A 72,089-nucleotide genomic window follows, 5' to 3' on the forward strand; every position below is an offset into this window, starting at 1 on the left:
CACTGGACTTCCACTGCATGCAGCTCTGCAATTGTGGAAGGAGGGATGCCTCTCCTCTTCCTGTGAGTCCCAGTGAGCACCCTGCTCAGGGTGCCTGGTGCACAGCCCTCAGCTGTAGGAAGAGTGGCCTTCTCATTTGCTTTTATTTGCTCTTTATTTTTCAGAACACCAAGGAGAATATCAAGGAGACTTGAGCTCTTTTAAATTTCTTGGTCCAGGGCTAATCTGTCTTACAACATCTGAACTTAACAGAACTTCAGGATTCATGATCATTTTTTTATGTTCACTGATCTCCTATTGACCTGCACTTCATGCCACTGGCTTAGGTAGATTATCTGAGAATAGGAGCCAAGGACCCTTTCTAACATAGAATTGTTTTTGTGTGTTTTGTTGCTTTGTACAGAGAAAACAGAGGATGAGAATGGTAAGTGACACCTCCATTTGACTCATAAACTGTGGAATATTTGAATATTCCACACTTGATGTTCTTTTATTATTGGAAGAAAGCCAAAATGTGCAGACACACTAAATGACCTAACATAGTACTTAAAGACAACCACAATATCTTTCTTCCATATTTCAACAAAATATATATAAGTATGTGTAGGACGGTGAAAGTTGTTAGGTGTAGACCAAGAAAGGGGGATAGCACATGAACTGAAGCACGGTATGGAAGAGCCCATGATTCTTCCAGTGCAGACCAGAAGTGGCCAAGGGATCCTGCTGCAGAGACCCATGATGGCAGGCTGTGAGGAGGACAGGTGAGCCAGGTGATCTCACTGCAGAGACCCAGGGCAGGCTGTGAGGAGGAGAGGTGAGCCAGGTTTTCTCACTGCAGAGACCCAAGGCAGACTGTGAGGAGAAAAGATGAGCCAGGTGAACTGAGTGCAGAGTACCAGGACAGGTTGTGAGGAGGACAGGTCAGCTAGGGATCTCACTTCAGAGACCCAGGGCAGGCTGTGAGGAGGACAGCTGAGCAAGGGGTACTCACTGCAGAGACCCCTGGTGGGCTGTGAGTATGATAACTGAGCCAGGTTATCTGACTGCAGAGACCCAGAGCAGGCTATGAGGAGAACAGATGAGCCAGGTGATCTGACAGCAGAGCTTCAGGCAGGCTTTAGGGTGGACAGGTGAGCCAGGGGATCTCACTGCAGAGACCCAGGACAGGCTTTGAGGAGAATAGGTGAGGCAGGTGACCTGGCTGCAGTGACCAAAGGCAGACTGTGAGGAAGGTAGGTGATCCAGTGTGATCTGGCTGCAGAGACCCAGGGCAGACTCTGAGCAGGACAGGTGATTCAGGTGATCTCACTTTTGCAGAGACCCAGGGCAGACAGTGAGGAGAACAGATGAGCCATGTGATCTGACTGCCGAGTACCAGGGCAGGTTGTGAGGAGGAAAGGTCAGACAGGGGATCTCACTTCAGAGACCAATGGAGGCTGTGAGGATGCAGAGACCCAGGCCAGGCTGTGAGGACAGGTGAGCCAGGTGACCTCACTGAGGAGACCCAGTGCAGGCTGTGAGGAAGATAGGTGAGCAAGGGGTTCTGACTTCAGAGATCTAGGGCAGGCTATGAGGATGACAGGTGAGCCAGGTGATCTGGCTGCCAAGCCCCAGGCAGGCTTTGGGGAGGACAGGTGAGCCATTGGGTTTCACTCCAGAGAGCAAGGGCAGGCTGTGAGAAAGGCAGGTGAGCCAGGTTATCTTGGTGCAGAGACCAGAGACCCAGGGCAGGCCTTGGGGAGGACATGTGAACCAGGTGATCTTACTGCAGAGTACCAGGGCAGGTTGTGGGGAAGACAGGTCAGCCAGGGGATCTCACTTCGGAAACCCAAGGCAGGCAGTGGGGAGGACATATGATCCTGGTGATCTGACTGCAGAGACCCAGGCCAGGCTCTGAGGAGGACAAGTGAGCCAGGTGACCTTATTGCAGAGACCCAGTGTAGGCTCTGAGGAGGATAGGTGTGCAAGGGGTTCTGACTGCAGAGACTCAGGCCAGGCTGTGAGAAGCACAGGTGATCCAGGTGATCTGACTGCAGAGACCTAGGCCAGGTTATGAGGAGGACAGGTGAGCCTGGTGATCTGACTGCAGAGACCCAGGGCAGTCCTTGAGGAGGACAGGTGCGCCAGGTGATCTCACTGCAGAGACCCATGGAAGTCTTGAGGACAGGTGAGCCAGGTGACTTTACTGCAGAGATCCAGGGCATGCTTTGAGGAGGACAGGTGAGCCAGGTGATCTGGTTTCAGAGACCCAGGGCAGGCTGTGAGGAGGAGAGGTGAGCCATGTGATTTGGCTGCAGAGACCCAGGGCAGACAGTGAGGAGAACACATGAGCCATGTGATCTGACTGCTGAGTATCAGGGCAAGTTGTGAAGCGGACAGGTCAGTCAGGGGATCTCACTTCAGAGACCAACGCAGGCTGTGAGGAAGCAAGTGAGCTAGGTGATCTCACTGCAGAGAAACAGGGCTGAATGTGAGGAGTACAGTTGAGCCAGGGGATGTCACTGCAGAGACCCAGGATAGGCTGTGAGGAGGACAGGTGATCCAGGTGATGTGGCTGCACAGTCCCAGGGCAGCCTGTGAGGAGGACAGGTGAGTCAGGTTGTCTCACTGCAGAGACTCAGGGCATACCGTAAGGAGAACGGATTAGTCAGGTGACCTGAATGCAGAGACCCAGTGCAGGTTGTGAGGAGGATAGGTGAGCCAGGTGATTTCACTGCAGAGACCAAGGCCAGGCTGTGAGGACGACAGCTGAGCCAGGTGACCTGAATGCAGAGACCCAGTGCAGGCTGTGAGGAGGATAGGTGAGCAAGGGATTATGACTGCAGAGGCCCAGGGCAGTATGTGAGAATGACAGGTGAGCCAGATGATCTCACTTTTAGAGACCCAGCATAGACTGAGAGAAGGACAGGTGAGCCAGGTGATCTGACTGCAAAGACTCAGGGCAGACTGTGAACAGGACAGATGAGCCAGTTTACCTCACTGCAGAGACCCAGGGCAAGCTGTGAGGAAGGACAGGTGAGCCAGGTGATCTCACTGCAGAGACCCAGTGCAGGCTGTGAGGAGGATAGGTGAGCAAGGGATTCTGACTGCAGAGACCCAGGGCAGTATGTGAGAATGACAGGTGAGCCAGGTGATCTCACTGTAGAGACCCAAGGCAGGCTGTGAGGAGATCAGGTGATTCAGGTGATCTGGCTGCAGAGGCCCAGGCAGGCTTTGGGGAGGACAGGTGAGCCAGGGGATCTCACTGCAGAGACCCAGGGTGGGCTGTGAGGAGGATTGGCGAACCAGGTTACCTGGCTCAGAGACTCATGGCAGACTGTGAGGAAGGCAGCTGAGCCACATCATCTAACTGCAGAGACCTTGGGCAGGCTTTGAGGAGGATAGGTGAGCCATGTGATCTGACTACAGAACCCCAGGAAGGCTTTGGGGAGGACTGGTTAGCCAGGTGATCTCACTGCAGAGACCTAGGGCAGGGTTTGAGGAGAATAGGTGAGGCAAGTGACCTGGCTGCAGAGACCCAGTACAGGCTGTGAGGAAGGCAGGTGAGCCAGGTGATCTGGCTGGAGAGACCCAGGGCAGGCTGTGAGGAGGTCAGGTGAGCCAGGTGACATGCTGGCCAGGTGATCTCACTAAAGAGACCCAGGCCTGGCTATAAGGAGGGCAGTGGCTAGAAACAGCACCTACTGTCCATAAGGGGATATGCCCAAGAATTGGTATATTTCATTGTCTTTGAAAATGAGCAAATCATTTAAGTTCTCATGTGAATGGATTATCACAAGTAGATATTGAATTCTAAACATAATGTTTCTATGTGTCGAGAACAAATTAGATGGTGAATAGCTATAATCGTAAAGAAAAGAGAAGGAACCCAATTTGGGACGTGGTCTCATCTAAATAAACAACTCTAAAGAGTCAACAAATAATAATGTAGCATTTGGTGTTTCATCTTCAAAATCTCAATACATTTATTCTTATTATTTTTAGAAATCTAATAGTTTGGTATCTAGTAATGAAAAATGGTATCTAGTAATGAACCAGAAAATGAGAATAACACAAATAATTGCATACAAGGAGAACTTATGTGGGACCTGAGTTTTCTTTTAATTTCAACTTTTTATTCATTCACTCACTCTTTCATTTACTCTCACTCAGAGTGAGAGAAGTAAGTGATAGTTAGGCTCTTCTTTTCTTTTTACATGAATTATGGTGTCAGAGTATACAGGATTAAATTATGTCTCCATATCTTATCAGTTCCAAGACAGTGCAGATTCTTAACCGCGCCCCCCCCCCCGCGGGGGCACAGTTTCCACCTATCATGTGGCTGTGATAATGTCACCTATGATCTAGGGTCATTCTCAGTGTTGGACATGTGCCTCAAAACACCTCCAGAGAGTTCCAGACATTGTGGTTGCTATGGCCAGCGTCAGTGGTGTGGTGCTGAGCTGGGAGAAGAGGCTCTTGTCCTGGGCTGTATCTGGACCCTAGGAACCAAAATGAACCTACTGAGTCTTCTGTGAAAAGAGCAGAGCCGCCCCGTTCATACTGTCACAAGACCACAAGGCACCATCAGCCTGGTGGCCTCTTCCCACCTTCCTGCTCTAGGTACACTGACCCAACCAGAACCTGAAATAGTCAAAATATTTGGCTGCCAATAATGCCATATATTATATATGTCTATGTCTTTACTGTTCTATTTTGTTTTGCCATTCAGAATGCTGATTTTATATGGATTTACATAAATTAATAACTTTTTAAAAAATGAATAAATTATAATATTTAAATAATAAAATCTAATAACTGTCTTCTCATTAAGGAAATTCATAGTGTTTTTAAACTGAATTAAGTAACCTAGCATCATCTCTCTTGTCTGTGCTCACTTACACGTTTATAGAAATATACAAAGCTTATATTTATAAGAAGACAGCAAACTCTCATTAAAATATGTATTCTAAGTCACATGTAAAGAATCAGAAAATGAGAATAACACAAATAATCAGAGTATAATCATATTGATATCTAACCCCTCACTCATATTTCACCAAATATTGTAAATGTAAAGTATGTTTCTCTGGCATGTAGATGCTCCAGGGATTTGATACAGAGGACACACATTTGCACTGCTCCACTGGGTACCAAACATTTTGAAGAAATGGTAACTGAAACCTAAACTCCTCTAAAGGATGTGGCCAAAGTCCAGTTCCAAACAAGCATGATCATGAAACACAGACTAAAGTTTAAAAACTAGGTTTTTTTTTTTTAGATTCTTTCTTTCTTTATTTATTTTTAGTCATACATGACAGCCAAATGAATTTTGACATATAATACATACATGGAATGTTTTTTATCATGGGAACGCCACAGATTTGTAAGGACAGGATCACCACTATTTGACCAGGATGCTTCCATTAGAGGGAAGGGACAGTGCTTCCCAGTTAAGTGGACCTTTGGAGACAAAGGAAGGGAAGAACAGCGTGGTCCCCAGAACCTGCCTGGGGTGAGGTCTCAGGCTAAGGCTGCTGAGAGGTTTCTCCAGGAGAAGATTGGGTTGTGTCTCCTGCCACTGAGGGGTCTCAGGAGGGATGAGAGTGTGCAGGCACACACATGGTGAGGAAGAAGTGAACAGGGCACACTCAGAGCAGCCACAGCCCATGTCTGTCAATAGCAGGACTTGGTCCAGGCTGCACAGACATCTCTCAATCCAGGTTGAGTGACACAGTGAGGACCTCAGACCTACTTCAGTAGCCACAGAAACACCAGCCCAGTGACACTTATAGAGGAGTCACCAGGAACTGCTTGCCAAGCCTTGTCAGTTGAAGGGAAATGACTCTTGGCAGTGACAGTTGGTTTGGAATGTCCTGTGTTCTGATTCATTTGGAGCTTAGTGGACAAAGGTATCCCTAGTGCTACCCTCATCTCCAGGAAGGTCCATCATGATGCAGCTGGCACTGTGAACTTCCTGAACAGTGACCCCCATCTAAATTTCATCCTGTCTTCAGAGGAGCTTCCTTTGATAAAAAGTGCATCCCATTTGGATCAGGGACTCAAAATAGATACAGAGGCTGGTCAAGGTCTTGAGCCCTAATGGCTTAGCCCTCTCTTCTAAGGTGTCAGCTGTTGTCCCTGCAAAAATCTTTGGTCACAATGTTTGAGTGAGTAGGGGAGCTGATGGCAAGACAAAAGGAGTCTCAGGTTTGGGGGTCTCTCACGCCAGAGAAGCAAAAACTTAACTGTCTCAGATCCATTGCTTATTAATATTGTTACTCTACCATGTCACTTCTTTCCTCTAAATATCACTGTCCTTAACTATAAGGCAGGTGTCAGCATTTCTACTCAGACCATGTCACAGGTCGACTTGGGGATCACAAGCCATGATGTAAAAGCTCCCAGAAGCTGCAATCACCTCACCCAACAGTGGAGGAGAGGAGCTCTGTCCCCTCTCCTGCCTTTAACCACCAACTCCCTCCTGGAGGCAGCCACTAGCTAGTGTGTGACTTTTCCTCCCAGATATTTAAAATTGAAAGGCCATGCACATTTATGCTGAGCCAGCCATCTTATACTAAAGCTTTACCTGCATCTGGTTACATTCAGCCTCATGATACAAATAAGGAGGCACATTTCAGTGCTCAAATTGAAAGGCTAATAAAATAGGTAGTTGTCACTCTGTTTTTCTGTATGCTTAACAAAACACTATTGAAATCTTAAGAACTGTCTGCTAATCTTGTTCCCAGAATTTGCTGTCCCCAACTGCCAAACTGTTTGCTAATCTTGTTCCCAGAATGTGCTGTCCCCAACTGCCAAACTGCAAAATGTAACTTCCCTCCCTGCCCTCTCCAAGAAAAGTATATAAGCTCTGCTTAAGAGGTTCTCAGGGCTCTCTCTCTCTCTCTCTTTGCTCTATTCAAGTGAGCTCTGAGCCCCAGCATGCTGGTCCCCAATAATCCCTTTGCCGTTGCATGAGATAGTCTCTTGGTGGTCTTTTCCTCCGACGCTCACCTGACCTTTACAAAATGACAGTGCAGAGGACCCAGGACACAGGATTGCATGACTCACCCAGGTCCACAGCTCCAGGCTGGTCTGAGCCCAGGCCCTCTGCAACAGCACCTAGAAGCTTAGGCCCTCTGCTCTTCTTCTGGCTCTGCACTGGCTCATCTACAGGAACACAGTTCCTACCCACCCTATCTACAGGTGTGCTAAGGGCCCTCTCCACGACCTCCCTGAAACCCCACTCTGACTCAGGAGGCTCTATGGGGCACCAGTAAACACTGGCTTCTGAATTTGAACTCTCAATCTCAGCAGCAATTCCACCCTGGACTAGGAACTTTGTATGGGCCACCAGGAAGAATGGGAGCCATGAGCATCCAGGAAAGCACAGCTCACAGGCCAGCGTCATCTGTGGACTCAACATTTCAGGCTGACCCCAGTGTCCATCAGCTGCACAGCTAGGACCTGAGCCCTATTCCTGTCCTCTCCTCCCTCTCCAGGCTTCTCTGCCCAGGACAGTGGCCCAGCAGCAGCTCAGTCCAGGCTGGTGAAGCAAACTCCTCCATCCACTCTGGTCCTGTGTCCACAAGGAGCCAACTCCTTGAGGAATTCATGAGCAGCCCCACCAATGTGCTTGTTGACAGGTACTCTGTGTCCTCCTGGCCTCCTGGGGCCCTGCTGCAGGAAGAGGCCCATATTATGCCGAGGTAAGATGGGAAATTGCTGGTTTATCTTATTTTCAAATGAACTTGTATGGAAATCTGACATCACACGTGACAGATGACATGGAGGTTTCCTTGGTGGGGTGGACTGCCTCTCTCATCATGTGACACTGGGCCAAGGGGTCATGCCAATGGCAGCACCAGTCTGTCAGCTGTGTGGGAGGGACGTGTCCTGAGCCCCCATCTACCTCCTGGATCAAGAGGCATGTAATTTTCCATCAAGACACATATGAGAAAGGGTGACATCCCTGACTTTCTTTGGGGGCACTGCACCTGCCTTGGGGCCTTTCACTGGACAGGAGAACTCAGGCCTGGGCCCACGGTGCCCAGCCTCCCCTAAGTCTCATTATTTCCTGTAACTGCCTTGGTCTCAGGATCAACTGTAAACAAGAAGGATCTGGAAACATCCTCACTGAGGGAAGCCCTAGATGAGGAGAAAAGTGGGCTTTCCTGCTGGCTCTGGCCTGGGAGCCTCCCTCCTGCTGGCTGTAGCTGGGGAGGGCTTGAGATCTGGGGACAAAACTCACCTTGTGGGTGAGGAACCTTGGGCCCCTGTGAACAGACCATTAGTCCTCAGGCATGTGGGTTTGCTTGCCATTTCCACTGATGGATCTGTGTGGTGTCTCCTGAGCAGCACATGCTCTAGGCTCAGATTTCCTTTAACAGCAAAATTGGTAGACTCTACTCCTGAAGTAACACAAGCAAATCCCACATCCTGATTTCCTGGTTACAATGTGGGTGTGTAGTGAGTGTGTAAACTTCAAATTAACTTCATACTTTAGATTACTTTCATACTTCAATACACACAGTTCACACTCAAATCATGAGTTCACTGTATGACACCACATCAGACTTTACTTCAGAGGGTACAGCATAGGCCAGGAGAGCTGGAGGACCCTGCTTCCCACAGGAACTGGGTGAGGAACTGTTCTGCAGGCAGGTTCTCACCTCAAAGACCGACACACTCTGCCACAACCATCTTCCTGAGGGTACTTTAACCTCTGCTGTGGGCTCAGCACCCATTAGGATGTTTACCCCTGTGGCCTGGCCCCCCATGTGGGGTATGGACCAGGACTGAGTCTGCAGGATCCCATGTTCCTGCTCTTCCATATGTGGCATCCAGTGGTGGGGTCCCCTGGGGCTTCACACCTGTCCCTTCCCTTTTTCCCTGAATGTGGTTTTTGCAGGAGGGATCAGAATGCCCTACCCTGGTCTTGAACACCTGGAGAGGTGGGCAGGGCTCCTTCCTTCTGCAGCTAGACCCAGGGCAGCACCTGCCCCCAGCCCTGGTGGGGACCTGAGAGAGGAGGAGCCTGAGGAGGCCTGGGGAGGCTCACTCCAGGCCTCCCCACCTGAGCTGTGACTCTTCACTTCATGTTGCCCCAAATAGAAATGTCACCACATGTGGACAGTCTTCTTCCCATGTCTGGCACCCACCATGGTGTCTGTGTGGTGCCAGAAACACTGTGGCCAGCAGAGGAGAGAGGCCTCCTTCAGGGGCTGAGGGTCACGGTGGGACATGGCCTCCTGCCTGGGAGGTGCAAAAAAAAGGCAGGCTCTGTGTAGGAGGGAGGGTGACTTCAGCCTGTGACAGGACACTCCCCAGTATCCCTTTCCAGCCTCCCTAGGGAAGCGCATCCTGGGCTCTTCTGAAGGACTGAACAAAGGACTGTGGGTGTTTCAGGTAAATGTAAATATAAGTGGACTCAGGTTTGATTTTCCCTTTGCATTGCCAATTCCTGGGGAATACATTATAGTAATTAGCACCTGATGGTCTGCAGGGGTCAGCACAAGCTGAGACCAGTGGACTGGGAAATGCCTCCTGTTGGCCCAGATCTGTAGCTCCCTTCTCATGGCCACACTGCCCTGGAAATCCTTTTCCTCTGGATCCTAGGGGCATAGAGGGGGACCCTGCTGTGTGGGATTAACATGTAAATGAGGGCACCTGCAGCAGCCCCTGGCCTTGGGCTGCAGAGGGAGGATTTCTAGGGGCAGCAGGAAGACAGCAGGACACCTGGCCTGGGAGGGCAGGAGGGTTCCCTGTGCTAAGAGGAGGAGATGAGCACAGCATGGCCTGCCCCAGCCCAGGTTGTTGGTGCCTGGACACTGTGTCCCTTCCTAGGCACAGGGATCAGGGGCAGCCCTGTGTCTGCTGTGAGCACTTGTGCAAGTCTCCATTGAAGCCTGGAGGCTGGAGCTTGCTTCCTGCTCCTCCCCTTAGGGCCACTGGCAGAAGCAGGGGTTGCAGGTCAGATCAGCAGTTTGGGAGGAATTGGCCTCATCTCCCAGAGTGTGGGGATCTGGTCACAGAATTCACTTCCTTCAGGGTAACTTGGGCTCCTCTTATCAACATTATTTTGGACCTGCATTTCTCCTGCAGTGAACAGGTAGTTTGCTAAGGAATGTGATATATCCTGTCCACTTAGGTCAGGCTGAAAGACCCTAGCCCAGTAACCCCGAGGCCTAGTTACAGAATAACCAGGGCATGTCACAAACCTGCCCAGGCACCAGAAGTGTTTTTGAAATCAGTTAAGTGTAACTGATTAAAAGGGAAAAACAGGATGGTTGGGAAAGAGCAGAAAAACAGATTCCAGAGCATGCCTGAATAAACAGGGGCTAATAAGCAGGAACAGAAAAACCAGAATGCTCATATGTAACTGTCATGTGGTATTTTTCCAGGAACATAAAATGAAAAATAACTTTACCCTTCAGGTAACCTATATGCTGGGTTCAAAATAGCCAATAAGAAACCTGTTGCTTACCGCGCGCGCGAAACCTGCCCCTTTACCCTATAAAAGACCTGTACCCCAAAGCCCGGTGTGCCAGCTCACACGTCTGTGTCTGAATAAACCTCCTGCGTTTGCAGCCAGTGCCTCGTGCGTCTTTCTTGGACAGGGAATCGGAGGGTCTTTCAAGGCAGAGCTGCAGCTAAATTGCTTCTTGGAAAAAAAAAGCATTCTGCACATGCAGGCTATTGATAAATACCTGTAAGGAACCAGAGAAGGAGAGGCCCCTTCTTTCTTAAGTGTCATCTCCAGAGGAGCCCTCCCCAGAGTGATGGACATGAGCCAGATATGCTGCTGAATTTCCATTAATTACCATGAAGCAAAGTAACCATCCCAGTCCTTCCCCACACTAAACTCAGTCCAGGGTCCCAAAAAGTGAACAAAAAAAGTGCTGTTCCCATGCAGAGGAAACTCCCACCCTCTCAGAACTGTCTGGTGGGCAGAGGTCTGTGCCTAGCCTGGGTCCCTTCCTTGGAGTCATGAACACAGTGTGTCCATTGCAGCTGCAGCTCACAGCTCACAGGACTGGCTCTGAGGGCTGCAATGATCCTAGGCATGTGGGAGTGACACCTTGAGTTGTGAGGTTTTGCAGGTGTGAGCCTTGACTGCTGAATCTCTGACCACACAGAGCCCAGGTGAGTTCTGAGAAGCCAGCGGAGGAGGAGGGGGAGGTGTGGACAGTGTGTCCTCCTTGCAGCTAACGACTTCCCACTGTGTCTCTAAAGGCTCCTCTGTCAATAGAAGATATGATTCCAGTAGTGACCATGAAAAAACTCCAGGTAGATTCTAACAATGAGACAGGACCCAAGGAAAAGGCATTCCTGGGAGTCACTGAAGTATAACTGCTCAGCTGGAGACAGAGCAAGAGGCTGTGAAATCAGAAAGAAAAAAGAAATGTGACTTTTTACCTTCAGCAGCTACTGGTGCAATAAAAGAGCTGTGATGCCTTTGGGCTTTGAGTGCTTGACTCCCAGCCATCTTGCTCTGCTGTCAAGGTGTCTTTCCCACCAGATCAGCTGTCTCCTGAATCTGCCTCTGACACACCTGAGCACTGGGGTTGCCTGGGTAATGCCTGTTGAGAATGGAGTACAAAGTCTCTGGGTGGGGTCTGGTGCTGAACCCCAGTGCAGGTGTCTCATAGACCTGGATCTCTCATGGCTTCCCAGACCCTGGATGTGGAGGGGATGCTGTTCCAGAGAGCTCAGGGTTGTGTCCTGGCTGTTTACTCCTGGTGCACTGATGCCCTCGTGGTCAGTTTACCTGAAGAATCCCTTAAGTGTGGTGAGGTTGTAGCAAACTCAGCCACGTGCAAGGTGAGCCCTGAAGCTGGTGTGGCCCCAGGTCCTGGAGAGTGTGCCAGAGCTGGAGCTTCTTAGCTTCTTAGCTGTTCTCACCTCAGACACATATTTCATAATTTAGCCACTTTTTTTTTAATGCTTATGTGCTCTGTTTTGTTTCAGAATTTTCTCAAAGGTCAATGGAAGAGATATGTAATTTCCCCTTTCTAACATTGTTTTATTTCTACCTGAAGAAACTCCAGGTAGATTCCAAAATTGAGACGGGACCCAAGGGAAGGGTGTTCCTGGGAGTCACTAAGTTGTAACTGCTCAGCTGGAGACAGAGCAAGGGGCTGTGAAATCAGAAAGAAAAAAGAAATGTGACTTTTCACCTTTAGTAGCTAGTGGTGTAATAAAAGAGCTGTGATGTCTATGGGCTTTGAGTTTTCTTTAAATTTTGATGGTATGTTAATATTTTCATATAAAATCATAGTGGTTTTGTATCATTATTTTATCAAATATTTTGTGTGGCAATTGACCAGTGGCTGACATGAATTCAGACACACGTGTGTGTGTGTGTGTGTGTGTGTGTGTGTGTGTGTGTGTGGTCACCTTGTCCTTTAATTTGTACAATTGGTGACATATTTTTGCACTGACTTTAACATCACATTTTTAGCATAAACCTAAAAAAAAGAAACTAAACTCAGGAGTAGGGTGTTGGCCTTTTCCCAGGTGGTGGTGGTGATCAGCCTCCTGAGCCCCAGGGCTACACACAACCCCTGATAAGAAGGCAGGAGGGTCCTAGGAGCAAAGGGTGAGGCTGAGCCAGGGTGTGTGTGTCACTCAGCAGGCTGTGTCCCTGTGGAAGTGGCTGCTGCTCCCCAGAGCACAGGAAGAACAGGCTCCATGCTCAGCTTGGGCCCTGCGCTGGTGCGGGCATCCTGTCTCCAACAAGGGAGGCTGAGAATCTAGCAGGGCTCCCCATCTCAGAGCCAGTGATCTGTTAGGCCTGGAGGTTTGGGGAAGTGGTGACCCTGGACCCAGCTGTCTGTGGCCCTGGGCTACAGGGGAGGGTGATGGTCTCCCAGAAGTAACTGGGCAGAGAAGTGGCCCCCATTAACAGATGAGGGGCAGAGCTTCAGCATTGCCCTCCCACCCAGCCCAGTGGCTCCCCACACACTCACGTGGGCAGGGAGCAGGAGAGGAGCCCCTGCCTGCTGTATTCAGCAGGGCTGCTCTACAGGATGGTGCTGGGCAGCCTCAGCTCTCCAGTCACTCCAACACCAGGGGCGCAGCTATCAATTCAACAAGATCCTGTCCCAAAATAAAAACTCAAAAAAAAAAAAAAAAAAGAAAAGAAAAGAAAAGAAAAAAAGGCCTGGGGATGTGGTTCAATATTTAGGCACCCGTGGGTTCAATCCTCAGTACCAAAAAAACTGAACTTCTTGCATCTTGGAAAAGATGAAAAGGAAGGCAAAACACAAGAGGTTAAGACATGAGAAGCTTATGGGTGGCTATAGGGTGCATTGGCCTGGGGCCAGCATGGTTGATTGGGCCTTGTTTTAGTCAGTTTTTTGTCAGCTGTGACTAAATGACCTGTCAAGAACAATGTGGAGGGGGAACTGTTTGTCCCAGGCAGGTTTCAGAGGTCTCAGTTTATAGATGTCCTGTCCATTGCCCTGGGACCAAGGTGAAGTAGAACATCTAGCAGAATGGATGACGAAAGAAAGCAGCTCCAGACGTGGCAACCAGAAAGCAGAAATAGAGCTCTGCTAACCAAAAATAAATGTAAATCCTGCAGGAATCCCCCCCCTCCAGCTCCCGCAGCCACACCCCACATGCATGCAGTCACCAAGAGTTCATCCACTCAAGTGGGTCGATACTCTGCTTGGATTATGGCTCTCATAACTCAATCATTTCACCCAACTTTCTTACATTTTCTCACATATGAGCTTTTGGGAACACGTAGCTAAACATTAACAGTGTTTGATGAAAATTCTTAACCTAAAACATAAGAGAGGAAAACAGAAAAGGAAAGCAGGAGGGAAGCCATAGTAGGCAAGAGGTGGAGAAGAATTAACTTTGAGTGTGCTTTTGTTGGGAAAATTGAAATTGTTGAATACAATTTTTTAAATAAGACTGTTGTGTGGTACAATAAGAGTTTTTCCTGGATGTAGAATGTTGGATTGTTCCTCAATGGGCAGGAGGTAGTAAGAGTCAAAACTGCTGGCATATGCACATTGAAGGTGTAAACAAGTCATGACACTTGATGTGTCTTTCAGAATTTATTGAAAAAATTATAGCAAGGATGTCCTTTATGTAATGAGTCCACTTTATTTTTTGAGTGTGGGGATTAGGAAAAACTTAAAAGCCATCTAATGGGCATTTGGCAGAAAAAAAATATGATAGTCCAGCCTTATGGTGTTCTATCACCACATTCAGCAGATTCAGGGGATCCGAAATGATCTTAGTAATCCACATGGCTTGTTAAAGGAATACTTGATGACTTCAATGGTTTTAATCTTTGGAATATGTTAAAACATACAATATGGCATTCTTGGAATTGTGTGTTTGCTACTAATTTTCATTTGTGTTATAACAATAGGATCTTCTGTGGAGAAATCTGACAGCTCCAAATAATAACAAATCATTTGTGCTTAAAAATAAAAAACGGGGAGATGTGGAAAGAGGTGACATGTATCAGGTTCTCTGATTGCCTCATATATGTGATCCACTTGACCTGGGAAATTTCTGTGTAAAAGTCAAGTTGCCCAGTTGCTCTGGTGACACCCTGCCTGAAGAGGCTCTGAGAAGAGACACAGAGTCACATCAGTCTTGACCTTGAGATCACACACCACCTCCCAGCAATAGAGAATTCTGAGTATGACAAAGTCACAATGTTTTACCCATGCTGTGACCTCTACACCTGCACACTTATCAGAAACTCTGGCAAAGGGCTTCCTGGGTGTAACAGGATACCCCTAGGTTTATAACAGTAGAATAGCTACAAGAATGTTTCTAGTCTTGTAAATTTTTAATGCACAAAGAACAATGCCTCTACAGTCTTTAACTTCCTGATTATGAGACACTATATAATATATGTGTTGTGCCTGCTGCAGGTCACTTCTTCTCCATTAGAGATGAGTGCTTCACCTGATGCCAGATTTCTCTCTAAATTTGTGTCTTTCCTAATCCTTCATCATCCCTCACTGGTTTTTGAATTAAGGTCTATGCAGGTCATAGCACAGAGTTATTGGAGATTGCCTATATCAGTTTTAGATTGATACTTTTTTCCTTTATTTTGCATGAAAATATCATTGGGATTTTTGATAGGATTCCATTAACTTTGTAGGTAAGTTTTGGATAGTTTTGATTATATTATGTCATTGGAAATGTGAATACTAGCTGTCTTTCCATTTATTTGTATATACTTTCATTTCTTTCAGGATCATTTTATAGTTCTAGGTGTATAAGCCTTTAATCTTCTTGGCTAAGTTATTTCCCAACTTCTATTCATAGTATTTTTTTCTTTCATTTTCAGATTACTCATTATTAGTGTATATTAATGCACCTTAGTTATGCAGATTGAGTTTTTTGCTCTGCATCATTGCTGAGTTCATTTATTAGTTTCCTTAATTTTAGTGTATTTGAATTTGTTGCTCTTTGTTACTCTTTTTTCTTCAGTAGATAATTTGCCATTGGGCATGGTGGCACTCACTTGTTATCTCAGTTCCTCAAAGGGCTGAGGCCACCTGGACAACGTAGTGAGATTTCAAAATATAAATATAAAAAGTGTGTAGCTCACTGAAAGGTATAGCTGCAGCTCAGTGTAATGTGCTTGCCTAGCCAAAGCCAGACTGCAGTCTGCTCAGAAGACTGGCAGTTGTTAACATTTGTTTTCCCATTAGCATTGGAAAAGTGGTTTCTGTAGACTAGATTAACAGAATGTGTTTTGGAGATTTATGAAACTTTCTAGGGGTGTCCCTTGGAAGGTGTCATCTTGTTGATATTAGTTGTTTCTAAATCCATGCTATGTTTTCTCTTATCCCACACTGCTTTAACTTTAGTTAAAAGACAGCTTCATGTTGTTCTGTTTATTGATCATTACTCTTATTTACTACTTGGCAAAATGTTATCTGGAGTAAACCAATTGCTACCTTTGAAATGTTTTTGTTTATTACTAATCAAATAGTTTGAGATGATTTCTACAAATAGTGACAACTTCTCTGAAATATGATCTTCTGGGCAGCTGGTTAGAGACTCTGCCTGAAGCATGGGCTAGTGGGGAAACTGCTCATGTCCTCAGCACTGGTGTAAGAGTGCGACAAGATGGTAGAGTTTGGAAAGGAAAAAAGAAATCCAGGAAATACTATCTGGCTTATATAAATTCATTAGGAATAATGAGCCACGTTCACCATTAGGGAGGTATAATCTATCCAAATCCAGATTTCCCATGTATCAGCAAAGTTCCAACTTTGTGTGCAGACATTTCTAAAGATATATGAGTTCAGGAGTCCTAATGAGAAGAAGTCCCTTCTTAGCAAGCAGGTGGTTGGAATTTGTTTTTAGATGCGTGTTTGAGGTTCAGTCTGCAAAGGGAAATTACGATGGCCCAAGATAATATCTTTCTCCCAAAACTCTTCTGTGACAAGGCTATTCTTGCTCTGCTACTGCTTTTCTGCATAACTTAATCCTAGTGTAGGAATGTCTGCATTTGAGGAAATGAGTCCAGATGGATTCTGATTTTTGGTGACCAAATCACAGAATAAGTATTTGGAGAGTACAGAATCATGTGAACACTGTCATGGTAAGTGCAGATTCCAAGTACTGCTAATCTCACCAGCCCTCAACTACACATTTGTAGGATATTTTATAACTCAGTTGCCTTTGAGAATGTGGCTGTGAACTTCACCCAGGAGAAGTGGGCTTTGTTGGATCCATTCAACAAGAATCTCCACAGAAATATGATGTAAGAAGTCTCCATGATTTCTTTACTTAATCCAATAGAGAACATGTGGGCCTTTGCTTTTAATTATTGTGAGGTCTTAGATTTGAGATATGTAAATGAAATAGTATAGTAAACAAAGGAGACATGATCCAGTGTATACACTAAGAAAACACACAAAGTCAGAATTTGAAACAAATTAAAGAATTTTTATTTGACCTGTCTTATCCTGGCCAGGGATGTTTCTGACATAGCCTAAGTAGCTCTCTGAGAGAAACATGCCAGGCTGTCTGTGGTTCCAATATTTACAGAAGAAAACTACATCATATGGAATTTTGCAAATTGCAAGCACGCAGAGTACAGGGGCTGAGAACACAGCAGAACCACATCTTGGGGACTTTATAGTTGCAGGCATACAAAGTGTAAGTGGGTGCACAAAGTGCAAAAATACACATTTTTATCATCTTTAAAATAGTTCATAAAATAGTTTCACAGAGAAACTATAAAGATGTAGTACTTCTTTTATCTTACTGTTACTTCTTCTATCTTATAACTAGGGCAAACTAAGGTAACTTAACATTACTAATTTTATAACTTATAATCCTGTTATAATCTTATAATTTTCTTATTCATATTCTTTCATTAATCTATATTTCCTAATCTATAACCTATAACCTATTACTTGTATTGATTTGAATCAGACCATAACACAGTACAATAGAAGTACAGTAGGATTTTTGTAACTCATTGTAATTCAAATGATTTTACTGGATCTGCCTTTTAGGCTGCAAATGCAAATACCAGAACATTGATGAGGAGAACAAAAATTCTGGGAGAAATCAAAGGTAATTTGTAGTCATTCAGCATGGAGTGACCCTTCAGGGAATCATAGCATGATATGGATTTTTTTTTTTGGGGGGGTGTGAGCCATTTCAATTGAACCCTGGACCTTGAGGAGAGTATACAAACATTTTTATCATTAACCTACATATCCTTTTCATGTAAATTGTAAGACATATAAAACAAATAATCAGAACTTTAAATATATTTATTCTTTGTATTTTTCATGAGTGTCATATACATCATACAACACAGATGTTCCAGAGCTTACAAAATAATTGAATTTTAAACATTGCTAAGTAACTACATTCACAAATATAACTGTGTTTTTAAAATATATTTTTACTTGTCAATGGACACAACATATTAATTCATTTATTTTTTAATATGTTGTTTAGATGTTGATAAACTTTTATTTTATTCATTTATTTATATGCGTTGCTGAGAATCAAACCCAGTGCCTCACACATGCTAGGCCAATGCTCTACCACTGAACCACAAACACAGCCTGCTTGTTCATTTATTTTTATGTCATACTCAGTATTGAATCTAGTGTGTTACATGTGAGACAAGTGCTCTACAACTGAGCTACAACCCCAGTCCAAATATCACTGTTTTAATAATAGCTATTGGGAAGCCATGTTACAAATTAATAAATATATTTGCTTTTTATTAATTTACACATATTACAAACCTAGGCTGGGCAGCATGGCACATGCAAATAATCTCATTGGCTCAGGAGACTGAGGCAGGAGAATAACAAATTCAAAGCCAACTTCAGCAAAAGTGAGGTGGAAAGCAACTCAGTGAAACCCTGTCTCTAAAGAAAATACAAGAAGGGCTGAGGATATGGTTCAGTGGTCGAGTGTCCCTGAGTTCAATCCCTGGTACCAAATAAAAAAAAAAAAAAGAGCCCTTAAATTTTTGCTCATATTGATAGTATGTAAACCCAAGACCTATTAGTTAAAGAAAAATTATTAATAAGAAAAACACGATAATGTCCTTGTTATTTTTAATAGCAGTCATGTAGTAGAGGAATTGTACAATTAAAAAGGAAGTCAGGGCTTGGGGCTTTGGGGCTGTAGCTCAATGGCAGAGCGCTTGACTCGCATGCGTGAGGCACTGGGTTCAATCCTCAGCACCACATAAAAATAAACAAATAAAATAAAGGCATGCTGTCCATCTACAACTATACAAAGTATTAAAAAAAAGGAAGTCAGTGAGAAATCTTCAGTAAAATTCCAAATTTTAAATCTGTAAAAAGAAAATACTTATTAGTATAAATTCATATAAATGACGTATATGTGACATTTCTTCACATGTTATTCATTCCTTAATGGGCACACCATATTTTACTCTGGAAAGAAAGCATATGAGACTGAGGAGAGTGGAAAGGAGCCATATAAATTCAAACAATACAAGAGTTCAAAGGCAGCCTCAGCTAAAGCAAGGCACTAAGCAACTCAGTGAAACCCTGTCTCTAAATAGCATTTAAAATAGGGCTGGGAATGTGGCTCAGTGGTCCAGTGCCCCAGAGTTTAATACCTGGTACCTCTCCCCCCAAAAAGTGTTCTGAGTTTGCTATTTGTATTTCACATTTAACTGTTTGGATATTGAATAACAAAGAGAAACTAATGAGAAGCTATATTGGAAGCATATGTGAAAATTTCTAAGGCATTCACATAAACATGAGCACACACAACACCAAACTCAATTAGCTCAGCAATGTTGCAGATGACAAGAGAAATACACACAGAAACAGAAGATTTTTACACTGGAAATGAACAATCTCAAAATGAAAACAAGAAGCAGTTCTATTCAAAATTGTATGAAAAAAAATACTTGGAAATAAATCTTACAACAGAAGAAGGTTAAGACCTATTTACCCGAAAGGTAAGAAAGAAAGTTGAAAGTAATTGAGAAAGAGCTAAATAAATGGGAAGTAGCTAATATTCAAGCACAACAAAACTCAACAGTGTTAAGATCATGTTATTCCTTATTTACTGCATCCAACAGAATACAACAAATATGATAGTGTATCATTGTGCATCTTGCATCCAAAGGTCTTGAGTGCTTCTTGTCTTCCTAGTTGAACCCTCTTTTTCCATGAGAGCAAAGACTGTGTTGCTGATGGAAAAGGAGATACCATGGGGAGGAGAACCAAGGTGCCCCAGCCAACAGCCAGTTCCCTCCAGAAGCAGAGCTGCCTGGTCAACATGTAGAACACATGTCTGCATGGGCCCCGATGTGCCCAGATTGCTGACCAGCTCACCCACGAGCTGGTAAGTTGTGGAGTGATTTGTTCTGCAGTCAGAGCCACCTGACACATAGACCCAGTGCAGATGGGAGGCCAGGGTTCAACAACACATTCACTGGGAGTTACTGGCCAACAACAGGAAGCCAACAGGCACTGAGTTATCCTCTTCTTGTTCAAGGTTGGGTTTCCTATTAGATGGTGTTGAATTACACAGGTATGCATATGAACATCTGTACATGTGATTGGTAGTCACAGAGCAGTCCACACATGTGAAGAGAAAACAGTCACAGCTTGAAGATTAGAGTCAAGGTCCAACTACAAAGTAAGTACAAGTGAAAATCGTGCATGAGTGAGAGTGGGAGCCAGGAAGCAAGGCTCAGATTACCAAGCTCTGCTTTATTACCTGTGGTTGGAGTCAATAGGTCAGACACCTGATATGACTCATTTTGGGGGGATAGTAATGGCCTAAAGCAAGGGTGGATTTTATAGGCTGATTCATTAGGTTGGGACAGGAGTGTGAATAGGGGGCTTATTGTATTGTGGTTAGGGTTGGAGGTCAACCAGGCATTCCTTATGTACTCCTTCCCTCTAGCTGAGGCTTGGACTTTTCAATGACAGAAGCTTCAATTTTACCCCAGACAAGGTGGGTGAGAAAACAGCTGCACATGGGGGGAAATGGCCTTGGACTTATACTGCATATTCGTCAGAAGTTTATCTTTAATCTGCTACCTGCACATCTAAACAGTGGAGGTGACCTGTAGACACAGCTGAAGACTTAGGGTTCTCCTCACTTTTTTAAAAAAATTATTATTATTATTACTTTTATTGTTGTTGTTTTGTTATCTGATTTCTGGAAGGAGATGGTCCATCACCAAGCAACAGGTGGGGAGGTGTGGTCAACCTGTGGAGATTTTTTGCCTGCAGCTCCAGTTCTCTCCTGGGGCTCTGTTGTTTGGAAAGCAGGAGAGCTACTAGCAGGGAAGAGATGTATCCTCATTGTAGCATAAAAGTGGGTGAATGTTGCTGACAGACATCAGGGGGGTCACAAACCTCAGAGATGCACCTGTTATGTGGCAGCCACAAAGATTAGGTTGGACTCCTGACCACATGGAATGTGGCTGGTCTGCAGTGAGCTACTGAGAGAACACCATAAATTTTAAAGAAATAGTACCATAAAGACAAGTAGTTAATTAATAGTAATTGAAGGTTTATGGAAAATGACATTCCTATAAGACAGCTCACCAAGAAAAATGAAAAGACAGTGTGGTTTGAGAGGAGGGAGGGTAAATTAACCATACATTAACAATGGACACTGAGGGAAAAAGTAAAATTTCATCCCTTTTTGGGTTCTTCCCCAGCATATCTACCAAAAGCAAACATTTATCCCTGCCCAACTGAAATGCCAGATTCGTGGGACCACGATAGACCTCCAGGAGCCAAATTCGATGCAATCACACAAGAGTCTTTATTGCAAGCTCAAGCCTGGACTCACAACCATTTCCGATGCAGGGGTCCTGAGGAGTGAGTCCTGGCCCTTGGTTCAGTGAGGCTTTATAGGTTTTGGGGGGATACTCTATGTGTCACAACATCACACAGCAAATCATTTCATACTGTGGGAAAAACAAACAACAACTCTTAACATTGATTAACACATTCACTGGCGGGAACAAGTTGGGTAAGGGTGATTGGTTAGTTCAAGTGGTGGATACATTTGAACTGATTGGTGTAGGCCGTGAGGGGTTGCAAGGGTGTATATGCTAAACTGCAGGGTTGCCTAATCCTGTTATCAATCTGCAAAACTACTGGGAGGGTCACCTGACATTTCAGGTATTTTTCCTGTCTCATGCTGATTGGTGGTTGCTAGGGGGTTGCTATGGGTCGTTACCTAGCATAACTGAGTCAGGGACACGTAGTGCTACAGATCTCTCCTCTTATTTACGAACAACTCAGCAGGGTGGGTATGTGCCCAGGAGGCTCTATGGGTTATTCCAAGGAAAAAGGTCATGCCCCCTCCCTCTGGACAGGCCTTGAGGTAGAAGCTGGTTTCTCAAAAAATGGAGTCATATCAGTTTCTCACAACCACAGTGAGTCCTGAAGGAGGGAGGCAAACACTGAAAGGCTGGGTCCTGAATTTTTTACCCTTTCCCATAGCAGATGATTCCTGGAAGGAGAAAAGCAAATAGTGAGGCTCTAGGTAACAATGGGTCCCAGAGATAAGCAGGGAACACCTAGTTGTGAGCTTTTCCCAGTGACAATAAGTTTAAAACTTTTTACAGCTGCCTTCCTGAGTTAAAATTTTAACTTGCAGTACTAGGTTCCTGACCATCCAAACTGCATGTCTACAGTCTCCAAACTCCTGTATCATGGTGGGGTGGGGGGTAATATATTTCCATACCCAGAAAATGAACCCTCCTATGCCTGATGGATTGACTTCCCTGAAGAATAAAGGAAAGTTGGTGACCTGAGGTTTGCTTGATTGTGGGCCATGCACATACAGTAATACCTCACTGCATCGGTTGCATAGAAAAACAATGATATTTTATGTATATTACATTAAAGAACTCACAACCAATTTCACCTGTAACTGACTCTCTTGTTTTGAGGGTTTTTTTTTTTTTTTTTTTTTTTTTTTTGCTAGACAATCACTCTACCACTGAGGTATGCCTGAGCTATTTTACCTGTTTCTTTATCGTTTTTTAGGTGACTTTCCGAAAATTTAAAATTACATGACACATTTTATTTCAATTAAACAGGGTCTTCCTTTGCATAGCTGGGCCTGAGCCATCTAAACGAACACAGGTGAGGAAGGTCATGCAATTTGAAATCGTAATAAAATTCTCAAGTTACTCCCAATCTTGAACAGCACAGTTATTTGTACATACGGCTGACATTCGCTGGTCCTCTTTAGATGTTGCCTTCCTCAACAGTATGAATACAAACGTTTCCCGCCAGGCTCAGGTACCCTCTCGCCAAGGAAGCCCTGCCTGAAAAGGGCTGGGCCAAGAGCCTGTCACTCTGGCGTGTTTCAGCCACCGACTGGTTAGAATAGCTGTCACTCAAGACTGTGAGGCGGACAATTAGGCGCTGGGGAGGAACTGTCCAATCAGGTGCGCAGACGGAGGGGAAGGGCGGGCTCTCACAAACTCGCTCCTTCCTCTATTCCGCTTTTGCCACTTCGCTGGATCCCCAGGGACTCTGCATATCCTGGGGCCCCACCGAGCTCGGATACCCGACGTCCCTAGGAAGTACGGCGCGTCACTGGAGCCCCCCAAAACGATGAATGTGCGGCTAGTACTGGCCGGACCCGGTGAGCACCTGCCTTGGCCACGCGAGTCCCTGTGAGCTGCGGAGCGTGGGGCGGAGTCCCCAATGCGGGTGGCCTGGACCCTGCCCCTTATCCCGCGGGGTGGGGAATGCTTGGTGGCGGGTCCACGAAGTCGGCTGCATAGTGTTACGAGTCCCTGCTGGCGGGTGACCTTGGACCTTATCCCCCTGATCCCGCGGGGTGGGCTGGGTGGCAGGTCCCCGAGTTCAGCTGCAGAGGGTGACCGAGTCTTCTCTGGCTAGTCATCCTGGGTGTCTGTCTCTGGGCTGGGCTGGGCAGGGCAGCAGGTCCCTGTCCTCTTCCGCTCCCTATTAGCGACCTCTCGGTCATTATCTAGGCAGCTCATGCAGCCTGACGCTCCCAGAGTGTGCGGTGAGCAGGGGAGGGTGACATGGAATCCGGACTCCGGTTTGTTCTTGGAATCCAGACTCAGGTGTGTTCTGTCAGTGACAGTTGGCCCTTGGGGTCCCCGTCTGTCCTTGTTTTCTCCACAGAATTAACCTGTGCACCCGACAGCACATACTCCTAAATGTGCAGGAAGCTGGGTGTGAAATCCATTTCCCATTGGGACTTTGCTGCTCCTAGGGCTGGTAGCAGACCCCTACAGACCCCAGCTCTATTTTGTATTTTATTTAGATACAGGATCTCATTGAGTTACTTAGTGCCCTGCGGTTGCTGAGGCTGGCTTTGAACTTAGGATCCTCCTACCTCCACCTCCGGAGGCACTGGAGTTGCATGCATGGGCCACCACACCTAACCAGATGGTGTTTTAATTTTGATAGTTTCATCTATTCATTAATAGCACTTCTAAAAAACGTTTTATTTTATTTTATTATTATTTTTTTAATGTGGGCAAAGTTTTCTCAGGAGTGGAAAGCAGAGAGGAATTACCTAGAAAGTCCTCATATGGTCCTGATGCATCTCTTCATCATGCCCAGGAACAGACACCTATGCAGAGTCTTTGGGCAGACGTATTTTTTCAATACCACACAGGGTCCTGTGTCCTCAGCCGATCTGTCCTTTCCTGGGGCTGCAGCAGGGTGCCCACAGGTGTGCTGCGCCCTGAAGGGTGTAGGTAATTTCAAGCTCTGCATCAGCTCCTCCTAGAGGACAGCCTGAGGTATAGGAAGCAGCCTCTCAGCGGAGCAGCTGGAGATACTCAGGTCAGGCAGTGAGATGCTGGTGTTGAGGGAACATGACACACATGGTTCCTGCCCTCAGGATGCATTCAGAGCTTTGAAGGAAGAACAGTTATCCTAAAGAGCAGGGGAAACTAACCCTAGCAAGGTGGAGCAAAACCCTACAAAGCTCTTCAGCAGCAGGAGGCGGGTGGGAAGTTGTGCCTGGTGACAGATGGCCTGACCTGAAGCTGGAGTCTGACAGATCAGTGTCCAGTGGTTCTGCAGCTGCCTGGATTTGTTGTCTTGGAAAGACTGGCTCAGGTATTTTAGTGTCAGTTTTTTTATTAATTGTATAATGTAGTTTATTAGTAGAGCTGATCAGAAAATATTCCTAAAGAGTAAGATAGAGATATAATTCAGTAGAGAAAGAAGGCTAGAAACAGAAAAGAAATACTTGGTCTTATATTTCCATAGTTAAAAATTCTTATGTACTGGTTTTGTTCCCCAGAGTGAGTTTACTGAGTCTCTCAGATGCCTTTTTTGCAGGGTGGGGGGTGTTGCTAATTTAAAATATAATTCCAGGCCTTTGCTTTGGGAATGCTACCTGGAAATAGAAAAAGGGAAAACCTGTTTCAGTGTGGCTGCAGATATGAATGTATTCACAGAAGACAGTGTGGTAGAGAACTTGGTTTCTTCTTTTTTTTTTTCTTTTAATATTTGTTTTTCAGTTGTAGTTGGACACAATACCTTTATTGCATTTATTTATATGTGGTGCTGAGGATCGAACCCAGGGCCTTGAACATGCTAGTTGAATGCTCTATCACTGAGCCACAACCCCAGCCCTCCTCCTCCTCCTCCTCCTCTTCTTCTTTTTTTTTTTTTTTTGTGTGTGTGTGTGTGTGTATGTATGTATGTGTGCGCTGGGGATTGAATCCATGGGTTTGAGCATTCAAGGAAGGCACTCTATCAAATGAGATAGATCCCCAGTCCAGAAGTGTGTTTCTTCATTACAAAAATTCAACCTCACTAACTTAGTGAGGGCTTTGCTAACTTGCTGAGGCTGGTTTTGAACTGGTGTTTGTTCTGTGTCATCCTCTGTAGTCACTGGGATTGTAGGCCTGCACTACTGCACCTGTCTAGTTAAAAATTCTTATGTACCTTTTTCTCCTTTCAGATGTGTTCTTCTGGGGGGAGCAGGGGTGGGAGAGGGGTTTAAAATAGAATTCTACAACTTGGCTTTGGAAATGCTACCTGGGAAAAGAAATAGGAAAGGTTTTGTTCCATTGTGGTTGCAGAAAGTGAGTATGTTTCCCCAATACATGTGGCAGACTAATTGGTTCATTATAAAGATTCACTGAATCATGAGCTCTTGTATTTTGGAGGGGAGGGTGCAGGGACAGGGGAGAGTCAGATCCCAGGTCAGAGAATGTTTCACCAGAAGTCATCCTGTTCTCAGGGGTATGTTTCACCAGAATGTTTCACCAGAAGTCATCCTGTTCTCAGGAAGAAGGGTATATATTGGCTCTTGCTGTCAGTGGGTCGGAGTTCAGGGTCCTGGTTCAAGGAGAGAAATTTGAGTCAGTTTTGCTTAACAAGTATTTTTCTGATCCCTGAAAACAAAATTGGTTCCCTCATCACTTATGAGGGGAAAAAAAGAGGGGAGGGATTTTCAGGATCAGTGTGTATGTGCCGTGGGTTAAAAAGGGAACATCTTTTGAGTCATAATGGGAAGGGGTTTCTGTGCAGTAACTGCTCTAGCAGAATGCAGAGTTGGGGTTATTAAATCAAAGATATTTTGCAGAATTCTCTTCGACACTTTCTTTTTCTTACATATCTTTTTATTTTGGCCAATCCTAAGTTGAGTCCTTTAAACTGAACCTAAGTGATATGCTTTGCTAAAATCAAATCAGTGAAGTTAAGGAGGGGTGATAGGAGTCCCCAGTTTGTAGTTCTTTGCTCTCAGCAGGACTGGCCCTCCTGCCCTGCAGCTGGCATCTACAGTGGGGCAGTGTTGAGCTGACCCTGAACTAGGGTTTGTGCTGACTGGTGGTGTCAGAATTGAACTTTTGAGTGACTTGTGATTTTGGAGAACAGATTGGTGTTCATCAAACTCACATTGTGGTGTCAGAAGTGGTTTCAGGAAAGAGGCCTCACAGGCCAGGACCTTCATGTGCCTCCTGGTGGGTGCTTGGGTGCCAGTGACAACTGAGGTCCTGCAGGAGGGAACATTCCACTCTGTGGAGAGGAGAGCACAGTGACCTTCCAGAACCAAATGTCCCAGCTGCTCATGTTTTCCTCATTCCCTAGGAGAAGCCACATGAGCTGCATCCTCTGTGAGAGTGGTCCCCAAGCGGAGATTCCTGGTGAACTGTGGATCAGAGGGTGCTTCCCTGAGCTGGTTTCTGTTGCTTCCTTTATCAAGTCTTGCTGCCGTACAATTCTAGTTTGTCCCAAGAATGTAGCAAGTTCATTTTTCTTTCTTTTTTTCCTTTGATAGTGGGGATTGAACTCAGGGGCACTCAACCAATGAGCCTCATCCTGGCCCTTTTTGTGTAATTTTTTTTTTTCTTTTTTAAATAGCCATTGTCTCACAGCATTGCTTATGCCTCCCTGTTGTGAGCCTGGCTTTGATCTCATGATCCTTCTGCCTCCCGATCACAAGCCAGTGGGATAACAGGCATGTATCACCTCACCCGCCCAAGAATTTCATTCCTTCTTTAATGGGAGATTTTTATATTATGGATTAACATTTATTTGGATACAGTAATTTGATGTAACAAAGAACAGAGTTTTTGAAACAATTTTTTAATGCTCAATTTGATATGAATCAATTCACCCATATATTCCTGTCCAAATAGGGATGGGTTGGCCCTGGGCAGGCTGCCTCTCTCCCTGCTCTCTCCCACCTCTGCCTGGAGGTGAGTGCAGTGCTAATTCTGTCTTTCCTTCTAGTTTAACCAGCTGTGAGGAAGCAGAATTTTTCTTAGTTCTGTCTTATTGAGTTTTCAGTACTTTAATGTTACCATTAGTGCTCTATCACTGGAGTTCTATAATGTGCAATGTGTAGTTTCTCTGCCTCAGTTGGTTAGACTCCTGTGCTGTCTGAGTCTTTGGGTCTCCCAGTTTCCTTCCCTGTTCCTGCTTCAGGAACCTCACTTGTTTCCAGTTTCATTTTTATGTTTTTGACAATTTCATTGTATTTTTTAAATTTGGTCCCCAAGTGTGTACCCTTTATAATTTTGTACACATAGGGAAATTCTCAGATTATTGATTATGGATAAACTGCACTGTAGTATGTGGAGCAGCTCTCTCACTGTTCATCCTTGTGTGTTTACCCTCTTACCTGTCTATCCTTTTATACTTCTATGTGACTATATATTGCTTTTCACTGAATACCATTAGCATGAGCAAATTTCAGTTTATATCCATGTTCTTTGAAATGGTTTTCAGTCATTTTCTCATTTTGAATTTACTTTTGATGTTATATCTTTTACTTTTATTATTCTCTGCACTTGAATTCTTTTTTTCTTGTAAAGACTGCAGACATCTGCCCTGAGGTAGGGTAGCCTTCTTGCACCCTATTGCAGTTTGATGGAAGAAACCCCTTTATAATAAATGTGAGTGTATCACTCTCTTCTTTTGAATTTATCTTAAAAAGAAAACCTACAGGACAGGGGGCAGGGTGCATTTTAAGAGATAAATCCTTAGGTGTCCCCTCCTGGACACAGGGAATGAGTCCCCTTGGGCCAAATTTCAGCAGTCAGAGTGTGGCTGCCAACATGGGAATGTGTTTACCCCACTGTGTGTGGGTATTCATTCTGAACTGTGAGTGAGGCAGGCTCCTCACCTGAGCTGGCTCAAGTGTTTTCTTTTGCTTTCACTGTGTTTTTTCTTTCTTTTTCTTTTTCTTTTTTTTTTTTTTATTATTGTCATGTAATTAGTTTTTCATGCACTTAATACTTGTACTTCCTGATTGTCTTTATATTTTTCTGTCTGAAAATTAGTTGACAGAGTAAAAGTATGAGCAGGCCTTGCCCATGAAGCCCTGGCCTCTTCCCAAGTGATTTACACCTGGCTTCCTCCTTCCTAGTCAGGCTTGACCAGGTGGCACACACCTTCTCTGAGGTCAGGTCAGGCTGCCTTGGAACCAAGGCTGTAATTCCTCACATATGCCTGGGACTCTGTGCCCAGAAGAACTTCCTAGCCTACAGGGCCTGCTTTGGAAAGCCAGGCTCAGCTCTGCATAAATGGAAATGTCCCCCTGCTGGGGCAGGTCCCCTTACAGGGAGGAAGTTCTGCCTGAAAAGGGCTTTTGCCAATACCTTGTCTTCCTGGCCTATGTATTCAGGAGCGTGATGCATCTCCTGTCAGTCAGGGCCCCAGAGTGTGCATATTTGGGGTGAGAGAGGGGTCTTGTGGAGCCCTGGCAGTCAGCAGGCAGCTGGTAGGAGGGGGTGGTCTTCCACAGCCTCAGAGGCCAGTATCTCTCACCCTGTGGAGCTCAGAATCCATCTCCAGGACTGTGTCTCCTCTGCTGTGTGAGGCCCAAGTGGCTCTGGCTCACATTTGTCTCCCTGTGACCTGCAGGTGCTATGAGGTCCACAGAAAGGATGTCAGGTCTCCCCAGAAGGCGGAAAATGGTGAGTATGTGGGGCAGGTCTGGTCAGGTGGGAGGTATGCTTGTTACAAGTGATGAACCAGCTGTGGCTGGCCTCTGGCCTCCCACTGTCAGCTCTATAGTCACCCAAGAGTACCTGAGTCATATGCTGCTTTAGCTCAGCCCTTGATGGTCATGGTGTGGGCTGGTGCAGGTGGGTTCCCAGTGTGCTGCCTGGTCTGTAGCCACTTTGGCAGAACCCTCTCTGCCCAGCTGGACCCCAGCCCTAGGTTCTCAGTGTGAAGTGATGGCAGTGGGTCTCAGGGGATCCTGCCTTAGGTGTGGGGCTCCTGGGTAGAAGATGCTGGTCTGAGGGGTCTGTATTTCTTCTTCTCAAGGAGTCACGCTCCTTTTCCCCTCCTATGCCCTACCAGGGCTTTTGGTACATTCTTAATATTCCTGTCCTTTTCTCATATTTACAGATCTGACTCCCCTTCCAAGTTCACAGCATTTTCATTTTTTTTTTTTTTTTTTTTTTTTTGTGAATTTCCCATATGATGAAAGGAGAGAACAGTCACCTGGAACTTCACTGTATCTCTCTCTCTCTCTCTCTTTTTTTTTTTTTTTTCCTTCCCTAGGAATTGATACTTTATCAAATTGTGGAGAGGTTTCTTTTGGACCCCTCACAGGTTCCCATGTTTTCAGCCACTGTATTGCCCTGCTTGGGGCTGCCTCAAGTCCTTTAGGCTGCCCTGTGTCCTACAGGAAGCAGGCAATTTTAGACCCTTGGTCACCTCCTTCTAGAGGACATTATGAGGTGTGTCATTCAGCTTGTGAGGGGAGCAGCTGGAGGCCCTGGGGCTCAGGAATGTCCTGGAACAGGCCTCATCTAGAGAGCTACCTCCTTGGGACATTGTCTCCCCCAAGCCCTGTTCCCATTCCTTGGAGACAGGTGGACAGTGAGCCTGTGGATGCTGGTGCTGAGGGGCCAGGTCAGCAGTGATTCTTGCCCTTGCATTCTCTCACAGTTGTGTAGGAGGAAAACTCTCCCAGAGCATAAGGACCACCCACCCCAGTGCAGTGCTGTGCAAACCTGAAAGCCTCCTAGACTGGAGTCATGGTCCAGGTCTCCTGGGAGGGTGATCATGGAGTGTTTCTTTGAACAGGACCAGGGGGGATGATGTCCGGCTGTCAGGGACCTTACCAGCCCCTTGATCCTTACACATCTGCTCCCTTAGCTTCAGCCCTTTCTGTGTTTATCACTTTAAAATGTTCTGCTCACTTATTGCAGGCCTGGGTTTCCTTAAATGTGAAATATATTTATTCAGAGGTGAGCAAGGTGAAAAAAAGTTGTTTTTTGTTTTTTTGGTTTTTTTTTTAATCTTTTCTATTTGATCATTGTTATTTTGGAAATGTTTTAGGGCTTTAAGAAAAAAAAAAATAGGCTATGTTTCTTGTTTGTTTATTTCATTTGTGGTGTTGAGTATAAAACCCAGGGCAGTGCTTCCCAGATTTTCTCAAATTGCACCCCCCTTTTTTTCTTTCCATTTGTATTACTATATTAGTTATACATAATATTAGAGTTTGTTTTATTTATGTATCTTTTTGCTGTCAGGAATTGAACTCAGTGGCACTTTACCGCTGAGCTACATCCCCAGCTCTTTTTATTTATTTATTTTTAGACTGTCTCACTAACTTGTTTAGGGCCTTGCTACATTGCTGAAGCTGGCCTCAAACTTGCATCCCCTGCCTCCGGCTCACGGGTTGCTAGTCTTACAGGTGTGTACCTCCTTGCCTGGCTAATGTTGGGTTTTTATTTTTTATATAGTATGCAAGCATAGGGTGTAAGTTACTCTACTTCAGTCCCCAGTAACTCCCTTTTCTCTCTCTTATTCTCTTTCTGTTTCCTTACTGCTATTCTACTAGACTTCCTTCTGTTTATCTACAGTTTTCTTTTTTAATTAATGCTTTATAGATAAACATAATGGTGAAATTCATTATGATATGTCATCTATGCACATAGCATAATTTGTCCAACTTCACTCCAGTGTTCTCTCTTTTCTTTTCCTTCCTCCCTAATTCTCAATCTCCGTCCTCTTCTGTACTGATCTCTGTTCTGTTTTCACGGGATCCTGCCTACCCCACTTTTTGTCCTGATTTTCCTCTAGCTTCCACATATGGGAAAGAAAACATTCAGCATCTGAGGTCTGGCTCTCACTTATTTCACTTAGCATGTTGTCTTCCAGTTCTACCCATTTTCATCCTGATGACATACTTTCATTCTTTATGACTGAGCAAAATCCCATTGTGTATGTGTACCTCATTTTCTTTATTCTTTTTTCTCTTGGTGACGCCCTGGGCTGGCCTTGGATACGGGGAACTGTCCTGTGACTTTATCACTGAAGCGTGTTGATGTTGCACAGGGCGCTCAGGCTGCTCCCTGCAGGATGGTGCTGAGTCCCAGGGTTTGGGACTGAGGTGCATCATGAAGTTATGTGAAATTTGAGGCTATTCCAGGGTCACATTTGTTCTACTTCTTTTTCTGTGTTTATGTGTGGAGCAGCTCCACTGCTATTTGGCTGACCATCTGCTCCCTGGAGGTGTTGTCATTTCTCATCTACGTGGTGTTAAAGGTACCATTAGTGCCACCTTTGGTGACTGTTGACTTGAAGCAAGTTTTGTACTAATTTCATTGGTAGTCAAAATGCTCTTTTTCAAAGTTCTGTGGTATTTTGGGTCCCTTGTAATGTTGAATGATGTTTTGCATTTCTAAAAAGGAATCATCACCCGGGATTCTGATGGGTTTAAATATAATATATATATATATATATATTATAAATATAATATATATAGATTCTTTGGGATTATTACCACCTTAATAATGTTAAACCTTTTTCCATGAGCATGAAATAGTTTCTCATTTATTTGGATCTTGAGCTTCTTCCAAGAAGTGTTACAGTTTAGAAAATAAGTTTTATAGTTTCTATTGTCTATGTATGTAGCATATATTATTATTATATTATTTATTCTTCTATATTTATTCTTGGAGTGTCATTATAAATGAATTTTTAAGAATTGCATTTCAGAATTTTATAAGAGCAAAGCTGATTTTTGATTATTAATTGATTTTTATTGAGTTTTGTTTACTAATATTTTCACCCCTGACCTTGGGAACACATCTTCCTCTTGGGTACTTCCAGGCTTTGAAAATTATGAGTGCTGGTGCTCTGAACTTTGCAGGGCAGGATTTTGTGTGGACCTACGTTGTGAACTCATTTGGGTTACCTCAACTTTGCGAAATGGCTTGAGGTCCAGGAGCCACCGCTCTGACACATGAGATAGGGTTGATCATTTCAGCCTGTGACAGTTGAGTGGCTGTGGGCCTGTGAGGAGGTTTGTGTGAGGCCTCTGTGTGTTAAAGCCCTAGGACTTCTCAGGTATTGATCTTCCCACATGTCACAGGCTTTCTGGTAGGTTCAGCAATGAAGAAACCCTGTCACATGTCCTGTTCACTTGTAGTAGAGACTGTAGAGAGCAGGAAGCCAGTAATACAAGGCAAATGTGTTACCTGTTCCTACCTCTATCATTGTGGTGGAGTTCTTGATTTTGCCTCAGTGTCTGCTGCTGTGAGAGTCAGCCCTGATGTCTGTAATGGTGTGATTTTGTTCCTGTCTTCCCTAGTAGCCCCCCTCTTGGTGTGTTTTCTAGAAATGGTGAGAGCATGGAGACCTGGTTTTGTTCTTCAGTATAGCCTCAGGTTTTGTAGATCCCCATGACTTTTTAGGGTGTTTTATTCATTTCCAGGTCTGTGCGTGTTAATGTCACAAAATTGGGTTTGCTTTTTGTCAGCTGCTGCTGCTTCATTCTTTCTAGGTATCAACACTTCTCCAGATGCATGATATGCAGATGTTTTCTAAAATTCTTGTTCTTTTTTTTTCTTTTGAGGTGTTGGGATTTTTTGATCCTGGAAGTTCTATTATATGAGTGGGACAAAATAACATGATTTCTGAAATAAACATTATCATTCAGCACATCCTGTGCTGCTTACCTACACAGTCAAGCACTGTGACTCAGTGTAAATGCTTAGTTTGGTGAGATCCTATCCAAATCTTTACTACGTTCTACCAGCTAAACTACAACTTTGTCAATAGGTATTTCTCAGGATAGGTGTTGACAAAAAGACTAATATTAGCTCTCCTCTGCACATGAAGTCGTAGGGCTTCATCATTCCATGTATTAGTCATTAACCCTGAGAAGATCTTAGGGGTGACCTGAGAGCATACCTTACTTTCTTGATTAAAATTGAGAAGGGTATTTTTTTTTTCTCTTCTGATGCTTTCCTGATAATTCTTTCTTATATTGGAATGTCCATTTGGGGAAGTGAGTGCAGACAGAGTACAAGTTTAACAACCAAATCAGACACTGAATATTTGGAGATCACAGAATCATGTAGAATCATCTATTCTCACATGTAGAGAATAGAACTCACATGTTGTCAATCTCTCCTGGTATACCCTATACTTTTGTGGGACATTTTAGACCTCAGTGGCCTTTGAGGATGTGGCTGTGAACTTCACCCAGGAAGAGTGGGCTTTGCTGGAACCTTCCCAGAAGAATCTCTACATAGATGTGATGCGGGAAGTCCTTAGAAACCTGGCTTCTATAGGTAAGGATGACGTTTCATTACATAATCATAGACAAAGCACCTGGGAGGTTTTTTTTTTTCCCCCTCATGAATTTGGAGTGTGAGAAAGGGAGTACTTTAGGGAATAATTTGGGCCTAATGTCATTGCACTCTGCAACATAAATACCATAATCCTGTCTCCTCCCCGCCTTTACCATTTTTTTAAAGGGTGCAGTATAGTTGTCCAAATTGTAAATCCCATAATGCATTCTGAAATCATGATGATGCATAATGACTTTTCTGGGACTACATTTCAGGAGACACATGGGAGGACCAGAACATGGAATATCAGAACACAAATACCAAGAGAGATGTAAGGTAATTTGTACTCATATGAGGAAACCGAGTGCCTTGAGGGAATTCTAGCACATCCTATAGTTCCACAAATAAGCAACAGAAACAAGCATGAGATGAATTATACTTATTCTTTTTTCACCAAATATGGACTTTAACGTAAGATAGTTGTTTACTGTTTTCAAAAACTATTGAATTTTTGACAGTGTTAACAAGCTTCATTTATGATAGCACTGCTTTAGTAGCAGCTGTGGAGAAGCAGTTTACAAAGTAATTGTTATATTGATTTTCAAAGAGCATATAGTATAGATATGACAAAAAACCAGTGCTTTCCATGATATTGGTAATAGTATAAGTCCAAAGCCTATTAATAAATGTAAAAGTATTAATGATTCAACCATAAATTGTACTTGTAATTATTATTATTATGTTTTTACAGAAGTCATATGGTAGGCTCTGGAAAACTTTGAAAAGGTACCCAGTGTGGAAAAATCTCAGGGAGATTCCATATCTTAGTCTTAAAAAAACATTCCTGCTAGTCAGTTCATGTGAAAGCAATATGTGTGGACAGGTCTTCACATGTCATGTTTTCCTTAATAGGCCCATCATATCTCACTCTGCAAACCAACCATATGAGAAGGAGGAGTGTGGCGGAAAGCTATATGAATGTAAAGAGAAGAGAAAATCCTCCATTTCTCTCACAAGTGTTCAATGCCAGATGTCAGAGCACACTGTAAATGGACCTAATGGAGGTCTGACATGTGGAAGAGAGTTCAGTTGTTCCAGGTGTTTTCAAAAATATCAACCATCTCATACTGGAGAGCAGCCACCTGGATGTAAGCATTGTGGAGGCGCCATTACTATTTCAAATAACCTTCAAATGCATGAACAAACTCCTCCTGGAGAGACGACTTACAGATGTAAGCAGTGTGGGAAAGCCTTCACTCATTCATATTCTCTTCAAAAACATAAACGAAATCATACAAGTAAGAAGCTCCATGAATGTAAAGAATGTGGTAAAGCCTTCATTAAATTCTCCTACCTTCGAATACATAAACGAACTCATACTGGAGAGAAGCCCTATGAATGTAAACAGTGTGGTAAAGCCTTTCCTTCATCCAGTAAACTTCGTAAGCATGAAAGAATTCACACTGGGGAAAAGTGCTATGAATGTAAAGAATGTGGTAAAGTCTGCACATGTTACTCTGAACTTCAAATACATGAACGAACTCACACAGGAGAAAAGCCGTATGAATGTAAGCAGTGTGGCAAGGCTTATGCTCGGATTTCTCGCCTTCACTCACATGAAAAAACTCATACTGGAGAGAAGCCCTATGAATGTAAACAGTGTGGGAAAGCCTTCGCTACATCTGGTAACCTTCAAATACATGGAAGAACTCATACTGGAGAGAAGCCTTATGAGTGTAAACAATGTGGGAAAGCCTTTATTTCTTCCACTGCCCATCAAATACATAAACGAATTCATACAGGAGAGAAGCCCTATGAATGTAAGCAGTGTGGCAAAGCCTTCATTCGATCCTCTGCCCTTCGCTCACATGAAAGAACTCATACTGGAGAGAAGCCCTATGAATGTCAACAATGTGGTAAAGCCTTTACTCGGTTATCTTATCTTCATGCACATGAACGAACTCATACTGGAGAAAAGCCCTATGAATGTAAGCAGTGTGGCAAAACCTTCACTCATTTCTCTACCTTTTACTCACATGAAAGAGCCCATAGTGGAGAGAAGCCCTATGAATGTGAGCAGTGTGGCAAAGCCTTCATTGATTCCTCTAGCCTTCATTCACATGAACGAACTCATACAAAGCCCTATGAATGTCAACAATGTGGTAAAGCCTTCACTCGGTTATCTTACCTTCATTCACATGAACGAATTCATACTGGAGAGAAGCCCTATGAATGTAAGCAATGTGGCAAAGCCTTCAGACATTCCTCTAGCTTTCGCTTACATGAAAGAGCTCATAATGGAGAGAAGCCCTATGAATGTAAGCAATGTGGCAAAGCCTTCAGACATTCCTCTAGCTTTCACTTACACGAAAGAGCTCATAATGGAGAGAAGGCTTATGAATGTAAGCGGTGTGGCAAAGGCTTCATTTATTCCTCTAGCCTTCACTCACATGAAAGAATTCATGATGGAGAGAAGCCCTATGAATGTAAGCAGTGTGGCAAAGCCTTCAATTATTCCTCTAGCCTTCGCTCACATGAACGAATTCATACTGGAGAGAGGCCCTATGAATGTCAACAGTGTGGTAAAGCCTTTACTCGGTCATCTTACCTTCACTCACATGAACGAACTCATGCTGGAGAGAAGCCCTATGAATGAAACAATGTGGTAAAGTCTTCACTTGTTCCTCTGAACTTCAGGTTCATGAACAAACTCATCTTGCAGAGAAGCCATATGAATGTAAACAGTGTGGCAAAGCCTTCACTCAGGCCTCTAGCCTTCACTCACATGAACAAACTCATACTGGAGAGAAGCCCTATGAATGTCAACAATGTGGCAAAGCCTTCACTCATTCCTCTACTCTTTGCTCACATGAACAAACTCATAATGGAGAGAAGCCCTGTAAATGCAAAGAATGTGGAAAAGCCTTCACTGTATTAGCTTACCTTCAAAAATATAAAACAAATTCATACTAGGGAGAAGCCCTATGAATGTAAGCAGTGTGGCAAAGCCTTCAATCAGTCCTCTAGTCTTCACTCACATGAAAGAACTCATACTGGGGAGAAGCCCTATGAATGCAAAAAATGTGGAAAAGCCTTCACTGCCTTCTCTTATCTTCAAACACATAATCAAACTAATACTGAGTAGAAACCTTGTGGATGTACAAAATGTTTTAAAGCCTTCACTAGTTTGTTTAACCTTTGAATACACACATAAATTCATACTGGAGAGATGCCCTATGAATGCAAAAAATGTGGGAAAACCTTCACTGTATTCTCTTTCTTTCAAATACATAAAGGAATTCATACTGGAAAGAAGTCCTATAAATGTAAGCAGTGTGGCAAAACCTTCACACAGTCCTCTAGCCTTTACTCACATGAACAAACCCATATGGGAGTGAAACCCTATGACTAAGCAGTGAGTCAAAGCCATCACTCAGTCCATTCTATTTCACACACATGAAAGAATTCATGGTAGAGAGAAGCCCTATAAATGTAAACAATGTTGAAAAGTCTTCACTACTTTGTCTAGCCTTAAAAGGCTTAATCAAAATCATTCTGGAGAAAATTATTAGTGTGAACACTGTGGGAAAGCTTTTCCTTGATTACTTTTGCTCACATGAACAAAATCATATAGGAAAGAAGCCTTATGAATGTAAACAATGTGGAAAGCCTTTGCTTCAACTGGTGAACTTCACTCCCAAGAAAATACTCATACTGGAAAGAATGTTACTGGGTATGTAAACATTGAGGTAAAACCTTTAGTCCTTCCACTTGTCTTCATGTGCATGAACAGACTCATGCTGGAGAGCAGCTCTATGAATGTAAACAATGTATTAAACCTTCATGGTGGGGTTGTAGCTCAGTGGTAGAGCCTTTGCTTAGCATGTGTGAGGCATTGGGTTTGATTCTCAGCACCACATATAGATAAATAAATAAAACAAAGGTTCATCAATATCCAAAAATTTGAAAAAAAAAAACATCATTTTTTTTTTCTTTTTCTCTTTTCCTACAAATGCATGAACAATCTCAATGGAGACAGGTCCTGTGAGATTAAATGGTCTGGTAAAGCCTTCAGTAGTTTGGCTTACCTTCAAATACTTTAAAAATGTAAATAGTCTGGTAAAGATTTGACTAGTTATGCTTATCTTCATATACATGAAGGAACTTATACTGGAGAGAGGCCTCTTGAAAGTAAATACTGTGGTACAACCTTTGCTTATTCCAATTCAATTTGAAAACTCATACCAAAAAAAGACTGTATGAAAACAATGTGAAAAGCTTTCAGGACTTCTATTCTCCTTCAATTGCATAGCACACTCATATCACAGAGAAAAAATTTGATTGTGTATTGTGTAATTTTTTTTTTCTTTTTAGTTGTAGTTGGACAGAATATCTTTATTTTACTTATTTATTTTTATGTGGTGCTGAGGATCTAGTGTCTCACCCGTGGTAGGTAAACGCTCTACCCCTGAGCCACAATCCCTAACCTGTCTTATTATTAGCTTCAAATCACAAACAGATTCATACCAGATAGAAGCCTTATGAATGTCAACAATGCAATAATGTGCAAAAGCTTTCAATTGATCTTCCTACCTTCAAATACAAGAACAAACATACTGGTGAGAAGTTCTTTGTGTATAAACAATGTAGTAAGTCATTTGTTGCAGTGACATTTAAAAACATAAAATAACTTCTTCTACTGAAACAAAGCTGTATTAATATAAACAATCAGAAAAAAGCTATATTAATGTAAACACTTTCCTTTGGTGCAGTTCCCCTAATAAGCATTAAAAAAATGATAATTAGAAATGCTATTTCAGGGACTGGGGCTATAGCTCAGTGGTGAAGTGCTTGCCTTGCATGTGTGAGGCACTGGGTTCAATCCTCAGCACCACATAAAAAGATAAAAAGATACTATGTTTTCATCTACAACTCAATAAATATAAAAGAAAAAGAAATGCTATTTCAATGCAAAAGTTCTGAGAAATAATTCAGTTTTCCTGTTCATTTTCAAATATGAAAAGATTCACACTACAAAAACTCTGAACATTAAAGAAGTGATAAATCATTTTTCCCTGTTGCTTTCAAAGCCGTTTCACTCACAGTGGAAGAGAAACCCTCTAAATGTGTGATATTTACTTCTTATACATGAAAGGTAATGGAAAAAAGTAATGTGTGAAAGAGTTTAATTTTTACAGTTCCTTTGAAGAACAGAAAAAAAAAATTGTACAGGTTGAGAAACCCTGAACCAGAAATCTGATAGAGCCTTTACAAGTTTCAGTTTGATTTATGTGTCACATTTCCATTGTACTGACAGAACTATTGGAAAATTCGACCTATGGGAGGGAAGATTTATTTTGGCTCATGGTCATATACCTTTTTCAGTGTATCACAGACTGACCACCTTGCTTTAGGCCTGAGGTGAAGCAAAACATAATATGGAGTGATGTAGGAAGGAGAGACTATTTACCTCATGGTGGCTGGGAAGGAGGGAGAGAGAGGGAGACAGAGAATCAGTTAAGTACATCATTACTTGCCTAACAAGTTTTGTTTTGCAGACTGTAGATGTGGCCTTTCTATTTTAGAGTTTCCGCTTCCCTTGATACTCTAGTGTGCACTTGTGATGTGGTTCACATCTTGATGCCTCATGGTCCAGGTCCAGGTACAAAAAGAAGAGGAAACCATGATGCTAGGTTCTAATAAAGCATGGGAGAGGCTACCTCATGTATTCTGAGGGCAAAATCCCTAGTCAGTGTGTGGGCTGCTCTTAGCACACTAACAGCATTCCAAAAGTCATATAAGAAGGTTTGATGGTCTTAGACAAAATCACTATGCATTTTGTACTAACCCTAATAAGAATGAATCACATTTCCTGGAGATTGAGGTGGTGACTTCCATTGTAGGTTATTGGGCAGCTAAAATCTTTCAGTACCACACAAAACATGAGCACTACTGGGGTCAGAGGAATATATTACCTGTGTAAAGTGCAAGTTTGCATGAGTACCCCAAATTTTTCAGAGGAAATTTATGTAGAGAGTAGTAGTTTTGTGTAGTGGGCAGTTCTAGAAACCTACTAACAAATGACATTGGTCACCAAGACCCTTCAATGCTTCTTGCTATGCCAATATCCCAACAATTATGCTGATCTCCTGGTATCAAGGTACAGGATGGTTCTTTAGTTGGCCTTGAACCAGCTCAATTCTTCCCCACCCCTGTTGCTTGTACGTGTCAAGAATAAAAGTGAAGTGTGGACATAGAAGAATAAAGAGCATTCCCGTGCACCACTGGCCAAACTTTCTGTGTCATGGAGAAGGTGAAGTGGCAGAAGGCAAAAGAGGCGACAGACATGGTGAACTCAGCAGTCTCTTTCTCCTTTTGTTAAAATATTTTTTGTTGTTGTTTTTGATGGACCATTTTTTTTTAATTTGCTTATTTATATATGGCACTGGGAATCAAATGCAATGCCTCACATGTACAAGCCAAGTGCTCTAACTCTGAGTATTTCTATGCCTGGACTCCACATGGGTATTTAAAATATTGCCTTCAATAAGATACTGATTCATTTTTTTATACTGTCTTGTTCCCAAAAAGAAGTTTGTAGTGTAGCAGAAATAGAATAAGAAAGAGGTCAACAGTGTTAGTGTTAAACCATGATGCAAAGAAAAGACCACTGACTCCAATTTAAATCAAATTAAAGCAAGCTTGTAATTCTGACCAGCAGGGACTGTCCCTCTCCTGAGATATGTGGGAATAGAAGACAGTACTCCAACTATCTAGGAGCTCAGTTTTATAGCACAAAAAGTTGCAAAAAGGGGGGTGTCTTGAGAACTTACAGATAACAGGATTTTGAAATGCATAATACTAAGGCAAGTAGTAGGTTAAAGGTCTAAGTGGTTCAGCACTTAGGGAGTAAATATAAATCCCAACATCTGAATTTATGAGGCACTATTAGAGTTTCAGAGAGGATTGTTATCTTGTCAGGGAAAGCCAGAATTTATGAGGTACCACTGAGGTTTCAGAGAGGGTTGTTCTGGTCAGGGCAAGCCAGGCATGGGTGAGTTCAAGGTACAGGCAGGAATTCCAAAGAAGTTGATAAATCTCAGGAATTTATAGTAAAACAGAAATTAACTTTTCATGACTTTGTGACAAGATGGCTCCCAATCTTAAGATGGAATTAGGCTGGGTTCATCAGTTAGCAGAGCACACAGTCACCAGGGGTTTGAGAAGGGGGACTCTGGTGGAATAGGGAAAGTAGCAAATGATAAGCTATTACTTTTATTAATTTGGAAAGGGGAATTTGGAACTTTTTAGAAACTCCAACCAGAGACATACTCTTAACTCAGAGTTTTGTTCTGTATTGTCCTAGGGTTCAGGATCTCTTTTTATTAGGGGAGCAGTCCAGTTGAGAAGTGGATCCTTCAGAAATCTAGCATTACAGTGGAGGGTTTATCTTACAATGCTCTGGTGATTTGTCAAAACAGAATTTTTTTAAGTTGGAACCTACAGTTTTTGTATAAATATGTATGAGGGTGCTCTCTTAGTCCCTATAGCCATCTCAGTCATAAATATATATGTATGTTAAAAACAAGAAGATTTGTGTGGGGGGAGTAGTCTTCTCACCTTTTTCACTAGTTTTTTAGAGACATGACATTTCATTTATTTAGTGTTTTATTAAAACAAAAAAATGCACCTCATTGATTTGGAGGCTTTTTTTTCTCTTTTATGTTCTCCAATTTATTCTACAGATTTAGAAACTTTTTTAGATTCAAACATCTCCAATCTTGTCACTATAATTATTTTTGATCTTTAGAAGGAACAATTCCTTTATCTGGAAATGCACAGATTCCACAGTGGAGATGTTTTAGAATTCTTGCATTCATATAGATGTATGTGTATGTATACATATATGTATATGTATTTGTATATCTTGAGATTTGTGTGTATGTATATACATATACATATATACATATATCAACCTGCTTTTGTTCACAGTCCAGTTTTTCTCAGTCCCAATCTCACTGACATTGAGCTCAAATTTACACTGCGCATAATCTGAACTTTAAAATATTCATGTAAAAAAAGAACTCACAATAAGATTTGTAGCTAAGATCTGAGAGACACCTTTGGGACTTACCAATATATAATGATAAATCAGTGAGTTTAGGGACTCCCCATGTTTCCCAAACACTGGTTATTTGAAATAATAGCAATTCACAAATAGACAGGGAAATCTGTTAGGGTTAGGGTTAGGGTTAGGGGTCTAGCAAGGGCTTATACAAAGAACACTTAAAAAGAGTGTCCAGATGAAAGGCAAATTAAGAGTATAATTGTATAGGGAGTCCATGGTGGTTTGTTGGGGTTTAGAATTAAGTTAACCTGGTTTGAAATTTGGTTTTCTAATATAGAATCAAGATCACAGTCCAGTAGACACAAAAGCTGGTAATCTCCACAGAATGTAATGTGATCTGCCCTCATTGCCTCCCCTGGATATGGAAGCATCCTTTCCCATTACCATGCTGAAAGAATCCAGGGTTAACTTAAAAACATGAGCTGACTTTGGAACCTAAAAGAGGGCCTCATGTCACTACAGAAGTGTAGGATTCCACGAGGATGGTGGGTGGGGAAGTAATGACAGAATGACAGACATGCCACATCTTTTCTTTAGAAGGTTGAGTTCTGGGGGCTGCTCCTGGGGAAAAGGGGGAGAGAGGCAGACCCTGTGAACATCTCAGGACACTGATTATGGGCAACTGAAATACTTGTTTTCCCATGTTTTTCTCCTCAATATTGGTAACTTGCATGTCTTATGTGGTTGTGAGAGACTGTGTTTCAGTTTGACAGAACTTTTCTAGAGAAGATGCAGACTTGAGACAGGCCATGCCTTGAAAGAAGAATGTAGGCAACATTTTCTCCTAGGCCCCACCTGGTGAGATAGGTACATTGATGGAAGGTGGAAATGACCACTCCCTTTCCTGGGCCACAGAGGGTTGGAGATACCTTTTTAAAATGAGGAAGTCCTGGTTTCCCTGGGAATGTATGCTTCTGCCTGTCCTTTAGTCTCCTGTGCTGGTTAGTAACAGGGCTGTTCCACTTCACACTGGTGAGGATAAATTAATGAGGAAATGAAGGATGAGAGGCAATAGTGATACAATGAGCCCTGGTACAGGTCTGAGTCAGTCTATTTTCAGAAATGGTCTATGCTTCAACTTAGGATGGACAGTAGCCAGAGGAGTATACACAGTCCTGAGAATAACAGCCTCAAAATCATTTCTCCCAGTAAATTCATGTTGATAAAGTTAATACTGAAAAAAGAAAAACCATCTTTACAATTTCATTGAGAAAACCCAGTGGTTTTCCTGGTGACACACTTTTGTATCTGAACCATCAGCTTTTGAAAATAAGGGTTGACTTATCAAGACTTGCCCTATGACACTTCAAACCTCACCTCAATATATTCATCCCTCTATGTTCTCAGATTTGAAACTATTTCTTGTGACCTTTGTCTATTGCCACTCACTTTCCTGCACTAAAATTATGACTTCAATGATTTAATGTCAGATCTAAAATCCTATAAGCATGCATCTGCAATTTGCTTTGTGAGTGTCTGTCAAAGTGACATATCCCATGCTGAACTGCTTCCTGAGTGAAGGAGTGTGATTGATGAGTGGGCTGTGTACTAGAACACTACTTTTTAAACTCCACTTACAATGACATTGACAATGATTCCAATCAGTATGTTTATCTGAACAATTTCAACAAGATTCTTTAATGCACCTTGGTATCAAACAACTGGATAGAAGAATGACTGTAATTTTATTCTGTGGTGAAAATTGGTGGCACATGTGTGTGGCAGTATCCCTGGTTACATAAGGTCTTTCATAAGAATGTAAAGAAAGTATTGATTGATTGATTGTCTGGAGTGTAAAAACAAACAAAACCAAAAAAAAAAAAAAAACCACCAAATATTTTGACATGATTTGGGCTTATCAAAGAGGAGCATAAAGAATGATGCTTGGGACTATTCTGTGTCCAACCTAGTGTGTGTGTGTGTGTGTGTGTGTGTGTGTGTGTGTGTGTGTGTGTTATGTGTGTATATTATATTTCACACACATTTTTTTTTCCTTTTGATATTAGCATTAGCTGCAGGACAGGCTGAACAAATGTTAGCTGCAGGTGGGCTGAACACTCAACCCCCACTCTTCTGTGCCTTATAGCTTATCTGCCTCAAGACTGAACACTGAAACCCATTCAAAACTGAACACTCAACCCTCACTTGTCTGGTGCAATGGAAACCCACATTGGGCCCCTGCCTAAGGGCAGAAGATGACACCCTTAGCAACTACAGTATGATCCAATCACTATGCCAACAAGGCAGCTTGCAGACCCAGAGACCCCGTTAGATGTTGGCTATAAAAATTCTCTCCTGCCAGGCCCTCCCCTCTTCTCACTTTGCCTTCCCTCTTTGCTTTCTCCCTCTCTTTCTTTTCTGTTTTTCATCTCTCTCTCTCTCTCTCTCCCTCCTCCTTTTTCTGTTGATCAGATACTGCTACAATAAAGATCTCTTGGTCATTCTGAGTGTCATGGTCATGTTCCTTTTATTTTGGTGCCAAAACCTGGGAAGAAGGTAAAACTCACATTTGACCACCACAGTGGTCCTCAGGGACTCCCTCCTACCTCAGGTTTGACCTCTGGGTCCCAAATTATTTCTCTTTCTCTACATAGACCTCACAGACCATCTTCAGAGGACTGTGTAACCCCCGTGAACACACAATGGAGTACTGACTGTTGATCATCTTGTCAGCCTCAGTGGAGCAAGGCATGTCCCAATTTAAGGCCATCTACCAGACTCTTTCTAAAATGTTTCACGATGGGCCACTGGGCTTCATACTGTCCCAGTACACACAGAGGTGCATGGCCTGACCCTAGCCCCCATATTCTTGTAGGGCTAGCCATCGATGATTGATGGGGTCTCAAGACTCCTGAATCAACAAGTCCAATAACCATGCTGGAACCCAGAGTCCAAATGACTGTCCATGGTCACTTTCCTTTCACCAGGGGTTGAATTCAGGGGCATTCAAACAATGGAGCCACATCCCCAGCCCCTATTTTGTATTTTATTTTGAAACAGGGTCTTGCTAAATTGCTTAGTGACTCACTTTTTTGCTTAGGCTGGCTTGATCTCTTGATCCTCCTGCCTCAGCTGCTGGGAATACAGGGGTGTGCTGCTGTGCCCAGCACACCTAGGATATTTGCAGCAAAAGCAGCACACCTAGGATATTTGCAGCAAAAGTAGCATCCAGGAGAATCTCTGCTGCCCCAGGTCTTTTCTCCTTGTCCTACCCCTTCTTCTCTATCTCCTCCTCCTCTGCCTCCACTGCCTACTCCTCCATCTCCTCTTTCTGTGTCTTTACCCCCTCCTCCTATAACTCCTCCTGCTCCAACCCCTCCCCCTCTCCCTTCACCCCTCTAACTCCTCCAAACTACTTCCTCTACCTCAACCCCTCCTCCTCCCCTCCTTCAATACCTTTCTCCTCCACCTTCCCTCCTCTTCCTCCTCCCCCTCTTCTTCCTCCGTCCTCTCTTCCTGCTGTACTCCTCATCTCTTGTCCACAATCTTCCTCCTTCTCCACCCTTTCTCTACCTCTATTTCTTTCTCCACCTCCTCCTCCACACCCTTCCTCCTCTATTTCCTCTTCTTACTCCTCTTCCATCACTTCCTCTTCCCCTCTTCTGCTCCCTCCAACACCTACCTCCTCCCCCTTTCTCCTCCATCCCCTTTTCTTTCCCTCCTCCACTTTCATGTCCTCTTCTTCCTCCTATATTTTCTCCTCCTCTGCCTCCACTCCATCTTTCTCCATCCCCTCCTCCTTATTTATGCCTCTCAGCCATACTCCCTCCTTCATCTCCACTATATTCTAAGCCTCCACTGCTTCCTGCGCCCCTACTTCATTCCCTTCTTTCTTCTCCTCCCACCTCCTCCTCCTACCTCCTCCCCTTCTCCATTCTTTATTCTCCATCTCCTATTCTTCCCCTCCTCTGCTCCCTTTTTCTTCCACCCCCTTTGTCTTCTTCCTTCATCCCTCATCTTCCTCTTTCTTTATCCCTCCACCCCTTCCTGCTCTCCCTTCTTTTTTGTACACTGCTTTCTTTTCTCCTTCATCCTCCTCCACCCCGTCTTCCTCTACTCCCTTTTTCTGCACTCCCTTTTTTCTTCCTGCCTTCCCATTTCTCCATCTTTTTCCTAATCCTGGCTCCTTCCTTCCCCATCCCTTCTTCCTTCTCGACCCCCCCTTCTTCTTTGTGCTCCTTTATTCTTCATTCCCAGTTCCTCCTTCTTTTTGCCCAATCTTTTTTTTTTTTTTCTTCAGTAGCCTTACAGCTGCAGATTTTGGCTTTTACCCCGACTAGTTACCAAAGTCTTGAACACTCAAAGTCCAATTCCTATAACTTTGTTCAACATGGACACCAGTGGGATTAAAGGATTAAATGTCACAGCATTCAGCTACTTATGCATATAAAGGAAGATGGCAGTATCTTTCTGAAAGGAGAATCAGTTAAGATGTGGGAGGAGAGTGCTGCATATATGAATGTTGTAGAGGGAATTGTGCTGGGAGAATGGACACATTGGCTGGACCCACTAATGCCAACTTCAAAGCTTTGTTATAATCATTGACAGACTGGAAGAGAACATCAGCAACTCTTTGAACCATAGCACACCTGCCAGTAGACACCAGTCACTATGAACCTGGTGGTCCCTGCTAGTCAGTGTGGCTCCCTCATTGGAAAACATGTTTATTAGATGAAGGAGATTTGACAGAGCACAGGGCTCAATCCCAGGTGACAAGGACATTCTCCCTAATGCAGCTGGGTGGGCCTTTGCTATTGCAGGCATTTCTCAATCCATCACTGAGTGTGTCAAACAGATGTGCATAGTCATGTTAGAGTCCCCCCACTGGGTTGCTCATCCCACACTGCCCAAGATGCCATCTTCTGCAGTCCTCTTTTCAGGGATCCAGGGCAGGTACAGCACAAGCAGCAACAGTGCACACTTTTCCCACAGCACCTCATCCATGTGCCTCAATCCTGATATAGAGAAACCCCTCTGGAGACCTGTGCCATTCAAGGACAGTCTGCCATTCCATAGCTAGCCTTGACCAAGTTGCACCAATTGGCAATGCAACACTCTCATTGTCCTGGGACACAATGATCACACGGGATTAAACAGCATTGATTCCAGCTCTTCAGATGTGAAAGGCTGTCCAGCAGGTTTACATGCACCTGGTCAGGCTACTCACAAACTCAGTGTCCCAAACAACTTGACTGGCTGCATAATCAGGTGTCAAGGCACCAAAACAAATGAGATCCTTCAGATGTCTGGAGCACAGGTGAATATTGTGAGCCCAGTGGAAGATCTACTGATAGCAGCTCACCGTCACTGAATCTGCTGCCAGCAGTAGCCTGGCTCAGAATCTCATCAAGCTCAGCCTTTCCTCAGAGAGAGGTGGCATGGGGAGCCATTGGAACAATGCAGACTGATCTCTTATCCCTTTCATCTGCTCACCGCCACTCATGATCCATCTGTTTAGTTTCTGAACAGTCATTCCAGGTTTTACATAGTTTGTAAATCTTAAGATTTTACACACTTTATTATCCACTCATGGTTGTTTAATATTATTTGTTCTAATTAGTTATATATGACAGCAGAATGTATTTCAATTTATTGTACACAAATGGAGCATACATTTTTATTTCCCTGGTTGTGCATGAAGTAGAGTCAAACCATTTGTGCAACCATACATGTATCTAGGGTAATGCTGCCCATCTTGTTCCACTACCTTTCCTATTTCCAGGTCCCCTCCATTCCTTTCACTCCCCTTTGACCAATCTGGGGTCTGAACCCAAGGGCACTAAACTGCTACAACACATCCCCAGTTGTTTTTAATATTTTATTTAGAGACAGGGTCTCCTTAAGTTAATTAGGGCATGTCTAAGTTTCTGAGGCTAGCTTTGAAGTCTCAGTCCTTTTGCCTTAGTCTCCTGAGACACTATGGATTACAGGCATGAGACATTCACTATGTCCCACTGAAATAATTCATTTTTTAGATTCTCCATTTAGTATGAATCTAAACATCCATATGTCCCCATCCAAATAAAGGTCAGTGGGCCCTGGGCTGGCTGCCCTCTCTCACTGCTCTTCTCTACCTCTGCCTGGAGATAAGCTTAGTGCCAATTCTTTCTGTCATTCCTTATAGTTTAACCATAAATGAAGAAGCAGAATTTTACTTGGTTTTGTCTTATTTGAATTTTGAATAACTCAATGTTATCATTAGTGTGCTATCTCTGTGGTGCTATAACTTGTATTGTGTGGATTCTCTGCCTCAGTTGGCTAGACTCCTAGTGCTGTCTCAGGCTGTGGGTCTTTCAGATCTTTCCTTTTTTAAGAGCCTCACTTTTTTCCAGTTTAACTTTTTAATCTTGATAATGTCATTCTTTTAAAAAATTTGGCCCCCAAGTGCACACACTTCATAAATATTGTAGACATTGGAAAAACATTGTCAGATTATAGATTATGGATGAATTCAAATTACTAGAAAATTCCAGTGCAATGTCTGGATGAGCTCTGACTATTCATATATGTGCATTTATGTCTTACACCTGTCTATCCTGGTTTATTTCATATCACCATATATTTCTTTTTTACTGAATATCATTTGCATGAGCAATTTTCTGTGTATTTCTATGTTCTTGGAAAGGTTTTCAGTAATTTTCTCATGTTTATTCATTTGTGAGGACATTTCTTTTTCCATTTAATATTTTCTTTGTGTGAATTTATTTTCCTTTGTAAATACTGCAGGCATTTGCCCTGAGGTAGAGCAGTCATCTTGCACCCTGTTGCAGTTTCATGAAGGAGCCTCATTTTTAATAGATTTGAGTGTATCACTCTCTACTTTTGGATTTCCTTTATCTTCTCATTAAGAAAACCTATAAGACAGGGGGCATGGTGGGTTTTGAGAGATAAATCCTTAGGTGTCCCCTCCTGGACACAGGAAACGAGCTCTCCTGGGGTCACATTTCAGCAGTCAGAGTGTGGCTGTCAACATGGAAATGTGTTGACCCCTCTGTGTGTGGGTATTCATTCTGAACTGTGAGTGAGGCAGGCTCCTCATCTGAGCTGGTTCAAGTGTTTTCTTTTGCTTTCACTGAGTTCTTTTTATTATTGTCATGCAACTAGTTTTTCATGCACTTAATACTCGTATTTCCTGATTGTCTTTATATTTTTCTGTTTGAAAATGAGTTGACAGAGTAAAAGTGTGAGCAGGCCTTGCCCATGAAGCCCTGGCCTCTTCCCAAGTGATTTATGCCTGGCTCCCTCCTTCCCAGTCAGGCCTGACCAGGCACACACCTTCTCTTAGGTCAGGGTAGGCTGCCTTGGAACCAAGGCTGTAATTCCTCACATATGCCTGGGACTCTGTGCCCAGAAGAATTTCCTAGCCAACAGGGCCTGCTTTGGAAAGCCAGGCTCAGCTCTGCATAAATGGAAATGTCCCCCTGGTGGGGCAGGTCCCCTTGCAGGGAGGAAGTCCTGCCTGAAAAGGGCTTTTGCCAATACCTTGTCTTCCTGGCCTATGTACTCAGGAGCGTGGTGCATCTCCTGTCAGTCAGGGCCCCAGAGTGTGCATATTTGGGCTGGGGTGAGAGAGGGGTCTTGTGGAGCTCTGGCAGTCAGCAGGCAGCTGGTGGGAGGGGGTTGCCTTCCACAGCCTCAGACGCGGGCATCTCTCACCCTGTGGAGCTCAGAATCCATCTCCAGGACTGTGTCTTCTCTGCTGTGTGAGGCCCAAGTGGCTCTGGCTCACATTTGTCTCCGTGTGACCTGCAGGTGCTATGAGGTCCACAGGAAGGAATTCTGGACTCCCCAGAAGGCAGAAAATGGTGAGTGTGTGGGGCAGGTCTGGTCAGGTGGGATGTAGGCTTTTTAGAAGTGGTGAACCAAGTGTGGCTGCCCTCTGGCCTCCCACTGTCAGCTCTATAGTCACCCAAGAGTACCTGAGTCAGATGCTGCTTTATTTCAGCCCTTGCTTCCTTCAGGCCATGGTGTAGGTTGGTCCAGGTCTGGCAGCCACTTTGGTAGAACCCTCTCTTCCCAGCTTGACCCCAGCCCTAGGTTCTCAGTGTGAAGTAAAGGCAGCGGGTCTCATGGGATCCTGCCTCAGGTGTGGGGCTCATGTGTGGAAGATGCTGGCCTGGGGGTCTGTGTTCCTCCTTCTGCCCAGGAGTTACCCTGCTTTCCCCAAAGTAGCCCATTCCTGGGTCATCAGTTGATCCTTAATATATCAGCCCTCTCCTCACATTTCCAGACTCTACCTTGCCATCCAGCGCACAGCATCATCAACTCTTTGATCCTCACACTACATTTATGTGGGCACAGCTTCAAAGATGTTTTCTGTTTGTGAATTTGCCATGTGATGAAAGCAGAGATCAGCCACCTGGAATTCCACTGGTAAAATACTTTGTGCCTCTCTTCATTTATCTTCTGTAGGCACAGATAATGTAATAAGTTTGTGTTGAAATTCCACTTGGCTCTTCAGAGGGTCCTCTGTCCTCTGCCATTTTCCTGTCCATTCCTGTGGCTGTGAAAGTGTGTCCTTCACTGCCTTGTTTCTTGCAGGGTGCAGACAATTTTGGGCCCTGGGGCAGCTCCTTTTAGAGAGTAGTCTGATGTGTGGGGTATAGAATCTCAAGGGACCAGCTGGAGGGTCTGGGTATGAGGAATCCTTTGGGATTTGAGCCATGCACTCTTACCACTTGTATACTTCATTTCTTTCTTCCTTCCTCCCTCCCTCCTTCCCTCCCTCCCTCCTCTCTCTCTCTCTCTCTCTCTCTCTCTCTCTCTCTCTTTCTTTCCAGGGATTGAACATGGTCGTGCTTAAACACTAAGCCACATTCCCAGCTTTTTAAACAATTTTTAGAGACATGTTCATACTAAATTTCATAGGGTCTAACTAAGTTCTAAAACTAGCTTTGAACTTTTGATTCTCCTACATCAATCTCCCAAATCACTAGGATTGAATCCATGTGCCTTCACGAATGGCCTGAATACCCTAATTTCAGAGATTAGTTTTTATTGTTTTTTTCTGTTACACTTCACATTGTTTTTTGTTTTTTTATATATAAACCTGCAGCCAGGTGCAGGTTTTTTTTTTTTTTTTTTAAACATGTTTAAGCAATTCCCCCTAATTTTCTACACCCATTGTCTTCTGATTAGGCAAAGCTGTGAGAGGCTTTTTTAGACCTCAGATCGCACTATGTCCACTGTGATGTGCAAATGCAGTAATTCACAGGTGAGTCTTTCCTCTGTTGTTTCTGGAATCTGAGACCAGACACCCACACTGGGCACTCAGTGTTTCAGTCAGCTTTTTTGCCACTGTGAATAAAGGACCAAACAAGAACAATTGTAATAGAGAAAAAGTTTATTTGAAGGCTAATGGTTTTAGAGGTGTTAGTGCACAGGAGGCTGGTTCCACTTCTTGGGGCTCAAGATGAGGCAGAACATCATGGTGGAAAACTGTGGCACAGGGAAACAGATCACATGGTGATCAGAGGGTAGAGTGAGAGACTCCACGTGCCAGATACAGTATATCCCCCATAGCCACATCCCTAGTAAACCGCTTCTTCCAGCCACACCCCTGCTGTCTCCAGTTACCACCCAGTTAATCCATTCAGAGATTAAGTCACCAATTAGGTTAAAGCTATTTCACAATCATTTCTCCTTAAAATCTTCTTCCATTGTCTCTAGTTTGAGCTTTGAGGGACACCTCACATCCAAACCATAACACTCAGGCTGCTGTCTTATATATTTTTACGTATATATTAAGCATATATATTATGTATTATATATTGTTGTTCTTTATTATTCTTCACTTTTTTCCTTGTGTTCAATTTTAAATAAACTTTTCTCTTAATTGCATTTCAGTATTTCATTTCATATATAGAGAAGTTGATTTTTGATTATTAATTGATATTATTCAATTTCATCTATTACTTTTCACTCCTGACCTTGGGCACACATCTTCCTATTGCTAGCTTCCAGCTTTTGAAAATAATTTGTTCTGCTGCTGTAAACTTTAATGTAAAGTATTTCATTGAGACCTACATTGTGAACCCATTAACTTTGGGAAATGGCTTGGGGTCCAGGAGCCACTCCTGTGACACAGGAGATAGGGTTGATCATTTCAGCATGTGAAAGTTGAGCAGTCATGGCCCTGTGAGGAAGTTTGTGTGAGGCCTCTGTGTATGTGTGGGTGTACTGGAGCCCCATGACTTCTCAGGTTCTGATCTTCCTCTGTGAGCAGGCTTTCTGGTAGGAGCAGCAGTGAAGAAACACCATCAAATGCCCCTGTAATTTTGCAGTAGAGACTCTAGGGAGCGGGAAGCTAGAAATAAAAGTCAAATGCACATCGTGTCTGTGGTCATTGTGTCGCTGTCTCCTCCTACTTGGGGCCTGTGGATGCTGTCTCTGTGGATGAGTCTGAGTGTGAGTCGCCTGCACCCACCTGTATCTTAATGGTGAAATCAGTGATTTTGACCCACTGTCTGGGGCTATGTGAGTTAGCTGGAGTCTGGAACACAGGGATTTTCTTCCTGGAGTGGCTGGTAGCACTCCTCTTGCTGTGTTGCCTGGAAGTGGTGACAGCAGGCATCCTTGACTTAGTTTTATCATGATGGAAGGAGCCTTTTGTCCTGCATCCTTAACTATCGTGTTAGGCTCAGGTTTTTTAGAGCTGTGGCCTATTAGGGATTTTCATTATTTCCAGGTATGTTTGTGTCATGAAGATGGCTTGAGCTTTGTCAGCCACTTTTTCTTTATTTTTTCCAGGTGTCAACACCTCTCCAGATGCACAATGCATAAGTATTTTCTACAGTTCCTCGGGGTGCCATTCCACTCTGATTGTTTCCTACAAAGGAAACATTTTCCTCTTTAGTGTTGATTCATGTTTAAGTTGCACATGTTGATGAGGAGCAGTGAGCTAGTTGCACACCTGTTCAGTGTGTCATCATCAGATCAGGGCATTAGCTCTTCCATCTGTTAACATTTATCATTTCTTGGTGTCTGTGGACTGCTCCCAGCTTCATTATGAAATACACAGGGACATGCTGTGTACCCCTGTCACCTCCTGTGCTGGAGGGCAGCACTGCTGGCCCTCCTGAGGTATTCTAGTACCTAATACCCAGCCTTCTCCCTCAGGCCCACCTTGTCCTCCCTCCCCTCTCTTCCTCCCTCTGGTGACTACCCGTGTACTTTCTGTAAAATCACCTTGTGCTGGCTCTCTGTGCTGCCTTATTTCACTTAGCAGGGTATCCATCAAAAAAATTTTTTTTTCTAATTGTCTTCTGTATTTCAATAGTGTCTGTCATGATGTTTCCTTTTTCATCACAAATTTTACTAATTTGAGTTTTCTCTCTTCTCTTTTTTAGGGTGACTAATGATGTATCAATTTTATTTGTTTTATTTTTTTTTCACAAAACCAGTCTTGTCAATTCTTTGAATTGTTTCTTTTGTTCTAATATTATTGATTTCCACCCTGATATTAATTATTTTCTGTCTTTTAGTTTTGGTGTTTGTTCTTCTTTTTCTAGGGCTTTAGTTTGTAATGTCAGGTGGTTTATTTGTTGATTTTTTTATTCTTATAATGAATGAACTTAATGTTATGAAATTTTCCTCTTTGTATTCACTTCATAGTGTCCCAGAGATTTTTATATGTTACATTGGAGTTCTCACCTATCTGTAAGAATTTTTTTTACCTCCTCCCTGATGTCTTCTGTTATCCAGGAGTCATTTGATAAAATATTATTTAGTCTCCAGGTGTTGGAGTAGCTTATATTTTTTATTTTATCTTTCATTTCTAATTTTACTTCATTTTGGTCAGATAGAAAGCAGGATAGTATCTCTAATTTTTGTATTTACTGAAACCTGGTTTGTGGCATAACATATGGTCTATTTGGAGAAGGATCCATGTGCTGCTGAGAAAAAAGTATATTTGCTTGTTGATGGATGACATATTCTATATATATCTGTTAAGTCCAAATGATTGATTATTTTATTGAGTTCTATAGTGTCTTTGTTTCGTTATTGTTTGGAAGATCTTTCTAGTGTGTGTTAAAGTCACCCAGTAGTATTGTGTTGTGGTCTATTTAATTGTAGTTGAGAAGAGTTTATTTGATATACATAGATGTCCAATTGTTTGTGGCATATTTGTGAATGTTATGTCTTCTTGGTGTATAAATTCCTTAAGCAACATGAAATATTTTTCTTTATCCCTTTTCACTAGCTTTTAGTTTGAAGTCTACTTTATCTGACATGAGGACCTGCTTGTTTACATGGTCCTTGTGAGTAATATGTTTTTTTCTAACCTTTCACCTTCAGTCTGTGGATGTCTTTTCTTGTGAGATGAGCCTCTTGAAGGCAGCATATTGTTGGGCCTTTTTAAATTTTTTTTTTTCCAATCTGTCAGTCTATGTCTTTTAATTGATGAGTTTAGGCCATTCACATTCAGGTTATTATTGAAATATAAATTGTATTCCTGGACATTTTGGTTTATTTTTGGTTTTTACCTTGACTTGGTTTCTCCTTTGATTGGCCTTTCCTTTAGTGTAGTTCCTCCCTTTGCTCACTGTTCATTGTTGTTTTAATCTCCTCCTGGGATATTTTGCCAAGAATGTTCTCTAGTTCAGGCTTTCTCCCTACAAGTTCTTTTAACTTATTTATCATGAAAGGTTTTCATTTTGTCATCAAATCTGAAGCTTAATTTTGCTAGATGTAACACTCTTTGTTGGCATCCATTTTCATTAAGAGCTTGCTATATATTGCTCCAGAATCTCCTGGCTTTGAGAGTCTGGGTTGACAAATCTGTAGAGATTCAAATTTGGCTCCCCTTATATGTAATCGGATTCCTCTCTCTTGTGACCTTTATGATTCTATCCTTAATCTGTATGCTAGGCATTTTCATTATAATGTGTTTTGGTGTAAATATGTTTTTATTTTGTGCATTTGGTGTCCAGTAAGTTTCTGGTATTTGATTTTTCAATTTATTCTTCATATCTGGGAATTTTTTTGATATTATTTAACTAAAGAGATTGAATACTTCTTTGATTTAAATTTCTGTGCCTTCCTCTGCCCAATAAATCTTAGATTTGGTCTTTTGATGATATCCCATAATTCTTGGAAGTTCTATTAATGATTTCTTAGAATCTTTACTTTGTGCTCAACTTATTTTCAAAACTGTATATTTTGTCTTCATTATAACTGATGTTCTGTCTGTTGGTGATACTTTCTATTGAGTTGTTTATTTGTTTTATTGTTTACTTCATTTCAAGGATTTCTGTTTTTTTTTTTTTTTTTTTTCAGAATCTCTATGTCCTTCTTGAAGTAATCTTTTGCTACCTGTATTTGCTCTCTTATCTCTTTGATAGTGATCAATTTTTTTCCTATATTTGCTCTCTTATATCAATCTTTAATTCACAGATCATTTTAATTATGTACATTCTGAACTCCTTCTATGACATTTCATCAATTGTGCTGTTGTTTCTATTATTGCAATATCTTGGTTTCTTTGGGGCAACTTCTTTCCTTCTTTTTTCATGTTGTCTATTTTTTTTTTCTCATAATGTGGGTCTGATGTATTGCAGTTTCTACCCTATAATCTTGTAGTGTCCCTGAAGATTACCTCTCCCTCACCTTGGTGTTGGGCTTGTGTTCCAAGATGGATACTACTGCAGGTAAAGGTGGTGGTGGCAGTAGCGGGGGTAACTCAATATAGCAATAGAGATGTCCCAAGATGGATTCATCCACTTTCAGAGATGAAGATAAAATGGGGGGCTATACAATGGCTTTGGGCTGCCTGTTCTGAGATGCAGCACTTGGCCTGCTATGCTTCAGGAGGCAGCTGCCTCCAATCTCTGTCTGTTGTCCAAAGGTGGAGGTTACAACTTGGGGAGGGCTATAGCAATGGCTTCAGTGTTCCAAGATGGAGGCAGGCTGGGGGAGCAATGCATTGGTAAATGGGGAACCCCAGCATGGTCCTCTGCTCTGTGCAGAGGCGGTTCTGTGCCTGGGCTCTCACACATGTCAGCAGGGATGGTACTGTGCCTGATTGGGCCTGGGCTTCCTTGTGAGTGGCGGGGATGGTCCTTAGCCAGGGTATGGGCTCTGACATGGGTCAGCAGGTTGGCAGAAGTAATGGACTTGGGCTTCTGAGTGGCAGAGATAGTTCTATGTAAGGATTCTGAAGTCTCTGATTGCTTCATGATTTTGGCATGCTTGGTGGTAGGAAGTTATTGTGCAGAGACACAGAATGTCTCGCTGCTAGGAACACTTCTGTGCAAATCACAGAATGCCTGCCTGCTGTTGCAATTTGCCCTGCATGAGGAGGCTCTGTATTAGAGCCTTATCAGCTTTGACCTTGATCTCAGGTCCACAGATCTTTGGAATAAAGAAACTCACTTGTTAGACAACCACAAAATTTTACCAAGCTCCTCTGCACCTGAACCTGTCCACATAACCGTAACTTTAAACATTTGACTTTCTTGAGAGCTTTACAGAGCTCCTAACATTGCACCTTGCAACTATAGTGTGTAACCGAGGAATAAGCTGCATAATATTGCTAACTCTATAACCAGCCTAATGACACAATGAACAATAATGTATTACTGATGCCAGGGACTTATTGATTTAAATAAATCTGGCAGCTTGGACATTCGGTCATTCTGCCTCTGTACCTTGCTTCTGTCTACTTTTGATTTTGTATAGTTCTAGGCCTGGGGTTGGGCTCTGGCTTGTGTCCGCGGGTCTGCCAAACATTTCTTTCATATGTGGAAGCTAGTGCAAATTAAATAAATAAAGATGGCGGAGGATCAAATATAAAATGTAGGGAAGATCATTGGAGTAGGAAGAGACCAGAGGGAGATTGGAAAGGGGAGGATACAGAATGCATTTCATAAACCATGTTACATGCATATGTAAACACACCACATGAAATTTCATCTTTAGGCATATGCAGAAAGTACCAGTAAAAAACAAGAAAGTAAAACAGCCAAAGGAAATCAGTAGAGCAGAGGAGGAGAGGTGGGGAGGGGAAGGAATGGGAACTTAAACCAAATTTCTTGCATGTGTAATTTTGTCAAAATGAAACCAACTGCTATGTATAATTAAAATTCTCTAAATAATAATAATAATAATCCCAAATTGCTGAGGGCCTGGCCAAGCTGCCCAGGATGACTTACTTTCCTGTCTGGCTTCCATACACACAGGGGGACTACTCCATGCACTTCTCAAATCCAATCACATGGTGGCAGTAGAAGACCACCAGCACCATCCCATTCAGAGCCATTCCTCTGGTGACACATCCACAGACCAGGTAAGTTCCAGTCTCTCTTTCCTCTTACTTGGGTAAGGAGTGAGTTCCAGCATGTCATCTAACATCTCCTTTTTTACACTGGTATACCTGTGTGGTATACTATGTACCTTTACACTTAATGGGGTGGAAGTTGGTGTGGTTTCTCTTCTGTAAATACACTCACCATTGGGCAGCTGGGCCTGTTGGTGGTGATCCAGAATTAGACTTTTTGAAAGAATCCAGCAACCATCTAAAGATAGCAGATGTGTGCTCACACTGCTGGCAATAGTCTTAGTGGTGGTCTCAACTTGTACTACCAGCTATATAGCACTCAGCTTTTCTAAGACCCTGAACCATGTCTCTGACCCCCTCCATAGCTGTAACCCTGATCCTAATGGAATAGCTCATTTATTATCTTATCACTGCCATGGTCTCCACCCAAACCCACTGGGGTACCTAGAAGCATCCAATTTATAAGATTCTTCTTGGACTGATTAATGTGTCCATGGCTCACAATTGCTTTATATCTGTGTGCATTTGGGAAAAAGCCTCAATGTGTTCAGCCTCCCAGGTCCACCAGCCTCTGCTCTCAGAGTGTGGAACTGGGAGATGCCAGGACCTTACCATAGGGAGGTCTGCAACTGTGTGGGTGTAGTCCTGGAGGGGAGGGAAAGCTTGGACTTCACCTACAGCAAAAACTGGCTCTGCTTTATCCTTAACCAATCAGTGTGGTTAGCAGAAAGCTCAGGTCTTTGCAATTCAGGTGTTGGTGACCTGTCCTCTCTCTTGGGGATGTGTCACCAGCATTTAAACTGCTTTCTCTAGGTGAGAAGACTAAGACAGCCAGGCCTGTAAGATCCAGTTGGATTCCTTGCCATGTCCCATGGGTGGTGTGATAGTTAGTGATGCCTTTCTTAAGGCCACACAGAATGGAGGCAGGCCCAACAGTAAGCACCCTTCAGACAGCTCTGCCTTTATGGAGATTGCTGTCCGGGCCTGAGGCAGCATGGGCCATTGGTCTCCTCTTCTCTGCCCCTGCAAACCCGGCACTGGCGCATTTATTTCTCTGCCAGTGCCACCATCACTGCAGCCGATTTGCATCCACGGGGATGAAAGCTGTGTCTCTATTGCCTCCCCTTCTGCCTACTGGCCCTCAGCTAACCAAATGCATAGAGCTTTTAAAGTTTTCTGCTAAATATTACTCTGCCTAAAATCTTCTTTTTCCCTTTTTCAACATATTTCTGTACTTATTAACATAATAGGATTTTGTTGCTTTCAATATCATTTGTCAATTTGAATCCTTTCATTTCATAAAACTCAAAGAAAGAATATTTTTCTGTGTAGCAGGGGAATTCTTTGAGTATATTTACATGCAGCTTTTTCTGTAGAATTGTCCTGCCATGCTTCATGTTATTTTTCCTTATTTGCTATTCTACCAGTATATTTAAGATCTCTTAAAAACTTTTGTAGTTTGTTACAAGGTGCTCAATATTCTATTACCTAACTTATTTAATTATCACTTGTGATTTTTCTTATCATATGAATATTCAAAACTTTGAAATATGACACTTTGCCAAGGGTTAATAAGTTTTTCTCAAGCATGATATCAGAAAAATAAGCTCTGGAACCCTCAGGTTTGTGCCCCTCATGCTAGAAATGCTGTGTCCCTGGTGGGAACTGTGTTCTGGCTTTTCTGGATCCAGATCCTGGGCTTGCGGGAAGGGCTCAGGACAAGCTGAACCTGGTACAGCTTAACTGAGACTCAGCCTACCAGAAAAAGTGTGCAGCCTTCCCTTAAAGTGACTGCTGAGGGCCCTTGGGGGCCAGAATATGTTATGGGGCTTTTAGGAAGATGATTGCCTCTTAATCGAGGGAAGAAATAGCAAGCTCCCTGGACAATTATGTCATGAATGACTTTAACTCTTTCTATGCTTTGAAATGTGCTGGAACACACAGAAGCACATGCACCAAATCTGACAGCTAGGGACCATTACAGGAACACAGCCCTGGAACCACCAGGAAGGGCCACCAGAGAAGCAGAACAGCACAGCATCAGGGTTTCCCCTCGGTCACCCCTCCCCGTGGCAGCCAGTGCTGCAAAACCTTCAGATGCGTCTTGTGCTACATGCAGAGAAGACCTGCAGAAAAGCTGGCCATCTGAGCAGAGCTGCTGGTCCTCACCAGCCTCTCCCACCCTCACTGCAGCCACCAGGCCATGCCCGCCAGGACCTGGGAGTCACGGCTTCTTCCACGAAGGCCCCATCTTGTCCCAAGATCTCATTCAGGATCCCAGGCTACATTTAGTTGTGGACTTTGATACCTTCAAAGAATTTTGAAGAATATTTATTGGTTATTTTGCCAAATGAATTTGATAATAATCATTTCCTGCATTATCATTATTGTGTTATGAGGTCAATGTTTTCCTCAATATTATAGGTTAGCTTTTACTGTTGATTCACAATTGTTTGTAAGAGGATGTAGGTTGTGCTCTTTAGAGTCTGGCTGCATATGAAGAGCAGGACTTTGATTTGTGCGGTGACAGGAAGCCATATTGGATCATGTGTATGCTTACACACACACACACACACACAGAGAAACAACAACAAAACCACACAATATCAAAACAACAGTTCAAAACATTCAAAAAGACAAACAGCATGGACAAAAGTGAATTATAAACCCACAGTTGACACTACTGAAAATTCTATGTACAGTACATCTTGTGACCACCCCCAGCAAAATATGATAGTACATATTAGGCCACACAAGATCAATGCCCACAAAAAAATTACAAAGATTAAAATAATTTTGTAAAGCTAATGTGTAGCCACTTCCACCCAATGAACTGCCTCTGACTTGAACTCATTTGCCTTCATCACAAAACTTCATCACAAAACTCGTTCCTAATGATCTCAGACAGCATCATCCACTGGATGCTTTCACTCAGCTGAGAACTAGACTAGCTGGACAAGATCCAAGAAGCTGATTGCCCCACTGGTGCCCAGCCAAGGAGCTACAGGGGACATGAGCAGGCAGAGGGCCATGGAAGGCCAGGCAGGCTCTAAGCATGTGCTCAGGCAGCAGATGGGGGAAAAAAGTTAGTGGGGGAAAGTGTCCTGACGTCCACCACTCAGAGCCATGTCAGAAGGCTGCTTCTGGTTATGTCATTTAATGAAATGGAAGTTGAGAGACTCTTTGGAGTCTGGGTGACATTCTCCTTCTTGGCCTGTTCACTAAGAATTAAGGGGGTGAACTTCATGTTATTCATGTGAACTAACATTATGGTGTTACAGGAACAAATTTTATATTTTGGTAGAATTTTAAATGAAGGGAGTAATTATTCACTTTAGTGTGTGTTTGGAACTTAGTAGTAATGGCCTGTGTGATCAAGAGGTCCGAGAGGATGCCTGTGCATGGAGGAGGAGGAAGGAGACCACACCAAGGGCCAGAGGGTACAAACAGTGCCAAAGCAGCAGCTGAAGACAGTGCCAGCTATTCCCACACCACCCTCTCCAGCTTCCTCAACAGTACACTTCCCAGTGCTGACCACAGGGCTAGTGGACAGTGAGAAACAGGAGCAGAGGACAAGAGCAGCAGACACATTCCAGGAGAAATCCTGGAAGCACGTCTGTGACTTCAGCAGTCATCTCGCGGCACCATGAGCACCACCTCTGTGGTTGTTCCTCCTCCAGAAACACCTTTTATACAACTGCTTTGCCAAAGGATCTCCAGCTGGTTCCTCAACGAAAATAGAATCCACCCCTCCCACTTCAGGAAGCTTCTTCACCAGGTCTCTCAACCTTCTGTCCACTTCCCAGGCCTCCTCAGGAGATGGCTGTGTTCTATTTTAGGGAGAAAGGGGAATATTGCAAAGCTCTGCACTCACCATGTTAGAAATAGTCATCTAACTTGCTTTGGTGTGGGAAGTGTGAGAAGGAACAGTGTATGTAACACCTGGGAGGACACAGGGAGTCCTCAGGACTTTCCTGTCCAGCTGCATCTTCTCCTGTCAAGGGAGAATGAGTACAAATGAATCTGAGCAAAGGAAGGAGAGAGCAGCTTGCAATGCCAAAACCTAAGGGACTTGGCAAATGTCCTGGAGACAAATGAGCACCCACCTTGGTCTTATGGGCAAGACACAAATCTTCATAGTTGATTAGGTACTAATTATGCCTGTGGCTGCATTAGCTATCCTCTTATATGTCCTGATTAACATTCCAATTCTACCACAGGGTCTCTGACAAGCAACAGTGACTTCAGCTCCTGGCACTGAGCATCTGTTCTGCAGGCATTTTGCCATGAGCCTAAGTGCCAGAACTGTGGCCAGGAGGATGTACTATCTCTGCTATAAATGTCTGTTATTTAAACCAAAGGGAAGATGCACCCTTCAGAGCTCATCTGCAGTGACCATCTTCTCCAGCAAAACCCCACTTGCCTACACTTAACTCCCAGTCAGTCCATTCACAGTAAGATGGACTGACAGAGTTACACCACCCATAGCCCAGTCATTTTCCTCCTGAATACCCCTGCATTGACACAGGAGCTTTGGGGACACCTCACATCCAAACCACATCCTTTAATAAGCTCCATGTTTTAAGAGCCACCTCAGATGCATCTCAGGTGGAGGGCCTGCCCCCAAACCCTCCTTCCACCCAGGACTGGCATTCTCCCCATGGTCATCCATGTGGTCTTGATTTTTCATCACACAACTCCATCCTAATGATCTCAGACAGCATCATCCACTGGATGCCTTCATGATTGGACCTTGAGAACGTCCCCAAGGAATGTGGAGAAAGAGCGGCACTGTCTCAATAAAGATTAGACACAATGATAAGAGCATGGTCTCCTAGATACTATGTCACACTGCCCCCAAGCAGAAAGTAGAAGTTTGCTTTTTTTATAAAAAGAAAGAGCCTGTTATTTAACTCTTTATTCATACATCATTTCAAATTCACAGAAAATTAGCATGAAAAAATAATACAACTAATTCCAATGAACTCTAAACCTAGACTAACCTCTGATTAACCATGCACATGTTTTTTTCATATTTTCTCTCTCCACTATACCAGAATGCCTTGTGACCATTTCCTCTGAATATCCACTATGTATTTTGTAATGCTATGAATATTTTCCCCTAGAAGGAGAAAGTCCTTGTCAACTTAGGTATATAAGGTGGATCCAGGGGAGCTGCATGAGGACCCTGAATGCACAAGCAGTAGACAGAAGAGACTCACCCCTGAGAGGAGCAAAGGGATGTAGCACTGTGGAGTAGGAGCCCAGGAGACGGCACCAGGAGATCTTCATCATCTGACGTGGAGAGAAGGAGAAACCATGGAACTCAAATCCCCTACTTTACTATTTCCTGAAAGACAGGTCCCACGTTCAACATTTTCCTCAGAGCCCCAGTGACATCCTTGTTCCTGAAACTGTACAGCACAGGGGTGAGTATGGTGTAAAACACAGACACCACCATATCCTTCTGAGGGGTGTGGTAGGAGCTGGGGAGAATGTAGGTATAGACAGCAGCACCATAGAAGAGTGTGACCACCATCATGTGTGAGGAGCAGGTGGCCAGGGCCTTCCTCCTGCCTTCTGCTGAGTTCATTCTGTGGATGGTGAGGAGGATGCAGAAATAGGATCCTGAAATGACTGTCACAGGGATGAGGAGCATGAGGACACAGCACAGGTACATGAGCGTCTCATAGAGCGAGGTGTCTGAACAGGAGAGCTTCATCACAGCAGGGACTTCACAGAAGAAGTGCTGGATCTCCCGGGATCTGCAGAATGGGAAGGTCATGGTGACAGGAGTGAGCATGAAGCCATCCACTGATCCCAGGAACCAGCAGCCAGATGCCAGGAGGAGACACACCCTGTGGTTCATGAGCATAGGGTAATGGAGAGGATGGCAGATGGCTATGCTTTAGTCATAGGCCATGGCAGCTAAAAAGAAAAAATTAGAACCTGCGAGTGTCACACAGAGGAACATCTGCATCCCACATTCAGGGACTGAGATGGTACTTACACCCAGCACCTGGTCCAGGAGCACCTTGGTCACAGTGATGGAGAGGGACATCACTGAACTTCAGATGTCACTGTCCCTCTATGCAAGAAAAACACCAGTTAAATGAGATGAGGTGGGGTTTTTAAATAGTGATAAAATAAGTTAGGAATATGGGTGGACAGAAAACACACCTGGCCTTTCTTAAGGAAATCAATAATGCCTTCTTTTCCATTTTCTCTCAAAGACAGTAAACATTTCCAGCTCTCTGGTTCTGACAGATTAACTGTTAAATTTGATGCACTATCTGCAGGAAGGTTCTATCATCTCTCCTTAGAAAGACTAGCATGAGCTATAATGCAGAGGTGTTCTTTTAAGAAATTAAAGTTTTTGTTTGAACCCTGGTAACAGTCCCTAAAACCAGCTGTGGCACTTCACTCTTGACAGCCTTTGCTGGGAAGGGCTGAAGCAGAGAACACAGTGCTCCTAACACTGTAGCTCAGTGTCCAGCATGACTGAGACCCAGGGCAGAAGACAGGAGAGGTGCATAGAAGGGGGAAGGATTGGTAGGTGTGTGGGTGGGTACAAGGTAGAAGATATTTAGATGACACAGAGATGATAGGTGGATGAATAGACAGATTTCCTCTCCATCTTATCCTACTCTGCTGATAGATGAAGGGCAAGATCTATGCAGAATGAACAGGAATCACAATGGCTGCCCTGTCTACCTCTGTGGACAAAGTGGAGCAAGACCAGAGTCCACCAGCCAGTGGGAGAAGTGGACAGCACTTGATGAGAGAATGGAGGGAGAGAGGAGGCTACGAGAGGAGGGAGGCTCCTGGGGGAATCTCTGCCACTGTCCTGGAGCAACACATAGTGACCCCAAGACACCAGAGGATCAGGGAACATGGTCTGCTCCACAAACAGGGCCTGGCATGCTCTCTCTCACTCTTCTCTAGGCAGTTGCTGGAGTTTCATAGGAACAGCTGGTGCATGCTTCAGTAGGGAACTGGTAACAATGCTGGTAGAGAAATACTTAGCCATCCCTAGAAACCAAATGCATCCAGGGATCACTGTCTTCACCTTCCCCAGAGCCTCTGAGGTCCTCACATCTTGTTCTTCCTAGTACAGACTGACAATCCAGGGTCTCAGGCCTCTGCCTAACATCACAAAAGTGACCCAAGCGAGGGTTTGTATCCTGCCCCTGGGTACAGCAGAGCACCTCACTGCTCAGTGTCCTTGGAAAACAGTGTCCTCCTCTGTCATGGACAGCTTGGATCTGGTCCACTCACCATCTATGTGCTTAGAGAAACATGAACATGCTCAGGATACTTGCTTCCAGCATTGCTGCAATCTCGGGAGTCACCTCCATGTGAAGCAAGGATAGCCCTTCTCCCTCTGCAAAGTTGCAGTCTCAGGACGACTAGTGTAGTTTCCTACCACCATCTGAAGCATAAGAAGGAATATATAACATTATATGTCCATAAATAATTAGGAATAAAAACTCAAAATTTAAGATGTTATGGTAAATAAATGTATATGAAAGTTTTAAGAAGAAAACATTTTATTTTATTTTATTTTTTCTGAAGAACAGGTGATAGAGAAAGATGAGGAAATGCCGTGAGGACCTAAGAGACCACCTCAACAGCAGAACAGCAAGCCCTGCTCAGCCATGGCCCTGAGCTCCAGGGCCACCTGCCTGGCTGTACTCACCTCAGAGGACGCTGTGCCTCACCCAGATGGCCAGGGAGTGTGGCCTGGCTAAGTCACCAGGAAGAGAAGGGTGGCGTCACCCCTGGTTTAGGATGCTAACAGGGGACTGGATGAGACATGTCTGTTCACAGATCCTCTGGGACCTGGAGGACACTGCAGTTAGAGCCAAGGAAGCAGCAGAGCTCTCTGGGGCACAGCTCTGGGTCATCCTCATTCTGTCCTGTCTCCCTCTTTGTTCAACTCCAGGCTTCACCAATGTTAACAGTCCTCTCCACTCTCACCCTGTCTACAACGCCTGACAAGTGACATGTAGGAGGATTTAGTCTGGATTGGTTTATCAAACATACCCTGTGTGTGTGTGTGTGTGTGTGTGTGTCTGTGTGTGTGTGCGTGCATGTGTGTGTGTTGTACAAGAAAAGCATCACCTCCTCAGTGTCCTGGAAGCCTGGAAGGAGTCCTCCTCACAGGTCCACCTCACTCTCTTATGTCCCTGCTTGTGTTCCTTGTTTCCTGTCATTCACTGGCCATCTAGGTCGTTATAATTTAGAATTTAATTTTAAAGTATTTGTTTTTATTTCAATTACTGATATGCAAATTATTGAGAAGTCTCAAAGCACAAACTGTTTCATTGAAAATTTAAATGTTTATTGTAATATATTTACCCAGATAAAAAATCATGCTTTAAATGTTAAGAGTGGAGGTGTAGCTCAGGGATTATGGCTCCTGCTGAGCATGCATGAAGCCCTGAGTTCAATAACTAGCATGCAGTAAAATGAAATAAATCCTATCCTGCCTACAAACTACAAGTGCTTCAAATATCTGTTCAGTGTACACTTGTTGTAGCAGCTACAATGAAATAGGGGAAGACAGAAGCAAGATCCTTCAACATCTGTTTTTTAATAGGTCCCTTTCAAAATTTGCAGTGAAATTCTTCTCAATTTTTTTTAAATCTATGTCTGAAACAATGCTTATTATTTACCCTACCATGCAGGTCTTGTGACAGCCTGGATCCACACACACACACTGTTGGCCAGGCTGCCTCCTAAGCTGTACCTACCTGTGACCTGCAGGGCTTCAGCCTGTAGATGGCTTATCCTGCCTCTTTGTCCCCCTGGTTTCCTGTAACTCTGTGGGATGCAGGCCTGGGGTCCCCTTGAGTGTGGGAGAAACTAAGAAACTGGGACTTTTCTCCCTCCTGGAGATGATCCGTGGCAGCTGAAGCATCTGGGCACAACAGGGACCCTGTTGGCTCCAGGCTCCAGCATCCAAAGGCATTTTGAGTTCCAGCAGCACTGCAGGACATGGGTACCTGGGTCGCTATGGCATCCTGCCTGTGACTGGGCTACAGTCTCCACACTCAGTAGAGAGTGCACAGCAGATGCAGAGGGAGGAATGGGGTCCTTAGCTGACAGGCTCCCTTCTGCTCCACCAGCCTCACTTAGGTCATGGCCACTTTGCAGCCAACTCTTTGCATGAAGTCTCTTCAGCTTGGAATTTGTGGTGTTGCCTTTTATTAAAAATGATTTAATGTGGTTACTATGTATCAGGTGATTTAAACAGAAATACAGTCCCTTTCTAAAGGTGCACGGTTGTTCTATGCTAAAAAACATCAATTATAAACAGAGCTGAAATAAAAATGCTTATACAGTAATCACTCTCTCAGTTAGTTTGTTTTGTAAAGTAATTCCATACAGGGAATAGTCATCCAAACATTTTGATATATAGCAATAAGTTGCTTTCTGTTAACTACCAAATCATGCTACAACATCCAGCTCTGCCTAAACCAGCCTGGAGTATGGTATTTTTCCACCTTAGTAAATTTATTAGAGTCACATTTGACTTGCATTTCTTGCTTACTAATATATCTATATGATTTTTCATGCTTCTCCATGTAACGACCACTTTATGGAATGACTATGTTCTTTGCACATTTTTTTTAGTGAAATCTTTTCTTCATAAATATACAGTGATATACTAATGTATTCAAAGTAGTAACTCAATATAATGGGCTACAACACTTAATTTCATTGGTTATTTTTATATTAGTTTCATCAGAATTTCCTGAAGCATTATGTTTAATTTGACAAATTTAATGATTCCTTTCAGTGTGTGTGTGCTGGGAAAATCTTAGTATGTTTTGATGTCTTCTAAAATATCCTCCTTCAAATTTCTAAGAAATGAGGTTGAGTTATTTTTTATTTATTATTATTTTTAGTACATTTACTTCTGAGACAGCAATAATTTATTTGGGGTGCACTCTGCTGGTGGAACAGCATCTGGGGCATGGGGTCAAGTGTAAGTCCGGATCTAAGAAGAAAAATTACTAAGAAGTACATGGGGTTGTGGAAATGGGGGTCCACGCAGGATAGCAGGACAATGTTGAAGTTGGGAAGGATAACCAAGGTGAGCAAGAGGATTACAATGCAGAAAAGAGTCTCTACTATCTAGGGCCACTCAGAGATTCTAAGCAGGATGGAGTCTACTGGGAAATTTGATGGCCCTCCCTATTGTTTTTTGAATTTGAATTTGAATGTAATCCTAAGCAAGATTTTATGTGTAAACTTTGTAGTAAGTTTTTAATGCCATTTTCTTGGAGGGGACAACCTTTTTCTTTGGCTAAGAGGATGAAATCTCTCTTCTACAAATGTCTGTTATTTCAACCAAAGAGAAGAAGCACACTTCCAGGGCTTACATGCAGTGACCCATCTAATCCAGACAAACCCCACTTGCCTACACTTAACTCCCAGAAAGTCCATTAAAAAAGATGGAATGATTAAGTTATAGTTCCATAATCTAGTCATTTTCCTCCTGAATATCCCTGAATTGGTACAGGAGCTCTGGTGAACATATCACATCCAAACCACATCTCTTAATGTTTCAAGTACTACCTCAGATGCATCTCTGGTAGGGAGCCTGCATGAAACTCTCCTTCCACCCAGAATTGGCATTTCCCCCATAGTCATCCATGTGGTCTTGAATCTTTTTCACATAACAGGATCCTAAAGATTTCAGAGAGCAACAACCACTGGATACCTTCATGGTTGAATCTTGAGAATGTTCCTCAAGGAAGGCAAAGAAGCAGCTGCACTAAGTAAAATTAGACACAATAATATGAGCTTGTTATCCTAGATACTATGTCATACTGCCACAAGCAGAAATGTCCTTTTTATAAAAGGAAGGAAAGCCTGTTATTTAACTCTTATATGTGATTTGAAACTTGCAGAGTATTAGCATGAACAAGAATAGTACAACTAAGTCCCATGAACCCTAAACTTCGACTCATCTATGGTTTACTGTGTACCCATTAATTGTCTACATATTCTTCACCATCCCTTGCCTCTGTCCACCTATCAATCACCTCATGGCCACTTTATCTAAATATCCACTATGTATTTTGTAATGATATGAATATTTTCCCCTAGAAGGAGAAAGTCCTTGTCAACTTAGGTATATAAGGTGGATCCGGGGAGCTGCATGAGGACTCTGAATGCACAAGCAGTGGACTGGGGAGGCTCGCCTCTGAGAGGAGCAAAGGGGTACAGCACTGTGCAGTAGGAACCCAGGAGATGGCACCAGGAGATCTTCATCATCTGATGTGGAGAGAAGGAGAAACCATGGAACTCAAATCCCCTACTTTACTGTTTCCTGAAAGACAGGTCCCACACTCAACCTTTTCCTCAGAGCTCCAGTGACATCCTTGTTCCTGAAACTGTAGATTAAGGGGTTCAGCACAGAGGTGAGAATGGTGTAAAACACAGAAACCACCATGTCCTTCTGAGGGGTGTGGTAGGAGCTGGGGAGCATGTAGGTATAGACGGCAGCGCCATAGAAGAGTGTGACCACCATCATGTGTGAGGAGCAGGTGGCCAGGGCCTTCCTCCTGCCCTCTGCTGAGTTCATTCTGTGGATGGTGAGAAGGATGCAGGAATAGGATCCTGAAATGACTGTCACAGGGATGAGGAGCATGAGGACACAGCACAGGTACCTGAGGGTCTCATAGAGTGAGGTGTCTGAGCAGGAGAGCTTCATCACAGCAGGGACTTCAAAGAAGAAGTGCTGGATCTCCTGGGATCTGCAGAATGGGAAGGTCATGGTGACAGGAGTGAGCATGAAGCCATCCACTGATCCCAGGAACCAGCAGCCAGATGCCAGGAGGAGACACACTCTATGGTTAATGAGGACTGGATAGCGAAGTGGATGGCAGATGGCCATGTAGCGGTCATTGGCCATGGCTGCCAGAAGGAAAAACTCAGAACCTACTAGTGTCAAGTAGAGGAACATCTGTATCCCACATTCAGGGACTGAGATGGTACTTACACCCAGTACCTGGTCCAGGAGCATCTTGGGCACAGTGATAGTGATGTACATCATGTTCATGAGGGACAGCTGGCTGATGAAGAAGTACATGGGGGTGTGGAGTTTGGCACTGGAGTGTATCAAGATGATCAGGACAGCATTTCCAGACAAGGCCATTAGGAAAACCAGAAAAATGACAATACAAAGCAGAGCTGGGTGTTGAGATTGCCTGAAGAGTCCCACCAGAATGAAATCTGCCCACCCTGTGTGGTTGGTCATCCAGGTGGTGATGTCCATGAGGCTCTACCTTGGCCACCAAGAAAGCTTTGGGTTAATGTTGTACAGAGGGCTGAAGTGACTTTTTAGCTGCCACACACCTGTGCACCAGCCTGATTGTGCCCAACCAGAGGATGTTCCAGAGCCTGTAGATCCTAGGAGTTCTGATGACCTGTAGTAAACAATATTTTTAAAAAAGTATCTAAAAGCTCACCTGTGGGTGAAGTGAGTTGGTAACTTGTAGTGAGGTTGCAACAGTTCAAGTTCATGAACTTCCTAAAGAAAGCAGTTTGTCAATGACAAGTGCATATATTCAGAATCGTTGCTCAAAAAAGTAGGGGACATTTGCAAACAAGGGGAATCACTAATTCCTGAGTTTAAGTTATTCAAGTATGAAATAAGTGTTAATATTTCTGGTGTAACAATCTGGTTTTAGCTGGCATTCTAAGACTCTCAGATCTATATGGTATACTAGAAATGTTTGAAACTTTACTGAGGCATAATTCATGGAATGCACATTTAACATTTGAACCCCCAACGTCTATAGGACCAGGACATGCCGGGAGGTTCTGTGAGTCTGGAATGACTCTGCTGTTCTCTCCAGCACACTGCAGTCTACACACAGGACCAAACCTTTTGAGACCTGAGGGGAACCCTTCCATAATAATCCAAGGTCATGGCTGGTTTCCAACCTTGACTCTTGCTACCCCTGACCTCCCCTTCCTTGTCCACTCTGCCTGAGAGATGATTAGAATGACACCTGACACCAGGTGTGGTGAGGATGAAGTGAGGCAAAGAAATGAAAGTTCCCTGAATTGTGACTTTGACAAACGAAGAAACAGGCATGCTGTTGATTGACATCTGCACTACTCACCCTTCAGAACCTGTCCTAGACCTGGCTGTCACTGCTATTGTACTGTGAGATTCCATACTTCATTTCTCCAATTTGGGTAACTATTTATGTCTCCAATATTTGGTTTTCAGGATTACATGAGAAAAGACATGCAAATAAAGCTTACAATCAACTTTAAAGGAAAATATTTGGATTTGACAATTTTTATGTTGCATTATTTATTTTGTATAAAATGAATAAATAAATATAAATATGAACTGTCTGAGATAGTTATTGGTATGACCCTCACTAAGCACAGTTTCCTGGAAAAGTTCTTATGAAAATTCAGCACAGCCAGGGCTCCTCCTGATCCATCTTCCATCTCTGCCATTTGCACTCAATCTCAGGTGCAGAACAAGCATTTGGGGATCACTGCTATTCACCAGAAAGGCTTTGGCTATTTTGCCAACATCATTTGATTTATTTACAGACACAATCAATTTTAATGGACACTGAGAGTCAGAGAGTTAACAGAACCACACGGAGAGGTCTCAGGGCACTCACTGTTGCCTGCTTTGTCTTGATGCTCAGCCACCTCTGTGTAGATGCTGAATACAGGTCAAGGGCTTGTTAACCTTGTCTGCACTTCTGGAGGTCATTTTCAGACTCTACACGGAAAATAGCATCCATAATATTTGAGGCAGGATTTTTATATAGGGACAAAATAAGTAAAAAGGGCAATGAACATAAAATGTGCCCCACCTTTCTTAAGGAAATCAATAGTGGCTTCTTCCACGTTTTCTATTAAAGAGATAAAACCTTTCCAATCTTCTGCTTCTGAAAGCATAACTGTTAAATTTGATTCTCTCTCAGCCTGAGGGTCTGATGTCTCTTCTCTCTAGAAAGACTAACAGTAGATAGAATACAAAGGTATTTTTTTAAAAAAGGAAAGTTGAAGCACATTTTCTCCCTTGTATTATATCCTAAACCAGATGTGATAGTCCACTTTTGACAGCCCCTGCTGGGAGGCACTGAAGCAGTGGACACAATACACGGCTTCTGATGCTGTAGCCCTAGGGTCTAGCATGACTGAGACCCACTGCAGAGGTAGACAGCAGGAGAGGTGCATGCCCAGGGACAGAGATGGTAGGTGGGTAGGGGGTAGTAGGTGGATGACAGACAGTGGAGAAAGACATGATAGACAGATAGACTTCCTGTCCATGAAATCCTAACCTGTTGGCAGATGAAGGCTGAGCTCTTTGGAGAATTTGAGATCTTTCCCATGAACTGAAATCACACCTTCTGTCCCATCAAACTCTGTGGACAAAGTGGAACAAGGAATGGACACAAACAGCTGCAGTGAAGATAGGGACAGAATTTTCTGAGAGGACAGAGGAGAGAGGGGCAGTGAGGGAGAGGCTCTGCCACTGTTAGGGAGCATAGCACCCCAAGAATATACAGGACCAGGGACCCAGTCTGCTCCACATCCTGGGCCTGTCCCACCTGCTCTCTTACTCTTCTCTAGGCACCTGCGTATGTTTCATGGGAGCAGCCTGATGCACGTTTAACATGGGGAATTGGTGACAATTTTGGTAGACAAACACAGAGCCACATTATTAGTCAGCAGCATCCAGGAATTGCTGACCATGTTCCAGCTTTCACAGAGCCTCTGAGGTCCTACTCTTCTTATTTCCATCTAGTACAGACTGACAATCCAGGGTCTCAGGGTCTCTGCCTAACATCACACAAGTGACTCAAGATAGGGCCATGTCCCACCCCAGCGTGCAGCAGAGCACCTCCTTCAGTGTCCTTATAAAACACTGTTCTCCCTCTGCCATGAACAGCTTGGGTCTGGTCCACTCACCGTGTGTCATCAGGGAAAAATGAACAGGCTCAGGACACTTGCTTCCAGCATTGCTGTGACCCTAGGAGTCACCTCCATGTGAAGCAAGGACAGCCCTTCTCCCTCTGCAAAGTTGCAGTCTTGGGACAACTAATGCAGCTTCCTATCAACCATCTGAAGCATAAGAAGGAATATATACTCCTATGTCCATAAATAATCCC

At 43.4% G+C, this 72,089-nt stretch overlaps 2 protein-coding genes and 2 pseudogenes across 2 annotated transcripts; 2 read left to right on the forward strand and 2 right to left on the reverse strand.

Moving 5' to 3' along the window:
- The first annotated feature begins 23,008 nt into the window (after positions 1 to 23,008).
- On the forward strand, positions 23,009 to 36,597 carry LOC143385747 (uncharacterized). Its single transcript, XM_076841285.2, is given in 6 exon segments — positions 23,009 to 23,115; positions 28,842 to 28,894; positions 33,391 to 33,517; positions 33,793 to 33,853; positions 34,430 to 36,168; positions 36,171 to 36,597. Coding segments are annotated over 6 exon segments (2,331 nt in total). The 5' UTR covers positions 23,009 to 23,084; the 3' UTR covers positions 36,491 to 36,597.
- Positions 36,598 to 45,960: 9,363 nt separating this feature from the next.
- Positions 45,961 to 47,053, forward strand: LOC143385755 (poly(rC)-binding protein 2 pseudogene; annotated as a pseudogene).
- Positions 47,054 to 62,257: 15,204 nt separating this feature from the next.
- On the reverse strand, positions 62,258 to 62,983 carry LOC143385750 (olfactory receptor 2T5-like; annotated as a pseudogene).
- A 5,268-nt stretch (positions 62,984 to 68,251) lies between these two features.
- On the reverse strand, positions 68,252 to 69,214 carry LOC143385749 (olfactory receptor 2T29-like). Its single transcript, XM_076841286.1, has one exon. The coding sequence runs from the start codon at positions 69,212 to 69,214 to the stop codon at positions 68,252 to 68,254; it is 963 nt and encodes a 320-aa protein (XP_076697401.1).
- Between the last annotated feature and the right edge of the window lie 2,875 nt (positions 69,215 to 72,089).

This window comes from Callospermophilus lateralis, unplaced genomic scaffold, assembly GCF_048772815.1.
Source record: "Callospermophilus lateralis isolate mCalLat2 unplaced genomic scaffold, mCalLat2.hap1 Scaffold_1712, whole genome shotgun sequence".
NCBI lineage: Eukaryota > Metazoa > Chordata > Mammalia > Rodentia > Sciuridae > Callospermophilus > Callospermophilus lateralis.

What these genes read in the sequence shown, in the direction of transcription:
- LOC143385749 (XM_076841286.1), bottom strand. Translation starts at nt 69,214, where the DNA reads ATGGACATCACCACCTGGATGACCAACCACACAGGGTGGGCAGATTTC.